This window comes from Phasianus colchicus, chromosome Z (genome assembly GCF_987193195.1).
Source record: "Phasianus colchicus chromosome Z, bPhaCol1.hap1.1, whole genome shotgun sequence".
NCBI lineage: Eukaryota > Metazoa > Chordata > Aves > Galliformes > Phasianidae > Phasianus > Phasianus colchicus.
The window spans coordinates 11533252-11603856 of NC_143476.1; the positions used below are offsets into that span (position 1 = coordinate 11533252).

The 70605-nt window shown below is 49.6% G+C and overlaps 2 protein-coding genes across 2 annotated transcripts; both read left to right on the top strand.

The window, feature by feature from the left end:
* The first annotated feature begins 24283 nt into the window (after nt 1–24283).
* LOC149912514 (rho GTPase-activating protein 32-like) lies at nt 24284–27004 on the top strand. Its single transcript, XM_090131825.1, has 8 exons — nt 24284–24351; nt 24670–24751; nt 25231–25374; nt 25651–25753; nt 25849–25981; nt 26147–26229; nt 26367–26474; nt 26833–27004. The coding sequence occupies exons 1-8, from the start codon at nt 24301–24303 to the stop codon at nt 27002–27004; spliced, it is 876 nt and encodes a 291-aa protein (XP_089987951.1). The 5' UTR covers nt 24284–24300.
* A 25606-nt stretch (nt 27005–52610) lies between these two features.
* On the top strand, nt 52611–60171 carry LOC149912515 (rho GTPase-activating protein 32-like). The gene is made up of 9 exons (XM_090131827.1): nt 52611–52681; nt 53000–53081; nt 53561–53704; nt 53981–54083; nt 54179–54311; nt 54477–54559; nt 54697–54804; nt 55163–55308; nt 60158–60171. The coding sequence occupies exons 1-9, from the start codon at nt 52631–52633 to the stop codon at nt 60169–60171; spliced, it is 864 nt and encodes a 287-aa protein (XP_089987953.1). The 5' UTR covers nt 52611–52630.
* The last annotated feature ends 10434 nt before the right edge of the window (nt 60172–70605 follow it).

Consider the following 70605-nt stretch of genomic DNA (forward strand, 5'->3'; position numbering starts at 1 on the left):
CAGCCAAGCCTGGCTGGGCTTAGTGGATAGGATGTGAAGCACAGCCTGCAGCACGATTGAATCAGGAGCTCCACTGACGGCTGGCACGTGTTCTTCAGTCCCCCAGGTCCTCCAGAGCTGCGCTGAGTTCATTGAGCAGCACGGCGTGGTGCAGGGGATATACCGCCTGTCCGGCGTCGCGTCCAACATCCAGAGACTGCGGTAAGAGTGCTGCGACTGACACAGCCTGAGTGCATCTGGTGTGGCTTTGGGCTTGCCTTCCTCTCGCTCAACCGGGTTTGCGTCCCTCTCTCCAGGCAGGAATTTGAGTCGGAGCAGATTCCTGAGCTCACCGTCCGTGACATTCACAGCGTGAGCTCCCTCTGCAAGATGTACTTCAGGGAGCTCCCGAACCCTCTGCTCACCCACCAGCTGTACGGCAAGTTCTCGGTAAGCACAAGGCCACGTCTTTCATTTCCCTCTTCCTGGGCCTCTTGGCAGATGGCTGCAGCAGTGCCCCAGCTCGGAGGCCCTTTTGCTGTCAGCCCCACGAGGTTTACTCGCAGTGGTGTACTAGCCTGATTGGTGTCTCGCTCCCTTTCTGCACTACTCCAGGATGCTGTTGGTGCCACTACAGAGGAGGAGCGGCTGCTCAGAATGCAGGACGTCATCCAGCAGCTGCCCGCTCCTCACTACAGGTCAGTGCTGCCCTCAGCCTGCTGAGCTCAGCCCTGCTGCATCGCAGAGGGCAACGATGCAGTTCCAGGCTCTGTCTCACGCCGGCAACACGATGCCTGTGTTTGCTGAAGGGTTGAAGGCTCCATGGGGTTACTTTATGGGGTCAGTTCCTGGGCACGGGGGCACGCTTGGTGCAGCTGATGGCTGCGGCTGTGCTGTGCTGGGGCTTGGTGCTGCAGCGTGGCACTCAGTCAAGTTGGATCTACTTTACCTTCGGTGACAGTAGCTATCACAAGAAGTAGCATGAATGGAGGTTTGCTTTCTGAATTGCAGCACGGCATGCTCGTTGGTGCTGAATGTTTGCTTCTCTTGTTTTCCAGGACACTGGAGTACCTGATGAGACACTTGGCGTGTCTGGCTGGGAGCTCCACGGTAACAAACATGCATGCCAAGAACCTAGCCATTGTGTGGGCTCCAAACCTCTTAAGGTAAACTTCTGGTTCTGTTTCAACACTTCCTCTGTTCTCCAGTTAAGAAAAGCAGTCTTCCCTTTTTCTCCATCAAATGTGCTCTTCTGTAAAATCTGTGGCTGACAGAAGTGCAGGAGCCTGGGCTGTTCTCCATCCCCATGGGCACAATGTCTAGGTGACAATTTCTGCAGTCTTGTTGAGATGGGACTGACGTGTCCTTGATCATCCAGGGGAATTTCTGCAGTGGCATCACTGATTGCCCACTGCGGAAGTCTCCAGAGCCTCAGCTGACAGCTTTTGGCTGCAACAATTCAGACTCGGGGAAACGGTCTTGGAGAAATGACTTCTAAAATCTGCCTTTTCTACAGATCACAGCAGAACGAGTCTGCCTGCGCCAGCGGAAGAGCTGCCTGCATGGAGCTGCAGATGCAGTCGGATGTGGTGGAATTCATCATCAACCACACAGACGTCCTCTTCTGCTCCAAATCCGGAGCAGACATTGCAGATGCAGCAGGTGAGTGTCTTCCTCCATTAGCTTGATCTTGACCTGACACCTTGATCAAATGCAGGCCTTCTCCAGGACCTCTGAGATACTCTTTTACCATCAAGGGGACTACAGACCTCTGGGCTTCCATTAGGGTATGGCATCCTGTTGCTGGATGCTGAGAATGTCCAAGCCCAAACTTCACAAGGAGGAAACTGTCATTATTATGTTTGCACGCAGGAGAAGCTTGATGCAAGCGTTGCAGCGAAGCTTTCTCAGTTCCCTGCCCCTTTTATCTAGGGGTGAGCTCTCTTAATGATGACCATGTCCTTTGCCATAAACAGACCTCTGCCCACATGGTTAGTTTGAGCTCCTCTTCTTCCAGTGGCTCGGATAAGCAAGCCTGAGAAAAATACAGCACCTCCCCCAGAACTGTGGTGGCTGTGCTGCTGCTTTCTGATCCTCACTCTTACCTGTGCTTTTCCCTGACAGGGCACAATTCTCTCCCAGGGCCCAAGTCTGTGGGGGTCTCTTCTGCTGCCACAAAGCTGCTCAGCCTGGAGGAGGCACAGGCACAGAGGCGAGGCCACAGCACCTCTTCTGTGGTAACAGAGAGCAGCAGGGACATTGAAGTGGAAGAAAGCCCTGCAGCTGGGCAGGGCAAATTCCACACTGTCATCGACTTTCCATCTGACAGGTAAAGAGGACTTTCTTTTCCAGCACCTAGCATCATTGTTTGGGTGGGTTTTTGTGTTTTCCTGCAGAAACCAGGCAGTGCTAGGAACAAGCAACTGCTGCCAAGAGCTCAGTGCAGCTCTTCCCTCACCCTTCACCACGCACGACTCACAGCGTTGGCTGTTTTCTCTCTCCAGACAAAATCCACACAGCAAGAAGGAGGAATCACCAGCTAGCAGTTGGTGTTGCTGCTTCAGCCTCAGGAAGCCATCCTCTGGCAGCAAACGCCAACTGCAGCGCAATGCCAGGCAGCCCTCAGAAACAGCAGTGGTAGTCCTGGCAGGTAAGGGTGCAAATGCAGCTTCCAAATCCCTGCTTTTCAGGAGCATAGAATTCAAGCTTGCTCTGCACTTGTATCTCTTTCTGGCGTTCCAGCCCCTGCCCAACATCTTCAGTTCACCCCTGATCAAGAACCACTGTCGTAATTCAGCTTGTGAAAGTTTGACACTAACCCCTGTGTATCCTTTCTAGGTGAATCGAGCCCTTGCCAACCCACAAGATCCAGGGCAAGTAGCGAGGATGCTCTGTGTGCTTCCATCAGTGGAGAGCTCTTAGGAAGCACAAATTGCTGCAGTTCCAACAGCAGCCTTCCGTCTGACAACATTAATGGAGAGAAGGAGCTCATTCAAGTTCATGCCCTCATTACACCTGGCTCTGCTGAAAATGCTGACCTGGGCCTGCCAGAAACCACAGTCACCAGCCTGGATTGTAACCAGGAGTCTCTGCAGTGCAGGCCATCCCAAGAGCAGTGTGAGTGCCCCAACAGCAGCACCTCCATGCAGGAGCAGGTCAGTGTCAGTGAGGAGGAGCAGAGCCTCTTGCAGGAGGACTTTCAATCAGGCCTCCAGTCCCAGGCATCAGAGAGCAGCACTGAGAGCTCTGAGCCACTCTCTCCATGACAAGACAGGATGAGTCCCATCTTCACCGTGGACCTCTCACACCCTCCTGTCCTTTATATAATAATAAAAGCACACTCGTGCTCAATCAACGCCTTGACTGCCTCCAGAGTCTTCATTCACACGGACTGGGATGAATGCAGCACACAGCAAGGCACCCCAGCTTGCAATGCTGTGGCTGTGGGGTGCGTGCAGCACAGCTCTGGGTTTGTTCCTGTTTTGTCTGGCTTTGGGATGTCTGCAGGGGGAGCTCTGCAACCATTTGGCATGGTAGCAAATAATCTCTCGCATCCTGGATGCTGCTCATGATACTCCCAAGCTTCCTGGCTGTGGCTTTGTGATGCTTTTCAGGGCTTTCTGATGCATTTTGATGCCTTGGATGTTGCTTAACACCTCCCTCCTCCCATCATGTCCTTTCCTGGCTCCCAGCTACGAACTGGCCCTGCAGATCATCTCCAGACCTGTCATCAGCACACTGCGGAAGGAGAAGCTCCCCCTGGCCAACGTCAGGCAGTACTGCTTGGTCTGCAGCTCAGTGGCCATTTCCCTTTTAGGCGGCTCCTGCAGAAGAATCAAGCAGCAGAACCTTTTGCTCACCCTGCAGCACACAAATGCTACGAAAGCAGAAACAACCTGGGAATCTCTGGGTCTGCAAGACTTCACAGACACTCACCGACTGTGTCTGATGGTTCCCTCCCATCCTTGATTTCCGTCTCCCCTTCTCCACATCGGATCCCACTGCTGAGCCATGATCAAGCTGCCCAGTGTGGCAGAGCATCGTGCAGAACCGTGCTGGCACCTCCTCCCCTTCCTCTCCTGCAACCTCACCCGCTTCTCTGACAGACCTGCTGATCCCACGCGTCCCATCGGGATGCTCTGGCACAGGATGTGCCCCTAACCGAAAGCTCCTTCCCACCCTCCCAAGAAAAAGTAAACAGGTTTTCTGCCTCCTCTGCTTGATTTCATGTGGCAGGGATGGAGAGCTCTTCAGCTCTGAGCAAGTTTTTTTCTGAGAAAGTGACCAGCTCTTTTCCATCCCTTTGCCCCTACAAAGAGTTGTCCAGAGCATCTCGTCCAAGAATTCCTGGAACAGCCTGCAGCTGGCTCTCCTGAAGTTCAGGCTCCTGCCTTTGCTTCCTGCCAGGCCCGCATTCCTTGAGATCACCAACTCAAGGAGGGCATGGTCACTGCAGCCCTGACCGCCTCCTGTCGTAACCCCTGGTGTGCACCATGTCCAGCAATGCTTCCCTTCTGCTTGCTGTGCCCAATGCCTGCACCACAGAGTGATTCTCACTGCACTCCAGGAGTCTGTCAGATTGCTTGCAGCCAGCCATGCTGATTTCCCAGACTGACTGGAATCCCCCATCAGCATGAGAGTCAGTGAGTGCGATGCTTCTGCTGGCTGCAGTAAGCAGCTCCCACCAACAGGCTCTCTTTCCAGGCGGCTGTAGCAGACCCTCACCTCCAGAAGCCCTGCACTGCTGCACTTCCTAATTTTACCCACAAGTTCACAACCTGCTCATGGCTCTTCTTAGTTCTTTGCACTCAACTTCTCATCATAGAAGGCAAATCCCTTGCCTTCCAGAATTCCATAGTATCAATTGTGTCTGCTTTATGTCAGGATTCTTTTTCTTTCTTTTCTTTTTCCATTTTCTAGGTAGGAAAATGAATTTCTGAGCCAGGAGAAGCAGAAGTGAAACAGTCTTCCTGGCACTGCTCAGGTTGCATGAGTTGCCAAGTGCTCCTCAGGTAATGTGTGCTGAAGAGCTGACCTTGGTGGCAGGGGCTGTGGCTGCATTTTGTGCCTGTCATGCGGGAATCCAAGAAAGCCTATTCAGAGCAGGAGCTGCAGAGCGAGATAAACATCACGAGAAGGTAAGGCTGAGAAGCAAGGACACCTCCAGAAAGAAGAGAAAAACTGAGTCAAGTGAGCTGCGTGACGGCCGTGTGATGCTGACCATGATTGGAGGAAGAGCGCATGGCTGGGAATGACTGATGGCTCTGGTTGGATGGGTGCCTGTGTGCACAGAGGTAAGGAGTGTTTGTGGGATGTTTTGCTGGCATCTAACGGCTGTAAGGGGAAGTCAAGAGAGAAAACTTGTGAATGCATATAAGGGATGTTAAAATCTGGAACAGACTGTTTGGATCATTCACAGCTGAGTCCGTGCCAGATTGCCACACTGTCAGAACCTGGGGCCTAGGATTTTCCTTTAAGAGTGCCAACTGCTCATTTTAAATGATAAAAAGTAACATTGAAAAAAGCTTCCCTCCTTGCATTAGAATAACGCATTGATATTTGATGTTTCTGTCTTTCCATTCCTTTAGCAGCCTGGGTGTTGATGCAGCTGCATGCATCTGCTGTCCTCCCCTTCTGTTTTGTGTAAAAGAACAGTAAAATATGCAATCAGTGTGAGATCTTTCTGAAGTATTTTACTTTATTTGCCCCTAGGCTGCAATGGCTGGGCAATGGCAGTGTCACCCAGGAGCCCACACGGCGACCTGATGTCTCATTGTTGGGGTCTATTGGAAACCACCACGATGACAAAAGAATGCCTGGGATTCCTCCGGCCCAAATGCCAAACCTTGCACTTGGCTGTGCTGAACCTCATGAGGTTCACCCAGGCCCACCTCTCAAGTCTGCTGAGCTCAAACAGATGTCATTTTTCTCGTGTCCTTCCATTCCGAGTCCATCTGTTCCCCAAAGCAAAAGAATTTGGAGGGAACCACCGACAGTTATGTGAGCGATTTCAGCGTCTATTTCTGATCATGGCAACAACTTCAGAGGTCACACTTAATTTACGGTGCCCGTTGTAATTCTGACCAAGGCTGCAGTTGGAGCTGACTTCCCAAGGCTGCAAGACGTGGTGGTGACACAGCCTTGTGCTTCTGCATTGGTGCTCATCCCACGTTTCCTTTCTCTGTCTCGCAGGTCAGCTCCTGCTGGAAGCAGATGGTATCCCAGTGTGAATGAAGGTCAGTGCAGGAGCAGCTGCTGATGGGAGGAAGGAAGTCCATGCTGAAGAGCTCTGAAGCATCTGCAGGTATGGTTCTGGAGGAGGCAGCAGTGATGTCGGAGGGCTCCCCAGCAGGAAGCTGTCTCATCCAAATGCTTGCTGAGTGGTTGGAAGGGAGCTTTCTGCATGACAGCAGCACCAGCTGCTTGCTTCACATGCTGCAAAGACAAGGATTAGCACGAGTTCCAGTATCTACAGTATCATCACGAATCACGATAGGATTACAATGTGTCCTCATACAAACGCAGCCACTTCTCTCTGAGTCCAGAGGCTGTCCGGAAAGCATCTTTGAGGTCTCTCACACCAAACCACTGCTGCCCGTGTGGGATCTGACTCATTAGGGTATAGGGGTTAGGAACCACAGGCTGTCTTTTGAGAACGGGTTCAGTCATTTCCTTACATCTTGCACCAGCCGATACGTGCCGTCTGCCTTCCATGCCGACAGGACTGGGGTGTTATAAGGCAACAGACAAGGTTCCAGAAGACATCCTTAACCAGTGTCTGTGTTACAGCTTTTAGACCCACTCTCCCTTCTAAGGCTATGGGATATTGTTGCTGTTTCACAGCTCCACTCCCTCCTTGGGCAGTTCTTTGTAAAAGAAAATTGTGAGTCCACCCCGATTTCCTTCCCCTGCCCACACCTTTGGATTCATTTCTTCTCATCACCAGCTGTTAACACATTCATTGACCCCTGATATGTGTTTAACAGACTTGCAGCTGTAATCCTCATTTAACTGTTAAATCTCTCCCCCATAAATCGGTCCCTGCTTCAGGCACAGAGAACAATTGCCCTGCAACTATTTTATCTTTCCATTTTAGTTCTGTGGTCTCCAAGAGTGGAGCTGTCATTTCTGATCCCTCAGCCCCAGTTACGCACAACAGCCACATCCAGATACACGTCTGGTACCTCTGAACTAGCTAATGCTGTAGGATGGAATGTTGTTTCTGCACTGGCTATCAAATGTGGGATTGCTCTGAAGCAGTACAGCACAATGTGTTTTGTAATTTGCCCTTAGAAACAGTTTGAAAAAGTAGAAAGACTTTATTAGTATTAGTAAAAAGAAGCTATTTCATAACATGTTTTAGAAATACAGTTGTTCAATCATGTGATCAATTCTCACTTACAGAACTGTAATAGTTACAAATTGCATGGGTATAGTATTAAGGACCAGAAAGCATGTTGTAAGGCCATTCTGTTTGGATAGGAGAAGCTCAGCAAAAGAAAAACAGACTCCAAAGAAGCCAGGGCCTCCACACAAGGCCGAACTGACTCACTCTGTGGGCAGGTTGGGATGCAACAGGCAGGCATCAAGAGACTCCCCTCTGTCCTCCTTCCAAACTTCTCTCTCTTCAGGGATGAGCAGCTGTCCAGAAATAGTGGCCAAGTGTTGATAAGCAGCTGTCAGACGTTCAATAATTAGCAGTATACCTGCTGAGCTAGCAACAATTGGTGTTTAGCCAGTCACACACACACACACAGAATGGCCCGGGTTGGAAGGGACCTCAAGGATCAGGAATCTCCAACTCCCTGCCACAGGCAGGGCCACAAACCTCTGTACCACTGCACATATGCACATTGCTGGACAGAAACAGCAGTGTGGGAAAAATCTGTATGCTGTGGATGAAAAGGGTGAATCAGAATGGCTTAACAGTTGTCCCACAAGGAAAAGCAATCCCTTACCTGCTGTGCCATGCTCATGGCAGCAGAAATGCAGATGCCAGCAGCTGATGCCCACAAGGACAGCCAGCCTGGACTTATTTTCATTACATATCTTTGACCTGATGTCCTTCTAGAAGCTGGGACATTTCTCCCTCTCAGCAGAAGAGGGCAGGGGAGTTACAAGGTGAGGGCACACTCTCCCCTGTTTATCTGGCACTCAAAGTGAAAGAGAAAATGAAAACCAGATGTGTTTCCCTGCCCATGGCAAACACCAGCCTTTTCATCCTTACAGTCCTTCCTGACATCAGCACTAATTGAAACAACATCCCACTCACCTTTGCAATGTCTGGCAGAGGTTGCAGCTCTATCTATTGCATCCCTCTAGCTTTCAACTCAAAAGCTCCTGTGTCACACAAGGATAAGCAATCTGTTACCTGCTGTGCCATGCTCATGTCAGCAGCAATGCAGATGCCAGCAGCTGATGCCCACAAGGACTGCCAGCCTGGACTTATTTTTATAACATATCTGTCCTGATGTCCTTCCAGGAGCTGGGACATTTCTCCCTCTCAGCAGCAGAGGGCAGGAGAGTTGCAAGGTGAGGGCACACTCTCCCCTGTTTATCTGGCACTCAAAGAGAAAGAGAAAATGAAAACCAGATGTGTTTCCCTGCCCATGGCAAACACCAGCCTTTCCATCCTTACAGTCCTTCCTGACATCAGCACTAATTGAAACAACATCCCACTCACCTTTGCCATGTCTGGCAGAGGTTGCAGCTCTGTCTATTGCATCCCTCTAGCTGTCAAGTCAAGAGCTCCTGTGTCACACTAGGAAAAGCAATCTGTTACCTGCTGTGCCTTGCTCATGGCAGCAGCAATGCAGATGCCAGCAGCTGATGCCCACAAGGACAGCCAGCCTGGACTTATTTTCATTACATACCTTTGTCCTGATGTGCTTCTAGAAGCTGGGACATTTCACCATCTCAGCAGAAGAAGGCAGGGGAGTTACAAGGTCAGGGCACACTCTCCCCTGTTTATCTGGCACTCAAAGAGAAAGAGAAAATGAAAACCAGATGTGTTTCCCTGCCCATGGCAAACACCAGCCTTTCCATCCTTACAGTCCTTCCTGACATCAGCAGCAATGGAAACAACATCCCACTCACATTTGACATGTCTGGCAGAGGTTGCAGCTCTGTCTATTGCATCCCTCTAGCTTTCAAGTCAAGAGCTCCTGTGTCACACCAGGAAAAGCAATCTTTTACCTGCTGTGCCATGCTCATGGCAGCAGCAATGCAGATGCCAGCAGCTGATGCCCACAAGGACTGCCAGCCTGGACTTATTTTTATAACATATCTGTCCTGATGTCCTTCCAGGAGCTGGGACATTTCTCCCTCTCAGCAGCAGAGGGCAGGAGAGTTGCAAGGTGAGGGCACACTCTCCCCTGTTTATCTGGCACTCAAAGAGAAAGAGAAAATGAAAACCAGATGTGTTTCCCTGCCCATGGCAAACACCAGCCTTTCCATCCTTACAGTCCTTCCTGACATCAGCACTAATTGAAACAACATCCCACTCACCTTTGCCATGTCTGGCAGAGGTTGCAGCTCTTTCTATTGCATCCCTCTAGCTTTCAAGTCAAGAGCTCCTGTGTCACACAAGGAAAAGCAACCTTTTACCTGCTTTGCCATGCTCATGTCAGCAGCAATGCAGATGCCAGCAGCTGATGCCCACAACGACTGCCAGCCTGGACTTATTTTCATTACATATCTTTGTCCTGATGTCCTTCTAGAAGCTGGGACATTTCACCATCTCAGCAGAAAAAGGCAGGGGAGTTGCAAGGTGAGGGCACACTCTCCCCTGTTTATCTGGCACTCAAAGAGAAAGAGAAAATGAAAACCAGATGTGTTTTTCTGCCCATGGCAAACACCAGCCTTTCCATCCTTACAGTCCTTCCTGACATCAGCACTAATTGAAACAACATCCCACTCACCTTTGCCATGTCTGGCAGAGGTTGCAGCTCTATCTATTGCATCCCTCTAGCTGTCAAGTCAAGAGCTCCTGTGTCACACAAGGAAAAGCAATCTTTTACCTCCTTTGCCATGCTCATGGCAACACCAATGCAGATGCCAGCAGCTGATGCCCACAAGGACAGCCAGCCTGGACTTATTTTCATTACATATCTTTGTCCTGATGTCCTTCCAGAAGCTGGGACATTTCACCATCTCAGCAGAAGAAGGCAGGGGAGTTGCAAGGTGAGGGCACACTCTCCCCTGTTTATCTGGCACTCAAAGAGAAAGAGAAAATGAAAACCAGATGTGTTTCCCTGCCCATGGCAAACACCAGCCTTTCCATCCTTACAGTCCTTCCTGACATCAGCACTAATTGAAACAACATCCCACTCACCTTTGCCATAACTGGCAGAGGTTGCAGCTCTGTCTATTGCATCCCTCTAGCTTTCAAGTCAAGAGCTCCTGTGTCACACAAGGAAAAGCAATCTGTTACCTGCTGTGCCATGCTCATGGCAGCAGCAATGCAGATGCCAGCAGCTGATGCCCACAAGGACTGCCAGCCTGGACTTATTTTCATTACATACCTTTGTCCTGATGTCCTTCCAGAAGCTGGGACATTTCTCCCTCTCAGCAGCAGAGGGCAGGAGAGTTGCAAGGTGAGGGCACACTCTCCCCTGTTTATCTGGCACTCAAAGAGAAAGAGAAAATGAAAACCAGATGTGTTTTTCTGCCCATGGCAAACACCAGCCTTTCCATCCTTACAGTCCTTCCTGACATCAGCACTAATTGAAACAACATCCCACTCACCTTTGCCATGTCTGGCAGAGGTTGCAGCTCTATCTATTGCATCCCTCTAGCTGTCAAGTCAAGAGCTCCTGTGTCACACAAGGAAAAGCAATCTTTTACCTCCTTTGCCATGCTCATGGCAACACCAATGCAGATGCCAGCAGCTGATGCCCACAAGGACAGCCATCCTGGACTTATTTTCATTACATATCTTTGTCCTGATGTCCTTCTAGAAGCTGGGACATTTCACCATCTCAGCAGAAGAAGGCAGGGGAGTTACAAGGTGAGGGCACACTCTCCCCTGTTTATCTGGCACTCAAAGAGAAAGAGAAAATGAAAACCAGATGTGTTTCCCTGCCCATGGCAAACACCAGCCTTTCCATCCTTACAGTCTTCCTGACTTCAGCACTATTGAAACAACATCCCACTCACCTTTGCCTTGTCTGGCAGAGGTTGCAGCTCTTTCTATTGCATCCCTCTAGCTTTCAAGTCAAGAGCTCCTGTGTCACACAAGGAAAAGCAATCTTTTACCTGCTTTGCCAAGCTCATGGCAGCAGCAATGCAGATGCCAGCAGCTGATGCCCACAAGGACAGCCAGCCTGGACTTATTTTCATTACATATCTTTGTCCTGATGTCCTTCTACAAGCTGGAACATTTCTCCCTCTGATCAGCAGAGGGCAGGAGAGTTAGAAGTTGCAGGCACACTCTTCTCTTTTTCTGCCACACAAAGAGAAAATGAAAACAAGATGTGTTTCCCAGCCCATGGCAAACACCAGCCTTTCCATCCTTACAGTCTTCCTGACTTCAGCACTAATTGAAACAACATCCCACTCACCTTTGCCATGTCTGGCAGAGGTTGCAGCTCTTTCTATTGCATCCCTCTAGCTTTCAAGTCAAGAGCTCCTGTGTCACACAAGGAAAAGCAATCTTTTACCTGCTTTGCCATGCTCATGGCATAAGCAATGCAGTTTCCAGCAGCTGATGCCCACAAGGACAGCCAGCCTGGACTTATTTTCATTACATATCTTTGTCCTGATGTCCTTCTAGAAGCTGGGACATTTCTCCCTCTGATCAGCAGAGGGCAGGAGAGTTAGAAGTTGCAGGCACACTCTCCTCTTTTTCTGTCACACAAAGAGAAAATGAAAACCAGATGTGTTTCCCAGCCCATGGCAAACACCAGCCTTTCCATCCTTACAGTCCTTCCTGAAATCAGCACTAATTGAAACAACATCCCACTCACCTTTGCCATGTCTGGCAGAGGTTGCAGCTCTTTCTATTGCATCCCTCTAGCTTTCAAGTCAAGAGCTCCTGTGTCACACAAGGAAAAGCAATGTTTTACCTGCTTTGCCATGCTCATGGCAGCAGCAATGCAGATGGCAGCAGCTGATGCCCACAAGGACAGCCAGCCTGGACTTATTTACATTACATATCTTTGTCCTGATGTCCTTCTACAAGCTGGAACATTTCTCCCTCTGATCAGCAGAGGGCAGGAGAGTTAGAAGTTGCAGGCACACTCTCCTCTTTTTCTGGCACACAAAGAGAAAATGAAAACCAGATGTGTTTCCCTGCCCATGGCAAACACCAGCCTTTCCATCCTTACAGTCCTCCTGAAATCAGCACTAATTGAAACAACATCCCACTCACCTTTGCCATGTCTGGCAGAGGTTGCAGCTCTTTCTATTGCATCCCTCTAGCTTTCAAGTCAAGAGCTCCTGTGTCACACAAGGAAAAGCAATCTTTTACCTGCTTTGCCATGCCTATGGCAGCAGCAATGCAGATGCCAGCAGCGGATGGCCACAAGGACAGCCAGCCTGGACTTATTTTCATTACATATCTTTGTCCTGAAGTCCTTCTAGAAGCTGGAACATTTCTCCCTCTGAGCAGCAAAGGGCAGGAGGGGTCCAAGGTGAGGGCACGCTCTCCGCTGTTTATCTGGCAGAAAAGGAGAAAGAGAAAATGAAAACCAGATGTGTTTCCCAGCCCATGGCAAACACCAGCCTTTCCATCCTTACAGTCCTCCTGACATCAGCACTAATTGAAACAACATCCCACTCACCTTTGCCATGTCTGGCAGAGGTTGCAGCTCTTTCTATTGCATCCCTCTAGCTTTCAAGTCAAGAGCTCCTGTGTCACACAAGGAAAAGCAATCTTTTACCTGCTTTGCCATGCTCATGGCAGCAGCAATGCAGATGCCAGCAGCGGATGGCCACAAGGACAGCCAGCCTGGACTTATTTTCATTACATATCTTTGTCCTAATGTCCTTCTAGTAGCTGGGACATTTCTCCATCTCAGCAGAAGAGGGCAGGATGGGTCCAAGGTGAGGGCACACTCTGCTCTTTTTCTGGCACACAAAGAGAAAATGAAAACCAGATGTGTTTCCCAGCCCATGGCAAACACCAGACTTTCCATCCTTACAGTCCTTCTTGAAATCAGCAGCAATGGAAACAACATCCCACTCACCTTTGCCATGTCTGGCTGAGGTTGCAGCTCTTTCTATTGCATCCCTCTAGCTTTCAAGTCAAGAGCTCCTGTATCACACAAGGAAAAGCAATCTTTTACCTGCTTTGCCATGCTCATGGCATAAGCAATGCAGTTTCCAGCAGCTGATGCCCACAAGGACAGCCAGTCTGGACTTATTTTCATTACATATCTTTGTCCTGATGTCCTTCTAGAAGCTGGAACATTTCTCCCTCTGATCAGCAGAGGGCAGGAGAGTTAGAACAAGCAGGAACACTCTGCCCTTTTTCTGGCACACAAAGATAAAATGAAAACCAGATGTGTTTCCCTGCCCATGACAAACGCCAGCTTTTCCATCCTTACAGTCCTTCCTGACATCAGCAGCAACTGAAACAACATCCAACTCACCTTTGCCATGTCTGGCAGAGGTTGCAGCTCTTTCTATTGCATCCCTCTAGCTTTCAAGTCAAGAGCTCCTGTGTCACACAAGGAAAAGCAATCTTTTACCTGCTGTGCCATGCTCATGGCAGCAGCAATGCAGATGCCAGCAGCTGATGCCCACAAGGACAGCCAGTCTGGACTTATTTTCATTACATATCTTTGCCCTGATTTCCTTCTAGAAGATGGAACATTTCTCCCTCTGAGCAGCAGAGGGCAGGAGAGTTAGAAGTTGCAGGCACACTCTCCTCTTTTTCTGCCACCCAAAGGGAAGATGAAAACCAGATGTGTTTCCCAGCCCATGGCAAACACCAGCCTTTCCATCCTTACAGTCTTCCTGACTTCAGCACTATTGAAACAACATCCCACTCACCTTTGCCATGTCTGGCTGAGGTTGCAGCTCTTTCTATTGCATCCCTCTAGCTTTCAAGTCAAGAGCTCCTGTGTCACACAAGGAAAAGCAATCTTTTACCTGCTGTGCCAAGCTCATGGCAGCAGCAATGCAGATGCCAGCAGCTGATGCCCACAAGGACTGCCAGCCTGGACTTATTTTCATTACATATCTTTGTCCTGATGTCCTTCTAGAAGGTTGAACACTTCTCCATCTCTGCTGCAATGGTCAAAAAGGGTCCAAGTTTAGGGCACACTCTCTTCATTGCCTCTTGTACTCATAGACAAAGGGAACATGAAAACCAGAAGTGTTTCTTTGCCCATGGCAGACACTAGCCTTTCCATCCTGACAGTCCTTCCTACAATCAGACGGAATTGAAACAACATCCCCCATGTCTCTTTTTTGAACTTATTCATGCATGAATAATAATAAGGAGAATTTTACTGTAAATCTTATTTCTGCATGGAAACGATCAGATAACCGGAGCTTTTTTCTCTAAAACAACCCAGGAAATTTGCATTGCTTATCTATGTACGCAAAATGTTTTTGCCATTCATCTCAAATATCAATACATCTGGCCAAAGAATATAGAAAAAGTATTTACAGACATTTTTGGACATAGATTACTTCTTGTCAAGTGGGAAAGAATCCCTAAGCTGCAATCATGGAATTCTTTTATCAGTTTCTCTGATTTAGCCAGTGTTACTAAAAGGGAAATAAGACACAGGCTTTTGATAGCAGCTGCCAATTTAAGAACGATAATAAGTTTTATTATTCTTGGCTAAGATCAAAGTCCTGCATTTCAGGTTTATCTCCAGCTCATCAATTATAATTAACAGTTTTGGATAGCCACATTATTATATGGCAATATTGTCTTCCTGCAAGGAATTTCATTGTTTTACACGTGCCACAGGTTGTTAATAGATTGCCTGATTACCATTTATTTTTTTTATTGGCTTATGATGACCACAGAAAACTATACAGCAGCACCATAAAAACTTTAAATCCTATCCCATGTATCTGCATTCATACGAAAATTATATTGGAAAGCATCGGTGAAACTAAGATTACAAAATAAAGCAGGGGACAATTTCAGTGAAAGCCTGCAGGTTTCACAGCTCTGCCCATTTCAAACCCCTGAAGACATCCACGGGTTTCCTGCTGTGGGACACAGGCACTCACCTGCAGCTCAGCACTGCCTGCTCATGCCTGCGCACACCTTCAGGCTGGAACCAAGGAAATCCTCAGCAAAGACATCAGTACACTTTTGTTATGATGACTTTCACAAAGAAGCATCAAATATTTCTTCTCGAGAAATACTGCAAGTCCCTTTGACACTAGCCCTTATTTTAAATGTTTAGATTTATGCTTCATTCAGGCGTGCTGTCACTCCCAAAAAGATTTTTATTCCTTTTCATTCTGAGGAACACAGTGATTTCTGCCTTGTTTACTAACTGTAGGCACAGCAATACTCCTGCACCTTCAGGGAAACAGCAAATCCATCTCTTTCACACCCTACTTCTATCAAGCTCATTCACCTTACAAGGTATTTATTGCAAGCAGCTCTTCCAAAAATGGAGATTAACAGAACCTGCAACCCAGGACACCTCAGTAAGCCAGTACTTTTCATCTCCTGAAGGTGTAGGTAGACACAGAGCTGGAACATCTTTTCCAGAGCTGTGTGATGCTATCTCATCTGTGTTCCCTTACTGTTGACTCAGTGTCACTTCTTATCTAACCTGGTTGCATCCCAGGATTTCTGGTGCCAAAAATAAACTGACAGCTTTCATCACTAGTTAAAAGGAAACTGCAATAGGAAAAGCAATTTTTCTGATTTCTCTGTTGATCAGAGATGCTTCATGCAAGCCTGATGCGGTAGAAACAATATCAGCTTTAGAATGACAGTCATTAGAGCAGAATCCTTTCACTGATGAAATCCCACAGTCCTGATTCATACAACACTGACACTGGAGGACACAGTAGTTTAGATGAGAGCGCATTAAAAATGACTAAGTTAAGGTCTCAGCAAAGAGTGACAAGTATGAAAAAAAGAAGTTGCAGAAACTGCTTCAGTTTGGCACTCTGGCATAAAGTATGACAACACACAACCTGCCTGTGCAGTTCCAGAAGCAGAGGAAAGCCGTCAACCAAGACTTGTTCTCATCTGCTCTGAAAGTCCACTGGGACAAGGCCACTTTTCTCTGACGTGCTTCCAGAAGTATCACTTCTGAGCACTGTGCCAGGGAGTTACAAGATACTGTTTGTGTGTACAGAGGAGAAAAAGACGTCTGTCTGGAAACAGACTTGGTGAAGGAGAAGCAGCATTTCCAGAGTACTTCAGAAAGAACTGAGCACTGCCCCAAGAGCTTCAGAGCGGCAGGCTGTCACAGTGTGCCAACCAGCTCAGCTGTGAGTTGGCACTGAAGCTGCACCACAGGGAGAACAAAGCCCCCTGTGCACCCTTGGAGAGCCAAGGGTTGGAGATTCATGAACCTTGAGCTCCTTTCCAACCCGGGCCATGCTGTGATTCTGGGATTCTCACCTTTGCCTCATCTGGCAGAGGGAGGCAGCTCTTTCTCTTGTCTCCCTATGGCTGTCAGGTCACCAGGGCCAGTGTCACACAGGGAACTGCAAACACTGTGTGTGCTGTGCCCTGCCCATGGCAGCACAGAGGCAGCTGCCAGCAGCTGATGCCCACAAGGACAGCCAGCCTGGACTTCCTTTGATTCCTTCCCTTTGGATCAGCGTCCTTCAGGAAGGCGGAACATCTCTCCAGCTGAGCAGCAGAGGACAGCAGGGCTTCGTTGTCTGGGCATGTTCTCTTCTGGCCCTCTGGCCCTCACAGACACAGGAGGAGGACACAGAGGCTGCTGTAACACAGCCAGCCCTGCCTCTCAGGTCAGCTCTCAGGCCATCCTCTCTCCCCTCAGCAGCAGCTCACTGTTCTGCACTCCTCTGGCCTGGGCTGGCAGAGGTGTGCAGCAGTTCTGCTGATCTCCCAGTGCTGGCCATGTCTGCAGTGCCTGTGTGAAAGACACAGGAAGCTGCCAGCATTGCACTGCTCTGCTGTGCCCCTGCCATCACCGAGTTTGCTGTCAGCAGCTGCTGCTACACGTCCATTCAGGCACAGGCCTTTCCTTCCTGGCCCTCTTTCCCCCCCTCTCTCCTCTGCTCTCTCTCGTGCTCCCCTTTGGCCTGGGCTGGCTGAGCAGTGCAGGCCTTGTTGTTGCTCCCTGGGCCAACTACGTCACGGTTCCCCGTGACTCTGCCAGCTGCTCTGACACAGCGACTGCGTCCTCAGTGTGGATTCCAGAATGCGACAGACGTCCAGAGAAGACTTCCAGGGCTGATTGGAACATGCTGCCATCAAGAACTGCCATGGCTCAGGCCCCCTGGGAATCTGCTCACAGCGAAAGCTGCTGTCACTCTGTGTGGGCACAGCCTTGTCTGTGTAGGCCTGCTCACACTGCAGCCCCTGTCTGCACCAGAACCGTGCCGATCCACCTTCTCTTGGCCTCCTTGCCTGCATGGAAAAGGGCAGCTTGGGCTGAAGTCCCTCAACTTTCAGATGGCCGAGTGAAGTCTCTGAGCCCTGGTGACCCACGCAGCTCTTCAGCCTGCTGACCTGCTCTGCTGGGGCTGTCTTAAAAGGCAGAGGGCACGTGATCCTAATGTCCCCACATCCATCCCTCTTAGCATACTGTAGGCCAGTTCCTAAAAGGACACCTGCACAATCTCTCTGAATGTTAATCAGCACGTAGTTGGTCTGTGCACTGCAGAAATTGCACCTAGGTTTTCAGTGGTGATTAGCTATGTGTTTAGTCAGAGGTGCAATGGTTCTAATGGTGAGAGAAAGACATTCCCAGTTGTCATCAGGTGGAACACACTTCAGACTGGAATCCTCAAGCAGACTGCAGTCAAGCTTTCTTAATTACTCGTTGTTGTTATCAATTCAGACGCATCTCTTAATTCCTGCTTGAATGAACATTCTGTAATAATCTGCTGAGACAGCGCAAGGCTTGACAATGAGACTATAGTTTATGAAAGCAGCACTTTTTACTTCCTTTACAAGTTCTTATCTGAATGCTAAATGCAACATCAATTCACTTCTCACTGGGTTGAACGTTTTAAATATTTGGTAAACATAATGGTTCTAATTCTGACATTTAATATGAAAATATTAAAATTCTTTGTAAGTACTTTTTTGTTAGAATGCCAGATGCTAAAGGGATGAAGTGGCACAAGAAAGCAAAATGTCTGTGCTGATGGCAGGAAGGACGGTAAGGATGGAAAGGCTGGTGTTTGCCATGGGCAGGGAAACACATCTGGTTTTCTTGTTCCCTTTGTCTTTGAGTGCCAGAAAAATAGAGGAGAGCGTGCCCTCACCTTGGACCCCTCCTGCCCTCTGCTGCTGAGATGGAGAAATGTCCCAGCTCCTACAAGGACATCAGGACAAAGATAAGTATTGGAAATAAGTCCAGGCTGGCTGTACTTGTGGGCATCTGTTGCTGGAAAATTTAATGGCAGTAAACTGCCTAGATAATGACAGAATGAGGGTGACAATAGAATGGTACGTAATCACAGTGCAATGAAAAAAGTATGCAGGGTGCAGGAAGGGAGGTGTGGACATTCTGAGTTGCAACTCTTTATTTGCTCCAGAAAGCTCTATCAGAATGGAAGACTGAAGGAAATACTTTGAGTGTTTTCTAATGTGACTGGATGAAAGATCCATGTGGCAAATTGAATAACTGAGTGGTAAAGGGACATAGATACCTCACTGTTTCATGGAACCTTTCAATTAAGCATCTGAGCACTGCGTACAGGACTTGGGAATATAAGTATTAGAGGATCATGGAATATCTGTATTTGGAAGGGACCTCGAGGATCATGTATTCCACCTCCTGGTTCCACACCGGACCTCCTATGGGTCAAGCCCTGTGTCTGAGAGCATTGTGCAAATGCTCTTTGGCCTTTGTCAGCTCAGTGCCAAACCACTGCCCTGGGGAGCCAGTGCCAAATTCCATGTATCTAGTTCATCCTACAGAATGATGCCAAGAACAGTTATAGAGATCGACTTACAAACAAAATTCTTGTCTTGAATTAATGGTACACTCACCATTTAAAAAAAAAAAAAAAAAAAAAAAATCAAAGCCACATTCTTACGCTGGCATTTTACAGTATTGTCAGATTTTTGTAATTCTGTTTTGTCATATGGGATTCTCTCATCGTGAAATAATGACCAAGTTCTCTTTTCAGATCTAAACATACAAATGCTGAAGGCAGCAGTGCTGTTCAAGAGTACATTACCAGCTCAAACACTGCTTTGGCTATAAAACTGAAGGCAGTCAAGAATTTTATCAAGGAGTTAGCATGTAAGTGTAGATTTAAAAGCAACCTGTATTGTTACTTAGAGTTTGATATAGTGTAATCCAATGCACAGTACTTGTAACGTGTGTTTTACAAAATGCTGTGCAATGTAGGCATCTATTAAGATAAATGCTCCAAGTTCCAATATGTCCATGACCTTTTCAAACAGTTCCTTACTCCTACACATCACTACGAGTAGTTCTTCTGTCAGGAAGGATCACATGAGTAATTAACCTGTGACCTTAAGTTTGGAATTAAATGCATACAGTGGAAGTAAGAGCTGTGGGTTATTTTGCTCTTTCAGTGTTGAACAGCCAAGGTGTTTTGTTTTGGAGGGTGGACAGTGATGGGACAAGTGGGGAATGGCTTTAAACTGAGACGGGGGGTGTTGAGGTTTAGGTTGGATGTGAGGAGGAAGTTTTTCAGCCAGAGGGTGGTGAGGCACTGGAACAGGTTGCCCAAGGAGGCTGTGGATGCCCCATCCCTGCAGGCATCCACGGCCAGGCTGGATGTGGCTCTGGGCAGCCTGGGCTGCTGGTTGGCAGGTTAGAAACCCAACATGACTTTATTGCAGCCCTGGGTGCAGGGGGATCACTTGTCCTAGCATACACACAGAAGAGCTGGAGCACACAGGTGATGTACCTTCCACTTGTGAACATTCCTGCAATTGCAGAGAGCGTGCGCCTGTTCCAATCACTGCTGCACAGATTAAAAACTGATTGCAGATGAGCTGTTTTGGTATGGGGTTCTTGCCAACGGTCTGCAGTGGCTGTGTGATTCCTCGGGGAGTTGCTCTCCAGCCCAAAGGTCATGTCCTAAGTCGACCAGATCCCGTTTGTGTCCAGAAATGGCTGACAACAGATCAGCTGCTGGTCAAGTTTCTAACATCACACTGGCCTTGCTCCAGTGTCTGTGTCATCAGCCCCAGCACATACGGTGCACCTCTTCAAGGCTTTGCAACACTGAGACTCTGCACTTGGGCTCCAGACATCCTGCTGCACCAAGAGGTTATTCTAGCTTTGGTATCTTGCAACTTTGTATATAACTACATCACTGTAATCATAAATGTCTAGGAGCATGGAGATGGAGAAATTAATCTTCCTGTAATTCTCTGTACTGCAGCCCCGTGTTTTTCAACACCTAATGCAATATTGAAATTTCAGTTGAGAAATTGAAAGCTGCCCTTAACAAAAAAGCATCTGGATTTGTTACTGAAATCACACTGAGGATCAATAAATCCAAATGCTTCTAGCATAACCACGATTATAGGCAGTGTTTAGACAAGCTCTTACAGGAAAACCATGAACACAAGGCTGGAGAGAGACTAAGTGATGCACTCTGCAGGAATACTCATGGAAGTCTTCACAGTGCAGGAGTCTGATCTGATTACAGATGCTGTGCTTTAAGTACCCCTTATCATATCTTTTTTTTCACTGTTGTGCAGGGGTTGGACTCAGTGATCTCTGGAGGCTGGAGATGCTGTTTGCTAATGGAAGATGGAGATAGGAAAAGCAAGTAAAAGGCATGCTGTGCATAGCCACCACATGGCATCTGCACCATTTCCCCCTGCACCAAGGAGGAGCAGCTCACAAGCTTGGCCTGGGCCAGGGAAGGGAGCAGACCAACATCTGGACCGACCCCAAACGAGCTGGTTCTGCAGGTTGGGTGTCTTCTGCTGCTTGTCTCACATCCTGCTGCTCAGCGGTAGATTTGTTCCTGCTCAGTGCTAACAGGAAACTCACACAGCATTTCTGTTTCAGCCAACACTTTGATCCCTTGCTGCTTGGGTGGGGCGTTTGAAGAAGGATGCCTGTGCTGATGTCCAGCCAGGCTTTGGGGATGAGTCTCCACACCAGGGTCCGTCTGACAGGACTGAGGGTTGGGGATCGGGCCAGGTCGAGTCCAGTGTGCTTTGCTCTTGCTCTTAGTGCTTGTTTTTGCTCAGGAGGGCAGGAGGTGAACCTCGTGAACCAATGCCTGCAGACGGGGTTTGCAGAGAAAGAGGTCCTGCAGGCCTTGTGTGACAGCCACGGAGCTGCAGCGAGGCTGCATCCGTGTAAAACACCAGAGATCCACGGAGGTGTGAAGGGGAGCTGTGGGCTGCAGTCACGCAGGAAGGGATGTGCATGCTCGGGGTTTGGTTGTTGTGTGTGTGTTAAGTGACTGTGATACCACTGCTGGGTCAGTGTGAGTGTACGGAACAAGTGTGACAGCCTTTTTGATGGAGCCCTGTGAAAGGAGTCCTATGGACTTGAGATCCAACTATCAGCCCGTGGGCATCATCCAGGAGTTGGGGTAGGGGATGAGGCAAGGGAAGTTGGGCTAAGAAAGGGATAAAGCAGTCTGGCAGTAGTTCTGTGTTTCTCCCATCTCCTGCTTTATTTCCTTCCAGGTGAAATAGATGGGTGCTGCAACATGCCCTTGAATGTAACAAAAGCCACTCTAGTGTGGATTTGACATGGGCCCAGCACTGCAAGGTACGCTGCTGGGAGGAAGCGTCCATCTGGCTGAGGGCAGGAAGGCCCTCCAGAGGGATGCACTGAGGCCAGTTGTGCGAGGCTCAACAAGAGCAAGCGCCAGGTCCTGCGCTTTGGTCATGACGACCCCGTGCCAGCTTCTCCAGGATTTGGCTGGGGTAGAATTCCAAGCAGCCCCTGATTCCAGAACGTTGGGCTGGGCTGTTGGAATCTTCTGCCCTTGTGACTGGTCTTGCCTCCCCACCCTGTCCGTGGTGGTGGAGCAGCCTGGTGGCCCTCAGTGATGTCATAAGGGCTAGAATGAGGGGAGGAGCAGTGCGTGCTGCGTCCCTTCATTGGAGCGCTGGAGCTCTGACTGAGCAGCTCGCTTGTTGCACTTGTGCACCGACTGCGTCTCTTTGTCTTCACACCGTCCTGTGCAGCACCTTGTAGGTAAGCTGAGACAGTGTGGGAGAGACGGGGGGACAGTGAGTGCTGAGAACTGCTGGCTGGCGGAGCTCATAGGCTCACATTATCTCCATCAGCAGAGGGGTGGCCATGAGGGACAGGGAGGTGATCGTCCCCCCCTGCTCTGCTCTTGTGAGGCCCCAGCTGCAGTACAGTGTCCAGAAAGACAGGGAGCTGTTGGAGAGGGTCCAGAGGCGAGCCACAGAGATGATCAGGGGACTGGAGCACCTCCCCTGCAAAGACAGGCTGAGGGAGCTGGGCTTGTTCAGCCTGGAGAAAAGAAGGCAGTGGGGTGACCTCATGGCAGCCTTCAGTACCTAAAGGGAGCCTAAAAAGAGGAGGGGAATCAACTCTTTGAAAGGGTAGATAACTGCAGGACAAGGGGAAATGGTTTTAAGTTGAAAACTTAAGTTTTTAAGTTGAGGGAGGGCAGATTTTGGTTTTTCCCTCGTAGTCTTTGCTAAACCGTGGAAGCAAACTGACCTGCTCTTTCTCTCTGCTCTCTCCACCCTCTGCCTGCTTCCCTGCTGCAGCTTTTGCTCGTGGAAGATCAGAGCAAAGTGACAAGGAACGGCTGCGGATTTGAGAGATTTCTCTCCCTCGTTCTGATCTCTTGCCAGGTACCTGCCATGCTTTGTCCCCCCACATGCTTTAGCAGCCCGTGACGCCCCGTGTTTAGTAACACAGCCTCATCCAGCTTTGATGGGACGCTGGTCACGTGTGGGTTTTCGCCACGTGCTCTGCAGCTCAGCCCTCAGAAGGATGCTGTCTGTGGTGCTGTGACCAGCTGGTTTTATGGAAAGCAATCCCTTAGGCAAAGAGTCCCAGCCCCAGCTTGTGCAGAGCTGCACAGCATCACCAGGGACACCAGCAGGCGTGCTTGGGCTGTGTGAGTGTGCCCGACAGCTGTAGGGAGCACAGCAGAGATGTGAACAGAGAAAATAAAAGTGTGTTTCTTTTCAGTTCCAGCTTGTCACACCTACGCTGATGGCTGTGGCGTGCAGCGAGATCAGCTGTGGGCCTGACCTGGCATGGACAGAGGTAGTGTATGAAGCTCTGATTGGTCTTTGTTCCCTGACTGCAGCCAGCAGAGTGAGCCGCAGATGTGCTCTCCTGCTTTCCAAGAGAGCTCCTCTGTGGCAAGACAGTAGTGCAAGCGTGGCAAGTTTATAAAAGTACCCGACCAATCTCGGCTGTTGTGTTTGTCCTTGACTGACTTTTCCCTTGAAATGGCTGCAGAAACAACAATCATTCTCTGCTCTGTTTGGCCTCGCTGTTGGTTGGACTGCTCAAGAGAGCTGCTTGGTGCTTGCAGTGGCACTGTTTGCACCTTGTAACTGCAGCCGTAGCTTTGGTTTCCCTCTTCACGGTCTCCTAGCATCTGAAACAGTCAGCCTTCCTGCACAAAGAGCGCAGGAAAGGATGGGGCAAAATGGACAAGGCCACCTGTCTTCGTCAGTGCCATTGCTGATTAGTCTGGGTGGGGAGAGATGCATCTTTGCTGGCGTGTGCCTGCTGCACACCAGGGAGAGAAACAGCCGTTATTAGACTTGCAGTTCCTTCTGAAGTGCCCATGATAAGGACCGAGTGCATTTCCTGCAGCTTTCTCTGCAGATGTGCTCCTCACCTTGAAATCCTCCTTGTTGGTTCCCAGCTCCTCACCGTGGCCTGTGCTCTCTGTTTCAGACTGAGAACAAGGGGAAGCCCCTGCTGGACCATGGGGAGTCAGCTGTGAACATTCCAGCTATTGCTGCTGCCCATGCTATTAAGAGATACGTTGCCCAGGCAGCGGATGAACTCTCCTTTGAGGTAAGCAGTTCAAGGCGTTCCTTGTTGCTCAATTTTACAATGGCAAATGCCTTCAGAGCTGCACTGGTGCAAGTGCTCTCATGCTCGGCGATGTTTGGCAGTGCAGAAGAATGCAGACATTTGAACTGTGCTTTCCTCCCAGCGGTGCTGAAGCTGGGATTGACGTTGCAATCTCTTGCAGGTGGGAGACATCGTGTGTGTCATCGACATGCCACCAAAGGAGCTGACCCCCTGGTGGAGAGGCAAGCTCGGCTTCCAGGTAGGCACAAGCTTCAGACTGGAGAGTGCAACTTCAGTAAAGGCAGGAATCTCAGCTTAGAGCTGCTCTGCCTGCACAGGATGCCTAGTGGACATAAACAGTTTCCCTGTGTCAGTGTCAGAGGACCTTGCCTTTGGCTGCAAATGTTGAAAAATTATTACCTTTATGCTGTGAACTATGGCCATTTTCTGCTGGATAGTCTTATGGAACGTCAGGCAAGCACGTTCCGAGGGAAATGTTACGTGGCTTTTGGTTTAACAGTTCAGATCTGAGAAGTGCTGCATGCAATAGTTGGCCTCTCTTTTCTTCTTGTTACAGGTTGGATTTTTCCCAGGGGAGTGTGTGGAACTCATTAATAAGAACATTCCTGAGGCACTCATCAATTCTGTGCCAAAGCCAGGTATGGATGTTACATTTGATGGTGTCGGGAAGCAAAATGAAGTCTTTTTTGGTGTGGTTCCGTGCTTAATACCTCCTTTATCCATCCCACATTGTCATCTGGATTGATGATCCTTCATGCATACCGTGGGGCAGAGATTTGGCCCAATCTTCCTGTGTTTATGATTGGACTTGGGGAAACTATAGAATACTCATGGAATGGCTTGGGATGGAAAGGAACCTCAGGGATCATCATGCTCCAACCCTCCTGCCTCAGGATGGTCTCCCAGCCCCCACATTTAATGTGAGACTAGATCAGGCTGCCCAGGGCCCCATCCCACCTGGCCTTGGGCTCCTCCAGAGATGGGGAAAATCCCTTTTTGTATGTACTGGTTGGTAATGTTCTTCCCGTTCTGACGTGCCCTGTAGAATGTGCTGTGCTCGGCCTCGTCCAACGGAGCCAGACCTGAAATGACCTGGTTTCTTCCTTTTGTTGTGCAGTGCCCAAGAAACGCAGCAAGATCCTCACCTTCCTTCGTTCCTTGGTGAAGGCCCGCCCAAAGAAACCGACCGAGCGGGAGGTGGAGAAGGAAAGGGTGTTTGGCGGTGACCTGGGAGAGCATCTTCTCCACTCCGGTCGTGATGGTAAGGAGCTGCCCATTCCTGAGATCTTCCTCTGCTGGGCATCTAAAGAGGATGAAAGGGAGCTCATATCTAGCAGGGGGCAGGCTGATAGCAGTGGAGACACGTGTAATGGGAGTTGATGGCTGAAGGATAAAGTGAGGCGGATGCTCCTAAGAGACAAGCACATCTGTATTTGCTTCAGCCAAGCCTGGCTGGGCTTAGTGGATGGGATGTGAAGCACAGCCTGCAGCACGACTGAATCAGGAGCTCCACTGACAGCTGGCACGTGTTCTTCAGTCCCCCAGGTCCTCCAGAGCTGCGCTGAGTTCCTTGAGCAGCACGGCGTGGTGCAGGGGATATACCGCCTGTCCGGCGTCGCGTCCAACATCCAGAGACTGCGGTAAGAGTGCTGCGACTGACACAGCCTGAGTGCATCTGGTGTGGCTTTGGGCTTGCCTTCCTCTCGCTCAACCGGGTTTGCGTCCCTCTCTCCAGGCAGGAATTTGAGTCGGAGCAGATTCCTGAGCTCACCGTCCGGGACATTCACAGCGTGAGCTCCCTCTGCAAGATGTACTTCAGGGAGCTCCCGAACCCTCTGCTCACCCACCAGCTGTACGGCAAGTTCTCGGTAAGCACAAGGCCACGTCTTTCATTTCCCTCTTCCTGGGCCTCTTGGCAGATGGCTGCAGCAGTGCCCCAGCTCGGAGGCCCTTTTGCTGTCAGCCCCACGAGGTTTACTCGCAGTGGTGTACTAGCCTGATTGGTGTCTCGCTCCCTTTCTGCACTACTCCAGGATGCTGTTGGTGCCGCTACAGAGGAGGAGCGGCTGCTCAGAATGCAGGACGTCATCCAGCAGCTGCCCGCTCCTCACTACAGGTCAGTGCTGCCCTCAGCCTGCTGAGCTCAGCCCTGCTGCATTGCAGAGGGCAACGATGCGGTTCCAGCCTTTGTCTTTCTGAATTGCAGCACGGCATGCTCGTTGGTGCTGAACATTTGCCTCTCTTGTTTTCCAGGACTCTGGAGTTCCTGATGAGACACTTGGCGTGTCTGGCTGGGAGCTCCAGTATAACAAACATGCATGCCAAGAACCTAGCCATTGTGTGGGCTCCAAACCTCTTAAGGTAAACTTCTGGTTCTGTTTCAACACAACGCTTACATCTGTTCTCCATTAAAAAAAAAAACAGTGCTCCCTTTTTCTCCATCAAATGTGCTCTTCTGTAAAATCTGTGGCTGACAGAAGCGCAGGAGCCTGAGCTGTTCTCCATCCCCACGGGCACAATGTCTAGGTGACAATTTCTGCAGTCTTGTTGAGATGGGACTGACGTGTCCTTGATCATCCAGGGGAATTTCTGCAGTGGCATCACTGATTGCCCACTGCGGAAGTCTCCAGAGCCTCAGCTGACAGCTTTTGGCTGCAACAATTCAGACTCGGGGAAACGGTCTTGGAGAAATGACTTCTAAAATCTGCCTTTTCTACAGATCACAGCAGAACGAGTCTGCCTGCGCCAGCGGAAGAGCTGCCTGCATGGAGCTGCAGACGCAGTCGGATGTGGTGGAATTCATCATCAACCACACAGACGTCCTCTTCGGCTCCAAATCCAGAGCAGACATTGCAGATGCAGCAGGTGAGTGTCTTCCTCCATTAGCTTGATCTTGACCCGACACCTTGACCAAATGCAGGCCTTCTCCAGGATGTTTGAGATACTCTTTTACCATCAAGGGGACAGCAGACCTCTGGACTTCCGTTAGGGTATGGCATCCTGTTGCTGGATGCTGAGAATGTCCAAGCCCAAACTTCACAAGGAGGAAACCGTCATTATTATGGTTTGCACGCAGGAAAAGCTTGATGCAAGTGTGGCAGCGAAGCTTTCTCAGTTCCCTGCCCCTTTTATCTAGGGGTGAGCTCTCTTAATGATGACCGTGTCCTTTGCCATAAACAGACCTCTGCCCACATGGTTATTTTGAGCTCCTCTTCTTCCAGTGGCTCAGATAAGCAAGCCTGAGAAAAATACAGCACCTCCCCCAGAACTGTGGTGGCTGTGCTGCTGCTTTCTGATCCTCGCTCTTACCTGTGGTTTTCCCTGACAGGGCACAATTCTCTCCCAGGGCCCAAGTCTGTGGGGGTCTCTTCTGCTGCCACAAAGCTGCTCAGCCTGGAGGAGGCACAGGCACAGAGGCGAGGCCACAGCACCTCTTCTGTGGTAACAGAGAGCAGCAGGGACATTGAAGTGGAAGAAAGCCCTGCAGCTGGGCAGGGCAAATTCCACACCGTCGTTGACTTTCCATCTGACAGGTAAAGAGGACTTTCTTTTCCAGCACCTAGCATCATTGTTTGGGTGGGTTTTTGTGTTTTCCTGCAGAAACCAGGCAGTGCTAGGAACAAGCAACTGCTGCCAAGAGCTCAGTGCTGCTCTTCCCTCACCCTGCACCACGCACGACTCACAGCATTGGCTGTTTTCTCTCTCCAGACAAAATCCACCCAGCAAGACTGAGGAATCACCAGCTAGCAGTTGGTGTTGCTGCTTCAGCCTCAGGAAGCCATCCTCTGGCAGCAAACGCCAACTGCAGCGCAATGCCAGGCAGCCCTCAGAAACAGCAGTGGTAGTCCTGGCAGGTAAGGGTGCAAATGCAGCTTCCAAATCCCTGCTTTTCAGGAACATACAATTCAAGCTTGCTCTGCACATGTATCTCTTTCTAGCGTTCAATCCCGTGCCTAAATCTTCACCCCTGATCAAGTACCACTGTCGTAATTCAGCTTGTGAAAGTTTGACACTAACCCCCGTGTATCCTTTCTAGGTGAATCGAGCCCTTGCCAAGCCATAAGATCCAGGGCAAGTAGCGAGGATGCTCTGTGTGCTTCCATCAGTGGAGAGCTCATAGGAAGCACAAATTGCTGCAGTTCTAATAGCAGCCTTCCATCTAACAACATTAATGGAGAGAAGGAGCTCATCGAAGTCCATGCTCTCATTACACCTGGCTCTGCTGAAGTTGCTGACCTGAGCCTCCCAGACACCACAGTCACAAGTGTGGATTTTAACCCAGAGTCTCTGCAGTGCAGCCCATCTGAAGCACAGTGTGAGTGCCCCGACAGCAGCACCTCCATGCAGGAGCAGGTCAGCATCAGTGAAGAGGAGCAGAGCCTCTTGCAGGGGGACTTTCAATCAGGCCTCCAGTCCCAGGCACCGGACAGCAGCACTGAGAGCTCTGAGCCACTCTCTCCATGACAAGACAGGATGAGTCCCATCTTCACCGTGGACCTCTCACACCCTCCTGTCCTTTATATAATAATAAAAGCACACTCGTGCTCAATCAACGCCTTGACTGCCTCCAGAGTCTTCATTCACACGGACTGGGATGAATGCAGCACACAGCAAGGCACCCCAGCTTGCAATGCTGTGGCTGTGGGGTGCGTGCAGCACAGCTCCGGGTTTGTTCCTGTTTTGTCTGGCTTTGGGATGTCTGCAGGGGGAGCTCTGCTACCATTTGGCATGGTAGCAAATAATCTCTCGCATCCTGGATGCTGCTCATGATACTCCCAAGCTTCCTGGCTGTGGCTTTGTGACGCTTTTCAGGGCCTTCTGATGCATTTTGATGCCTTGGATGTTGCTTAACACCTCCCTCCTCCCATCATGTCCTTTCCTGGCTCCCATCTACGAACTGGCCCTGCAGATCATCTCCAGACCTGTCATCAGCACACTGCGGCAGGAGAAGCTCCCCCTGGCCAACGTCAGGCAGTACTGCTTGGTCTGCAGCTCAGTGGCCATTTCCCTTTTAGGCGGCTCCTGCAGAAGAATCAAGCAGCAGAACCTTTTGCTCACCCTGCAGCACACAAATGCTACGAAAGCAGAAAAAAACTGGGAATCTCTGGGTCTGCAAGACTTCACAGACACTTATTGACTGTGTCTGATGGTTCCCTCCCATCCTTGATTTCCTTCTCCCCTTCTCCTCGTCTGATCCCACTGCTGAGCCATGATCAAGCTGCCCAGTGTGGCAGAGCATCGTGCAGAGCCGTGCTGGCACCTCCTCCCCTTCCTCTCCTGCAGCTCAGCGTGCAACCTGAGCAAGTTTTTTTCTGAGAAAGTGACCAGCTCTTTTCCATCCCTTTGCCCCTACAAACAGTTGTCCAGAGGATCTCGTCCAAGAATTCCTGGAACAGCCTGCAGCTGGCTCTCCTGAAGTTCAGGCTCCTGCCTTTGCTTCCTGCCAGGCCCGCATTCCTTGAGATCACCAACTCAAGGAGGGCATGGTCACTGCAGCCCTGACCGCCTCCTGTCGTAACCCCTGGTGTGCACCATGTCCAGCAATGCTTCCCTTCTGCTTGCTGTGCCCAATGCCTGCACCACAGAGTGATTCTCACTGCACTCCAGGAGTCTGTCAGATTGCTTGCAGCCAGCCATGCTGATTTCCCAGACTGACTGGAATCCCCCATCAGGATGAGAGTCAGTGAGTGCGATGCTTCTGCTGGCTGCAGTAAGCAGCTCCCACCAACAGGCTCTCTTTCCAGGCGGCTGTAGCAGACCCTCACCGCCAGAAGCCCTGCACTGCTGCACTTCCTAATTTTACCCACAAGTTCACAACCTGCTCATGGCTCTTCTTAGTTCTTTGCAGTCAACTTCTCATCATAGGGGGCAAATCCCTTGCCTTCCAGAATTCCATAGTATCAATTGTGTCTGCTTTATGTCAGGATTTTTTTTCTTTCCTTTCTTTTTCCATTTTCTAGATAGGAAAATGAATTTCTGAGCCAGGAGAAGCAGAAGTGAAACAGTCTTCCTGGCACTGCTCAGGTTGCAGGAGTTGCCAAGTGCTCCTCAGGTAATGTGTGCTGAAGAGCTGACCTTGGTGGCAGGGGCTGTGGCTGCATTTTGTGCCTGTCATGCGGGAATCCAAGAAAGCCTATTCAGAGCAGGAGCTGCAGAGCGAGATAAACATCACGAGAAGGTAAGGCTGAGAAGCAAGGACACCTCCAGAAAGAAGAGAAAAACGGAGTCAAGTGAGCTGCGTGACGGCCGTGTGATGCTGACCATGATTGGAGGAAGAGCGCATGGCTGGGAATGACTGATGGCTCTGGTTGGATGGGTGCCTGTGTGCACAGAGTTAAGGAGTGTTTGTGGGATGTTTTGCTGGCATCTAACGGCTGTAAGGGGAAGTCAAGAGAGAAAACTTGTGAATGCATAGAAGGGATATTAAAATCTGGAACAGACTGTTTGGATCATTCACAGCTGAGTCCAGATTGCCACACTGTCAGAACCTGGGGCCTAGGATTTTCCTTTAAGAGTGCCAACTGCTCATTTTAAATGATAAAAAGTAACATTGATAGAAGCTTCCCTCCTTGCATTAGAATAAGGCATTGATATTTGATGTTTCTGTCTTTCCATTCCTTTAGCAGCCTGGGTGTTGATGCAGCTGTATGCATCTGCTGCCCTCTCCTTCTGTTTTGTGTAAAAGAACAGTAAAATATGCAATCAGTGTGAGATCTTTCTGAAGGATTTTACTTTATTTGCCCCTAGGCTGCAATGGCTGGGAAATGGCAGTGTCACCCAGGAGCCCACACGGCGACCTGATGTCTCATTGTTGGGGTCTATTGGAAACCACCACGATGACAAAAGAATGCCTGGGATTCCTCCGGCCCAAATGCCAAACCTTGCACTTGGCTGTGCTGAACCTCATGAGGTTCACCCAGGCCCACCTCTCAAGTCTGCTGAGCTCAAACAGATGTCATTTTTCTCGTGTCCTTCCATTCCGAGTCCATCTGTTCCCCAAAGCAAAAGAATTTGGAGGGAACCACCGACAGTTATGTGAGCGATTTCAGCGTCTATTTCTGATCATGGCAACAACTTCAGAGGTCACACTTAATTTACGGTGCCCGTTGTAATTCTGACCAAGGCTGCAGTTGCAGCTGACTTCCCAAGGCTGCAAGACGTGGTGGTGACACAGCCATGTGCTTCTGCATTGGTGCTCATCCCACGTTTCCTTTCTCTGTCTCGCAGGTCAGCTCCTGCTGGAAGCAGATGGTATCCCAGTGTGAATGAAGGTCAGTGCAGGAGCAGCTGCTGATGGGAGGAAGGAAGTCCATGCTGAAGAGCTCTGAAGCATCTGCAGGTATGGTTCTGGAGGAGGCAGCAGTGATGTCGGAGGGCTCCCAGCAGGAAGCTGTCTCATCCAAATGCTTGCTGAGTGGTTGGAAGGGAGCTTTCTGCATGACAGCAGCACCAGTTGCTTGCTTCAAATGCTGCAAAGACAAGGATTAGCACGAGTTCCAGTATCTACAGTATCATCACGAATCACGATAGGATTACAATGTGTCCTCATACAAACGCAGCCATTTCTCTCTGAGTCCAAAGGCTGTCCGGAAAGGATCTTTGAGGTCTCTCACACCAAACCACTGCTGTCCGTGTGGGATCTGACTCATTAGGGTATAGGGGTTAGGAACCACAGGCTGTCTTTTGAGAACGGGTTCAGTCATTTCCTTACATCTTGCACCAGCCGATACGTGCCGTCTGCCTTCCGTGCCGACAGGATTGGGGTGTTATAAGGCCACAGACAAGGTTCCAGAAGACCATCCTTAAGCACTGTCTGTGTTACAGCTTTTAGACCCACTCTCCCTTCTAAGGCTATGGGATATTGTTGCTGTTTCACAGCTCCACTCCCTCCTTGGGCAGTTCTTTGTAAGGGAAAATTGTGAGTCCACCCCGATTTCCTTCCCCTGCCCACACCTTTGGATTCATTTCTTCTCATCACAGCTGATAACACATTCATTGACCCCTGATATCTGTTTCACAGACTTGCAGCTGTAATCCTCATTTAACTGTTAAATCTCTCCCCCATAAATCGGTCCCTGCTTCAGGCACACAGAACAATTGCCCTGCAACTATTTTATCTTTCCATTTTAGTTCTGTGGTCTCCAAGAGTGGAGCTGTCACTTCTGATCCCTCAGCCCCAGTTATGCACAACAGCCACATCCAGATACACGTCTGGTACCTCTGAACTAGCTAATGCTGTAGGATGGAATGTTGTTTCTGCACTGGCTATCAAATGTGGGATTGCTCTGAAGCAGTACAGCACAATGTCTTTAGTAATTTGCCCTTAGAAACAGCTTGAAAAAGTAGAAAGACTTTATTAGTATTAGTAAAAATAAGTTATTTCATAACATATTTTAGAAATACAGTTGTTCAATCATGTGATCAATTCTCACTTACAGAACTGTAATAGTTACAAATTGCATGGGTTTAGTATTAAGGACCAGAAAGCATGTTGTAAGGCCATTCTGTTTGGATAGGAGAAGCTGAGCAAAAGAAAAACAGACTCCAAAGAAGCCAGGGCCTCCACACAAGGCCGAACTGACTCACTCTGTGGGCAGGTTGGGATGCAACAGGCAGGCATCAAGAGACTCCCCTCTGTCCTCCTTCCAAACTTCTCTCTCTTCAGGGATGAGCAGGTGTCCAGAAATAGTGGCCAAGTGTTGATAAGCAGCTGTCAGGCGTTCAATAATTAGCAGTATACCTGCTGAGCTAGCAAGAGTTGGTGTTTAGCCAGTCACACACACACACACAGAATAGCCTGGGTTGGAAGGGACCTCAAGGATCAGGAATCTCCAAGCCCCTGCCACAGGAAGGACCACATACATCTGTACGACTGCACATATGCACACTGCTGGATAGAAACAGCAGTGTGGGAAAAAACTGTATGCTGTGGATGCAAAGGGTGAATCAGAATGGCTTAACAGCTGTCCCACAAGGAAAAGCAATCCCTTACCTGCTGTGACATGCTCATGGCAACAGCAATGCAGAAGCCAGCAGCTGATGCCCACAAGGACAGCCAGCCTGGACTTATTTTCACTACATATCTTTGTCCTGATGTCCTTGTAGAACCTGGGACATTTCACCATCTCAGCAGAAGAGGGCAGGGGAGTTCCAAGGTGAGGGCACACTCTCCCCTGTTTATCTGGCACTCAAAGAGAAAGAGAAGATGAAAACCAGATGTGTTTCCCTGCCCATGGCAAACACCAGCCTTTCCATCCTTACAGTACTTCCTGACATCAGCACTAATTGAAACAACATCCCACTCACCTTTGCCATGTCTGGCAGAGGTTGCAGCTCTTTCTATTGCATCCCTCTAGCTTTCAAGTCAAGAGCTCCTGTGTCACACAAGGAAAAGCAATATTTTACCTGCTGTGCCATGCTCATGGCAGCAGCAATGCAGATGCCAGCAGCTGATGCCCACAAAGACAGCCAGCCTGGACTTATTTTCATTACATATCTTTGTCCTGATGTCTTTCTAGAAGCTGGAACATTTCTCCATCTCAGCAGAAGAGGGCAGGATGGGTCCAAGGTGAGGGCACACTCTGCTCTTTATCTGGCACACAAAGAGAAAGAGAAAATGAAAACAAGATGTGTTTCCCAGCCCATGACAAACACCAGCCTTTCCATCCTTACAGTCCTTCCTGCAATCATCAGCAATGGAAACAACATCCCACTCACCTTTGCCATGTCTGGCAGAGGTTGCAGCTCTTTCTATTGCATCCCTCTAGCTTTCAAGTCAAGAGCTCCTGTGTCACACAAGGAAAAGCAATCTTTTACCTGCTGTGACATGCTCATGGCAGCAGCAATGCAGATGCCAGCAGCTGATGCCCACAAGGACAGCCAGCCTGGACTTATTTTCATTACATATCTTTGTCCTGATGTCCTTCTAGAAGCTGGCACATTTCTCCCTCTGAGCAGCAGAGGGCAGGATGGGTCCAAGTTGAGGGCACACTCTTCTCTTTATCTGGCACTCAAAGAGAAAGAGAAAATGAAAACCAGATGTGTTTCCCAGCCCATGGCAAACACCAGCCTTTCCATCCTTACAGTCCTTCCTGACATCAGCACTAATTGAAACAACATCCCACTCACCTTTGCCATGTCTGGCAGAGGTTGCAGCTCTTTCTATTGCATCCCTCTAGCTTTCAACTCAAGAGCTCCTGTGTCACACAAGGAAAAGCAATATTTTACCTGCTGTGCCATGCTCATGGCAGCAGCAATGCAGATGCCAGCAGCTGATGCCCACAAAGACAGCCAGCCTGGACTTATTTTCATTACATATCTTTGTCCTGATGTCTATCTAGAAGCTGGAACATTTTTCCATCTCAGCAGAGGAGGGCAGGATGGGTCCAAGGTGAGGGCACACTCTGCTCTTTTTCTGGAACACAAAGAGAAAGTGAAAACCTGATGTGTTTCCCAGCCCATGGCAAACACCAGACTTTCCATCCTTACAGTCCTCCTGACATCAGCACTAATTGAAACAACATCACACTCACTTTTGCCATGTCTGGCAGAGGTTGCAGCTCTTTCTATTGCATCCCTCTAGCTTTTAAGTCAAGAGCTCCTGTGTCACACAAGGAAACGCAATCTTTTACCTGCTTTGCCATGCTCATGGCAGCAGCAATGCAGATGCCAGCAGCTGAAGCCCACAAGGACAGCCAGCCTGGACTTATTTTCATTACATATCTTTGTCCTGATGTCCTTCTACAAGCTGGAACATTTCTCCATCTCAGCAGAAGAGGACAGGTTGGGTCCAAGGTGAGGGCACACTCTGCTCTTTATCTGGCACTCAAAGAGAAAGAGAAAATGAAAACCAGATGTGTTTCCCTGCCCATGGCAAACACCAGACTTTCCATCCTTACAGTCCTTCCTGCAATCATCAGCAATGGAAACATTATCCCACTCACCTTTGCCATGTCTGGCAGAGGTTGCAGCTCTTTCTATTGCATCCCTCTAGCTTTCCAGTCAAGAGCTCCTGAGTCACACAAGTAAAAGCAATCTTTTACCTGCTGTGCCATGCTCATGGCAGCAGCAATGCAGATGCCAGCAGCTGATGCCCACAAGTACAGCCAGCCTGGACTTATTTTCATTACATATCTTTGTCCTGATGTCCTTCTACAAGCTGGAACATTTCTCCATCTCAGCAGAAGAGGGCAGGAGGGGTCCAAGGTGAGGGCACACTCTGCTCTTTATCTGGCACTCAAAGAGAAAGAGAAAATGAAAACGAGATGTGTTTCCCAGCCCATGACAAACACCAGCCTTTCCATCCTTAAAGTCCTTCCTGACATCTGCACTAATTGAAACAACATCCCACTCACCTTTGCCATGTCTGGCAGAGGTTGCAGCTCTTTCTATTGCATCCCTCTAGCTTTCAAGTCAAGAGCTCCTGTGTCACACAAGGAAAAGCAATCTGTTACCTGCTGTGCCATGCTCATGGCAGCAGCAATGCAGATGCCAGCAGCTGATGCCCACAAGGACAGCCAGCCTGGACTTATTTTCATTACATATCTTTGTCCTGATGTCCTTCTAGAAGCTGGAACATTTCTCCATCTCAGCAGAAGAGGGCAGGAGGGGTCCAAGGTGAGGGCACACTCTGCTCTTTTTCTGGCACACAAAGACAAAGAGAAGATGAAAACCAGATGTGTTTCTCTGTCCATGGGAAACACCAGCCTTTCCATCCTTACAGTCCTTCCTGAAATCAGCACTAATTGAAACAACATCCCACGCACCTTTCCCATGTCTGGCAGAGGTTGCAGCTCTTTCTATTGCATCCCTCTAGCTTTCAAGTCAAGAGCTCCTGTGTCACACAAGGAAAAGCAATCTTTTACCTTCTTTGCCATGCTCATGGCAGCAGCAATGCAGATGCCAGCATCTGATGCCCACAAGGACAGCCAGCCTGGCCTTATTTTCATTACATATCTGTGTCCTGATGTCTTTCTAGAAGCTGGAACATTTTTCCATCTCAGCAGAAGAGGGCAGGATGGGTCCAAGCTGAGGGCACACTCTCCTCTTTTTCTGGAACACAAAGAGTAAATGAAAACAAGATTTGTTTCCCTGCCCATGGCAAACACCAGACTTTCCATCCTTAAAGTCCTTCCTGACATCAGCAGCAACTGAAACAACATCCCACTCACCTTTGCCATGTCTGGCAGAGGTTGCAGCTCTTTCTATTGCATCCCTCTAGCTTTCAAGTCAAGAGCTCCTGTGTCACACAAGGAAAAGCAACCTTTTACCTGCTTTTCCATGCTCATGGCAACACCAATGCAGATGCCAGCCGCTGATGCCCACAAGGACAGCCAGCCTGGACTTATTTTCATTACATATCTTTGTCCTGATGTCCTTCTAGAAGCTGGGACATTTCACCATCTAAGTAGAAGTGGCCAGGAGGGGTCCAAGCTGTGGGCACACTCTCCTCTTTTTCTGGCACACAAAGAGAAGATGAAAACTAGATGTGTTTGACTGCCCATGGCAAACACCAGCCTTTCCATCCTTACAGTCTTCCTGACTTCAGCAATAATTGATACAACATCCCACTCACCTTTGCCATGTCTGGCAGAGGTTGCAGGTCTTTCTATTGCATCCCTCTAGTTTTCAAGTCAAGAGCTCCTGTGTCACACAAGGAAAAGCAATCTTTTACCTGCTTTGCCATGCTCATGGCAGCAGCAATGCAGATGCCAGCAGCTGATGCCCACAAGGACAGCCAGCCTGGACTTATTCTCATTACATATCTTTGTCCTGATGTCCTTCTAGAAGCTGGAGCATTTCTCCATCTCAGCAGAAGAGGGCAGGAGGGGTCCAAGGTGAGGGCACACTCTCCTGTTTTTCTGGAATACAAAGAGAAAATGAAAACCAGATGTGTTTCCCTGCCCATGGCAAACACCAGCCTTTCCATTCTTACAGTCCTTCCTGACATCAGCACTAATTGAAACAACATCCCACTCACCTTTGCCATGTCTGGCAGAGGTTGCAGCTCTTTCTATTGCATCCCTCTAGCTTTCAAGTCAAGAGCTCCTGTGTCACACAAGGAAAAGCAATCTTTTACCTGCTTTGCCGTGCTCATGGCAGCAGCAATGCAGATGCCAGCAGCTGATGCCCACAAGGACAGCCAGCCTGGACTTATTTTCATTACATATCTTTGTCCTGATGTCCTTCTAGAAGCTGGAACATTTCTCCATCTCAGCAGAAGAGGGCAGGAGGGGTCCAAGGTTAGGGCACTCTCTCCCCTGTTTATCTGGCACTGAAAGAGAAAGAGAAAATGAAAACCAGATGTGTTTCCCTGCCCATGGCAAACACCAGCCTTTCCATCCTTACAGTCCTTCCTGATATCAGCAGCAACTGAAACAACATCCCACTCACCTTTGCCATGTCTGGCACAGCTTGCAGCTCTTTCTATTGCGTCCCTCTTGCTTTCAAGTCAACAGAACCTGTGTCAAACAAGGAAAAGCAATCTTTTACCTGCTTTGCCATGCTCATGGCAGCAGCAATGCAGATGCCAGCAGCTGATGCCCACAAGGACAGCCAGCCTGGACTTATTTTCATTACATATCTTTGTCCTGATGTCCTTCTAGAAGCTGGAACATTTCACCATCTCAGCAGAAGAGGGCAGGATGGGTCCAAGGTGAGGGCACACTCTGCTCTTTATCTGGCACTCAAAGTGAAAGAGAAAATGAAAACCCGATGTGTTTCCCTGCCCATGGCAAACACTAGCCTTTCCATCCTTATAGTCCTTCCTACAATCAGCTTGAATTGAAACAACATCCCCCACATCTCTTTTTTGAACTTATTCATGCATGAATAATAGTAATGAGAATTCTTCTGTAAATCTCAGGAGTCTGATCAGATAACCGGAGCTTTTTTCTCTAAAACAATCCAGGAAATTTGCATTGCTTATCTATGTACGCATAATGTTTTTGCCATTCATCTCAAATATCAATACATCTGGCCAAATAATATCGAAAAAGTATTTACAGACATTTTTGGACATTGATTACTTCTGGTCAAGTGGGAAAGAATCCCTAAGCTGCAATCATGAAATTCTTTTATCAGTTTCTCTGATTTAGCCAGTGTTACTAAAAGGGAAGTAAGACACAGGCTTTTGATAGCAGCTGCCAATTTAAGAATGATAATAACTTTTATTATTCTTGGCTAAGATCAAAGTCCTGCATTTCAGGATTATCTCCAGCTCATCAAGTATAATTAACAGTTTTGGATTGCCACATTATTGTATAGCAATACTGTCTTCCTGCAAGGAATTTCATTGTTTTGACACGTGCCACAGGTTGTTAATAGATTGCCTGATTACCATTTATTTTTTTTATTGGCTTATGATGACTACAGAAAATTATACAGCAGCACCATAAAAACTTTAAATCCTATCCCATGTATCTGCATTCATACGAAAATCATATTGGAAAGCATTGGTGAAACTAAGATTACAAAATAAAGCAGAGGACAATTTCAGTGAAAGCCTGCAGGTTTTACAGCTCTGCCCATTTCAAACCCCTGAAGACATCCACGGGTTTCCTGCTGTGGGACACAGGCACTCACCTGCAGCTCAGCACTGCCTGCTCATGCCTGCGCACACCTTCAGGCTGGAACCAAGGAAATCCTCAGCAAAGACATCAGTACACTTTTGTTAGGATGACTTTCCTAAAGAAGCATCAAATATTTCTTCACGAGAAATACTGCAAGTCCCTTTGACACTAGCCCTTATTTTAAATGTTTAGATTTGTGCTTCATTCAGGCGTGCTGTCACTCACAAAAAGATTTTTATTCTTTTGCTTTTCATTCTGAGGAACACAGTGATTTCACCGAGTCACAGAATTGCCAGGGTTGGAAGGGACCTCAAGGATCATGAATCTCCAACCCCCCTGCCACATGCAGGGCCACCACCATTCCACCTAATGCTAGACCAGACTGCCCAGGGCCCCATCCAATCTGGCTTTGAACACCTCCAGGGACGGGGCATCCACAACCTCCCTGGGCAGCCTGTTCCAGTACCTCACCACTCTCTCCGTAAAGAATTTCCCCCTGACATCCAAGCTATATCTCCCTTCCCTCAGCTTAAAACCATTTCCCCTTGTCCTGCTGTCACTTACCCTTTCAAAGAGTTGATTCCCCTCCTCTTTGTAGGCTCCCTTTAGGTACTGACAGGCTGCAATGAGGTCACCCCGCAGCCTTCTTTTCTCCAGGCTGAACAAGCCCAGCTCCCTCAGCCTGTCCTCATAGGGGAGGTGCTCCAGTCCCCTGATCATCTTTGTGGCCCTCCTCTGGACCCTCTCCAACAGCTCCCTGTCTTTCTTGTACTGGGGGCTCCAGACCTGGACGCAGTATTCCAGATGGGGCCTCACAAGAGCAGAGTAGAGGGGAACAATCACCTCTCTGTCCCTGCTGGCCACCCCTCTTCTGATGGAGCCCAGGATCCCATTTGCCTTCCGAGCCGCAAGGGCACACTGCTGGCTCATGTTAAGTTTTTCGTCTACCAAGACCCCCAGGTCCTTCTCCACAGGGCTGCTCTCAAGGACCTCTCCTTCCAGTCTGTAGGGATGCTTGGGATTCCTCCGGCCCAAGTGCAAAACTCTGCACTTTGCAGTGTTGAACCTCATCAGGTTCACCCTGGCCCACCTTTCTAGCCTCTCGAGGTCCCTCTGAATGGCATCCCGTCCTTCAACTGTGTCAACCACACCACTCAGCTTGGTGTCGTCAGCAAACTTGCTGAGGGTGCACTCAATTCCGTCATCAATGTCATTGATAAAGATGTTAAAGAGCACCGGTCCCAAGACAGACCCCTGGGGGACGCCGCTCGTTACCAGCCTCCACCTGGACATGGAGCCATTGATGACCACCCTCTGTCTGCGGCCTTTCAACCAGTTTCTTATCCATCGAGTGGTCCACCCATCAAATCCACATCCCTCCAGTTTGGAGAGAAGGATGTGGTGGGGGACCATGTCAAAGGCCTTGCTCAAGTCCAGGTAAATGACATCGGTCGCCTTTCCCTTGTCCACCGATGCCGTCACTCCATCATAAAAGGCCACCAGATTGGTCAAGCATGACCTTCCTCTGGTGAAGCCGTGCTGGCTGTCACGGATCACACGCCCTTTCCTCATGTGATCAAGCATGTCATCCAGGATGATCTGTTCCATGATCTTCCCAGGCACAGAGGTGAGACTCACCGGCCTGTAGTTCCCAGGGTCCTCCTTGCTCCCTTTCTTGTAAATGGGAGTGACGTGACCCTTCCTCCAGTCATCCGGGACCACACCAGACAGCCACGACTTCTCAAATATGATGGAGAGCGGCTCGGCAACCACCTCAGCCAGCTCCTTCAGAACCCTGGGATGCATGCCATCCGGCCCCATAGACTTGTACACATTCAGTCTCATGAGGCGGTCTCGGACCTGCTCTGTCCTCACAGCAGGGGGGGATTTACCACCCCAGTCCCCACCCAGAGGTGTAGGGATGCAGGGCACAGGGACGGAAGGAGTACTGGAGTCCTGGCCACCAGTGAAGACCGAGGCAAAGAACTCATTCAGTACCTCGGCCTTCTCTTCGTCCGTTGAAACCAGTTCTCCTTTTACGTTTACCAAAGGAGGTACACTCGCTTTGGCCTGTCTCTTCTGGCTAATGTACCTATAGAAAGTCTTCCTGTTGTTTTTCACGTCCCTCGCCAAGTTCAGTTCCACCTGCGCCTTGGCTTTCCTGATCCCACATCTGCAAGTCCGGACAACATCCCTGTATTCTTCCCAGGTGGCATGCCCTTGTTTCCAGAGTTTGTACACACCTTTCTTCGCCCTCAGCTCTCTCAGCAGGTCCTTACTGAGCCACGCTGGCATCCTCCCTCCTCTGCCCGCTTTCTTGTTCAGTGGGACAGAGAGTTCTTGCGCTCTTAGGAAGGCATCCTTGAAGAGTAACCAGCTCTCTTCAGCATTTTTGTTTTTAAAGAGAGCATCCCAGGGGATCTCGGCCAACAGTCCATTGAACAGCTTAAAGTTTGCTCTCCCAAAGTTCAGGGTCCTGATGCCACTCTTCACCAGGCCCACAGTTCTCGAGATCACAAACTCAATCAGAGCGTGGTCACTGCAACCCAGGCTGCCTCCGACCTTAACACCATTAATTATTTCCTTCACATTGGTGAGCAGCAGGTCCAGCAGCGCTTCACCTCTGGTCGGTCTGTCCAACACCTGGACCAGAAAGTTATCATCAACACATTCCAAGAGCCTCCTGGACCTCTTGCAACTCGCCGTGTGATCTATCCAGGAGATATCCGGATGGTTGAAGTCCCCCATCAGGACAAGAGCCCGTGAGCACGAAGCCTCCCGCATCTGAAGCAAGAAAGCCTCGTCAACAGTCTCCCCTTGATCAGGTGGCCTATAGTATACTCCTATCACCAGCTGGCCTTTGTTAGACCCATTCCTAATTCTAACCCACAGGCTCTCAACCTGATCATGACTGTTTCTCAGAGGAAGCTCCTCACAGTCTATCCACTCTTTGACATAGAGGGCTACTCCCCCACCCTTCCTACCTAGCCTATCTCTTCTAAAGAGCCGATAGCCCTCAATGGTGGTATTCCAGTTATGGGAATCATCCCACCACGTTTCCGTGATAGCAACAAGGTCGTAATTTTCTAAGCACATCACGGTTTCCAACTCATCCTGCTTGTTTCCCAGGCTGCGTGCATTAGTATAAAGGCACTTCAGCTCGGCTTTCCGTCGCACCGCCTTTATAGATGGTCTAGGTTCCCCTAGAACAGCAGCATCCCCAACACCCCCCTGCCCCAGTCCATCCCTTCGTACTTGACTGTCGTCGCCCAGCAGGTTTGGTACGAGCCCTGGAATGATTCGCTCAAGCTCAACATCCCTGATTTTGCTCCCTTCCCCCTTCATACCTAGTTTAAAGACCTGTCAATGAGTCCTGCTAGTTCCTCAGCTAAGATCCTCCTCCCCCTCAGAGACAGACTACTTTCATTTGCTGCCATCATGCCAGGTGCTGAGTAAGTTTCCCCATGGTCAAAAAACCCAAAATCCCTGGATTTGCACCAACTTTTGAGCCATTTATTTATGAGGTGTGTTTTTTGGTATCTCTCGGTATCCCGCCCTGCCACTGAAGGTATGGAAGAAAACACCACCTGCACACCCGCTCCCTCGACTACCCGCCCCAGTCCCCTGAAGTCTTTCTTGATAGCTCTGAGACTCCTCTCTGCAACTTCGTCACTGCCAGCCTGGATTATCAATAACGGGTAATAATCGGAAGGGCGAATCAGACCAGGAAGTCTCCTAGAAATGTCTCTGACCCGTGCCCCAGGGAGGCAGCACACCTCCCTGCGGGTAGGGTCAGGCCGACATATGGGACCTTCTGTTCCTCTCAGCAGGGAGTCTCCTACAACAACCACTCTTCTGTCCTTCCGGGCAGAGGCAGTCTTGAGGCGTGGGGCCAAGTGCTTTTCCCGAGGCAACCTCACAGGTTGACCTCCCCCTACATCCTCACTCACCTCTCCCTCGAGTTCCAGGGCCTCAAACCTATTACTCAGAGGCACCTGGGGAGCCGAGGATGGTCGGGATGGGGGACGCCTACTTTGTCGAGCCGGTATATGTTTCCACTCATCCCCCTTTCTTGAATTGTTCTTAGGAGGAGGAGAGGACAGGAGGCTCACTGCAGCACCGTCAGCCCGCCGGCTCCCTGCACCCACGTGCCGCTTCCCCTCTCCCACCTGTTTATGAGGCAGGGGGGGGTGACAAGCTCCACATGATGCCTCAGTTATGCGCCCAGATCTCGGGGCCGATAGGGACTGGCACCACCAGTCAATCTCCTTCTCACACTCTTTTATGGTCCTCAGCCTCTCTACCTCCTCTTTCAGGTCAACCACAAGGCTGAGTAAGTCATGCAGTTGGTCACATCTTATACATCTACCACTGTCATCACCCAGCACTGCAAAGGCCAGGCTCTGGCACTCATAACAGCCAGCGACCTGTGTACTAGCATCTCGCGTTGGGGCCTCAGTCTGAGTCTCCACACTCTTTATGGCCGCAGCCTTTTTTCTGCGGGAGCATGGGACTTCCACCTGGGACTCCACAATTCTTGTGCTATTAGCCTTCCTCCGGGGTGCAGGCATTGCCAACCAGCAGGCACACCAACACTATTAGATAGCCTTAACGGGGTGTGCCTGATCAGGCCCGCCCTGCTGCCGGTAGTGCTGGCGCTGCCCCCGCACCGTTGCCGGGTCGTTAACAGGAGCCCCCCCACTTATCACTCACCCTGGCAATGTCAACCGTCCTAGGCTGGGGAGTTCCGTGCAGGAGTGGCTTACTGATTCTCCTCGACAGATAAGCCCAGGTGTTTCCCACACACCTTCTCTGGTGGGCAGCAACGTGTCGCTGCCCTCCCCGAGGCTTTTTAAAGCAAGAAGGGGTGGGTGCGGAACCGTTGCCCTGGCAACGCCCCCGCCGCGACGTCCGCTCTCGCGAGAACTTCCCGGCCGAGAGCTGCCCGGCTACTCTGCTCTCTCGGGGATCCCTGAGTGAGGGAACCGACCGAAACCCCCTTGTACCTCGCGATCAGTCGCTGCGCTTCTGGCTGGACCAGCTCCGAAGCGGCGATCCTCGGCAATCAAGGATTTCTGCCTTGTTTACTGACTGTAGGCACAGCAATACTCCTGCACCTTCAGGGAAACAGCAAATCCATCTCTTTCACACCCTACTTCTATCAAGCTCATTCACCTTACAAGGTATTTATTGCAAGCAGCTCTTCCAAAAATGGAGATTAACAGAACCTGCAACCCACGACTCCTCAGTAAGACAGTACTTTTCATCTCCTGAAGGTGTAGGTAGACACAGAGCTGGAACATCTTTTCCAGAGCTGTGTGATGCTATCTCATCTGTGTTCCCTTACTGTTGACTCAGTTTCACTTCTTATCTAACCTGGTTGCATCCCAGGATTTCTGGTGCCAAAAATAAACTGACAGCTTTCATCACTAGTTAAAAGGAAACTGCAATAGGAAAAGCAATTTTTCTGATTTCTCTGTTGATCAGAGATGCTTCCTGCAAGCCTGATGCGGTAGAAACAATATCAGCTTTAGAATGACAGTCATTAGAGCAGAATCCTTTCACTGATGAAATCCCACAGTCCTGATTCATACAACACTGACACTGGAGGACTCAGTAGTTTAGATGAGAGCGCATTAAAAATGACTAAGTTAAGGTCTCAGCAAAGAGTGACAAGTATGAAAAAAAGAGGTTGCAGAAACTGCTTCAGTTTGGCACTTTGGCATAAAGTATGACAACACACAACCTGCCTGTGCAGTTCCAGAAGCAGAAGAAAGCCGTCAACCAAGACTTGTTCTCATCTGCTCTGAAAGTCCACTGGGACAAGGCCACTTTTCTCTGACGTGCTTCCAGAAGTATCACTTCTGAGCACTGTGCCAGGGAGTTACAAGATACTGTTTGTGTGTACAGAGGAGAAAAAGACGTCTGTCTGGAAACAGACTTGGTGAAGGAGAAGCAGCATTTCCAGAGTACTTCAGAAAGAACTGAGCACTGCCCCAAGAGCTTCAGAGCGGCAGGCTGTCACAGTGTGCCAACCAGCTCAGCTGTGAGTTGGCACTGAAGCTGCACCACAGGGAGAACAAAGCCCCCTGTGCACCCTTGGAGAGCCAAGGGTTGGAGATTCATGAACCTTGAGCTCCTTTCCAACCCGGGCCATGCTGTGATTCTGGGATTCTCACCTTTGCCTCATCTGGCAGAGGGAGGCAGCTCTTTCTCTTGTCTCCCTATGGCTGTCAGGTCACCAGGGCCAGTGTCACACAGGGAACTGCAAACACTGTGTGTGCTGTGCCCTGCCCATGGCAGCACAGAGGCAGCTGCCAGCAGCTGATGCCCACAAGGACAGCCAGCCTGGACTTCCTTTGATTCCTTCCCTTTGGATCAGCGTCCTTCAGGAAGGCGGAACATCTCTCCAGCTGAGCAGCAGAGGACAGCAGGGCTTCGTTGTCTGGGCATGTTCTCTTCTGGCCCTCTGGCCCTCACAGACACAGGAGGAGGACACAGAGGCTGCTGTCACACAGCCAGCCCTGCCTCTCAGGTCAGCTCTCAGGCCATCCTCTCTCCCCTCAGCAGCAGCTCACTGTTCTGCACTCCTCTGGCCTGGGCTGGCAGAGGTGTGCAGCAGTTCTGCTGATCTCCCAGTGCTGGCCATGTCTGCAGTGCCTGTGTGAAAGACACAGGAAGCTGCCAGCATTGCACTGCTCTGCTGTGCCCCTGCCATCACCGAGTTTGCTGTCAGCAGCTGCTGCTACACGTCCATTCAGGCACAGGCCTTTCCTTCCTGGCCCTCTTTCCCCCCCTCTCTCCTCTGCTCTCTCTCGTGCTCCCCTTTGGCCTGGGCTGGCTGAGCAGTGCAGGCCTTGTTGTTGCTCCCTGGGCCAACTACGTCACGGTTCCCCGTGACTCTGCCAGCTGCTCTGACACAGCGACTGCGTCCTCAGTGTGGATTCCAGAATGCGACAGACGTCCAGAGAAGACTTCCAGGGCTGATTGGAACATGCTGCCATCAAGAACTGCCATGGCTCAGGCCCCCTGGGAATCTGCTCACAGCGAAAGCTGCTGTCACTCTGTGTGGGCACAGCCTTGTCTGTGTAGGCCTGCTCACACTGCAGCCCCTGTCTGCACCAGAACCGTGCCGATCCACCTTCTCTTGGCCTCCTTGCCTGCATGGAAAAGGGCAGCTTGGGCTGAAGTCCCTCAACTTGCAGATGGCCGAGTGAAGTCTCTGAGCCCTGGTGACCCACTCAGCTCTTCAGCCTGCTGACCTGCTCTGCTGGGGCTGTCTTAAAAGGCAGAGGGCACGTTATCCTAATGTCCCCACATCCATCCCTCTTAGCATACTGTAGCCCAGTTCCTAAAAGGACACCTGCACAATCTCTCTGAATGTTAATCAGCACGTAGTTGGTCTGTGCACTGCAGAAATTGCACCTAGGTTTTCAGTGGTGATTAGCTATGTGTTTAGTCAGAGGTGCAATGGTTCTAATGGTGAGAGAAAGACATTCCCAGTTGTCACCAGGTGGAACACACTTCAGACTGGAATCCTCAAGCAGACTGCAGTCAAGCTTTCTTAATTACTCGTTGTTGTTATCAATTCAGACGCATCTCTGAATTCCTGCTTGAATGAACATTCTGTAATAATCTGCTGAGACAGTGCAAGGCTTGACAATGAGACTATAGTTTATGAAAGCAGCACTTTTTACTTCCTTTACAAGTTCTTATCTGAATGCTAAATGCAACATCAATTCACTTCTCACTGGGTTGAACGTTTTAAATATTTGGTAAATATAAGGTTCTAATTCTGACATTTAATATGAAAATATTAAAATTCCTTGTAAGTACTTTTTTGTTAGAATGCCAGATGCTAAAGGGATGAAGTGGCACAAGAAAGCAAAATATCTCTGCTGATGTCAGGAAGGACTGTAAGGATGGAAAGGCTGGTGTTTGCCACGGGCAGGGAAACACATCTGGTTTTCTTGTTCCCTTTGTCTTTGAGTGCCAGAAAAACAGCGGAGAGCGTGCCCTCACCTTGGACCCCTCCTGCCCTCTGCTGCTGAGATGGAGAAATGTCCCACCTCCTACAAGGACATCAGGACAAAGGTAAGTATTGGAAATAAGTCCAGGCTGGCTGTACTTGTGGGCATCTGTTGCTGGAAAATGTAATGGCAGTAAACTGCCTAGATAAGGACAGAATGAGGGTGACAATAGAATGGTACGTAATCACAGTACAATGAAAAAAGAATGCAGGGTGCAGGAAGGGAGGTGTGGACATTCTGAGTTGCAACTCTTTATTTGCTCCAGAAAGCTCTATCAGAATGGAAGACTGAAGGAAATACTTTGAGTGTTTTTTTAATGTGACTGGATGAAAGATCCATGTGGCAAATTGAATAACTGAGTGGTAAAGGGACATAGATACCTCACTGTTTCATGGAACCTCTCAATTAAGCATCTGAGCACTGCGTACAGGACTTGGGAATATAAGTATTAGAGGATCATGGAATATCTTTATTTGGAAGGGACCTCGTGGGTCATGTATTCCACCTCCTGGTTCCACACCGGTACTCCTATGGGTCAAGCCCTGTGTCTGAGAGCATTGTGCAAATGCTCTTTGGCCTTTGTCAGCTCAGTGCCAAACCACTGCCCTGGGGAGCCAGTGCCAAATTCCATGTATCTAGTTCATCCTACAGAATGATGCCAAGAACAGTTATAGAGATCGACTTACAAACAAAATTCTTGTCTTGAATTAATGGTACACTCACCATTTCAAAAAAAAAAAAAAAAGAAAAAAGAAAAAAAAAATCAAAGCCACATTCTTACGCTGGCATTTTACAGTATTGTCAGATTTTTGTAATTCTGTTTTGTCATATAAGATTCTCTCATCATGAAATAATGACCAAATTCTCTTTTCAGATCTAAACATACAAATGTTAAAGGCAGCAGTGCTGTTCAAGAGTACATTACCAGCTCAAACACTGCTTTGGCTATAAAACTGAAGGTAGTAAGGAATTTTATCAAGGAGTTAGAAGAAAACATGTAAGTGTAGATTGAAAAGCAACCTGTATTGTTACTTAGAGTTTGATATAGTGTAATCCAATGCACAGTACTTGTAACGTGTGTTTTACAAAATGCTTTGCAATGTAGGCATCTATTAAGATAAATGCTGCAAGTTCTAATATGTCCATGACCTTTTCAAACTGTTCCTTACTCCTACACATCACTACGAGTAGTTCTTCTGTCAGGAAGGATCACATGAGTAATTAACCTGTGACCTTAAGTTTGGAATTAAATGCATACAGTGGAAGTAAGAGCTGTGGGTTATTTTGCTCTTTCAGTGTTGAACAGCCGAGGTGTTTTGTTTTGGAGGGTGGATAGTGATGGGACAAGTGGGGAATGGCTTTAAACTGAGACGGGGGGTGTTTAGGTTGAGGTTGGATGTGAGGAGGAAGTTTTTCAGCCAGAGTGGTGAGGCACTGGAACAGGTTGCCCAGGGAGGCTGTGGATGCCCCATCCCTGCAGGCATCCAAGGCCAGGCTGGATGTGGCTCTGGGCAGCCTGGGCTGCTGGCTGGCAGGTTAGAAAGCCCGCAGGACCTTATTGCAGCCCTGGGTGCAGGGGGATCACTGCTCCTAGCATGCACACAGAAGAGCTGGAGCACACAGGTGATGTCCATTCCACTTGTGAACATTCCTGCAATTGCAGAGAGCGTGCGCCTGTTCCAATCACTGCTGCACAGATTAAAAACTGATTGCAGATGAGCTGTTTTGGTATGGGGTTCTTGCCAACGGTCTGCAGTGGCTGTGTGATTCCTCGGGGAGTTGCTCTCCAGCCCAAAGGTCATGTCCTAAGTCGACCAGATCCCGTTTGTGTCCAGAAATGGCTGACACCAGATCAGCTGCTGGTCAAGTTTCTAACATCACACTGGCCTTGCTCCAGTGTCTGTGTCATCAGCCCCAGCACATACGGTGCACCTCTTCAAGGCTTTGGAACACTGAGACTCTGCACTTGGGCTCCAGACATCCTGCTGCACCAAGAGGTTATTCTAGCTTTGGTATCTTGCAACTTTGTATATAACTACATCACTGTAATCATAAATGTCTAGGAGCATGGAGATGGAGAAATCAATCTTCCTGTAATTCTCTGTACTGTACCCCCGTGGTTGTCAATACCTAATGCAATTGATAAATTGAAAGCTGTCCCTAACAGAAAAACATCTGCATTTGTTATTGAAATCACAGTAAGGATCAATAAATCCAAATGCTTCCAGCATAACCACGATTATAGGCAGTGTTTAGACAAGCTCTTACAGGAAAACCATGAACACAAGGCTGGAGAGAGACTAAGTGATGCACTCTGCAGGAATACTCATGGAAGTCTTCACAGTGCAGGAGTCTGATCTGATTACAGATGCTGTGCTTTAAGTACCCCTTATCATATCTTTTTTTTCACTGTTGTGCAGGGGTTGGACTCAGTGATCTCTGGAGGCTGGAGATGCTGTTTGCTAATGGAAGATGGAGATAGGAAAAGCAAGTAAAAGGCATGCTGTGCATAGCCACCACATGGCATCTGCACCATTTCCCCCTGCACCAAGGAGGAGCAGCTCACAAGCTTGGCCTGGGCCAGGGAAGGGAGCAGACCAACATCTGGACCGACCCCAAACGAGCTGGTTCTGCAGGTTGGGTGTCTTCTGCTGCTTGTCTCACATCCTGCTGCTCAGCGGTAGATTTGTTCCTGCTCAGTGCTAACAGGAAACTCACACAGCATTTCTGTTTCAGCCAACACTTTGATCCCTTGCTGCTTGGGTGGGGCGTTTGAAGAAGGATGCCTGTGCTGATGTCCAGCCAGGCTTTGGGGATGAGTCTCCACACCAGGGTCCGTCTGACAGGACTGAGGGTTGGGGATCGGGCCAGGTCGAGTCCAGTGTGCTTTGCTCTTGCTCTTAGTGCTTGTTTTTGCTCAGGAGGGCAGGAGGTGAACCTCGTGAACCAATGCCTGCAGACGGGGTTTGCAGAGAAAGAGGTCCTGCAGGCCTTGTGTGACAGCCACGGAGCTGCAGCGAGGCTGCATCCGTGTAAAACACCAGAGATCCACGGAGGTGTGAAGGGGAGCTGTGGGCTGCAGTCACGCAGGAAGGGATGTGCATGCTCGGGGTTTGGTTGTTGTGTGTGTGTTAAGTGACTGTGATACCACTGCTGGGTCAGTGTGAGTGTACGGAACAAGTGTGACAGCCTTTTTGATGGAGCCCTGTGAAAGGAGTCCTATGGACTTGAGATCCAACTATCAGCCCGTGGGCATCATCCAGGAGTTGGGGTAGGGGATGAGGCAAGGGAAGTTGGGCTAAGAAAGGGATAAAGCAGTCTGGCAGTAGTTCTGTGTTTCTCCCATCTCCTGCTTTATTTCCTTCCAGGTGAAATAGATGGGTGCTGCAACATGCCCTTGAATGTAACAAAAGCCACTCTAGTGTGGATTTGACATGGGCCCAGCACTGCAAGGTACGCTGCTGGGAGGAAGCGTCCATCTGGCTGAGGGCAGGAAGGCCCTCCAGAGGGATGCACTGAGGCCAGTTGTGCGAGGCTCAACAAGAGCAAGCGCCAGGTCCTGCGCTTTGGTCATGACGACCCCGTGCCAGCTTCTCCAGGATTTGGCTGGGGTAGAATTCCAAGCAGCCCCTGATTCCAGAACGTTGGGCTGGGCTGTTGGAATCTTCTGCCCTTGTGACTGGTCTTGCCTCCCCACCCTGTCCGTGGTGGTGGAGCAGCCTGGTGGCCCTCAGTGATGTCATAAGGGCTAGAATGAGGGGAGGAGCAGTGCGTGCTGCGTCCCTTCATTGGAGCGCTGGAGCTCTGACTGAGCAGCTCGCTTGTTGCACTTGTGCACCGACTGCGTCCCTTTGTCTTCACACCGTCCTGTGCAGCACCTTGTAGGTAAGCTGAGACAGTGTGGGAGAGACGGGGGGACAGTGAGTGCTGAGAACTGCTGGCTGGCGGAGCTCATAGGATCACATTATCTCCATCAGCAGAGGGGTGGCCATGAGGGACAGGGAGGTGATCGTCCCCCCCTGCTCTGCTCTTGTGAGGCCCCAGCTGCAGTACAGTGTCCAGAAAGACAGGGAGCTGTTGGAGAGGGTCCAGAGGCGAGCCACAGAGATGATCAGGGGACTGGAGCACCTCCCCTGCAAAGACAGGCTGAGGGAGCTGGGCTTGTTCAGCCTGGAGAAAAGAAGGCAGTGGGGTGACCTCATGGCAGCCTTCAGTACCTAAAGGGAGCCTAAAAAGAGGAGGGGAATCAACTCTTTGAAAGGGTAGATAACAGCAGGACAAGGGGAAATGGTTTTAAGTTGAAAACTTAAGTTTTTAAGTTGAGGGAGGGCAGATTTTGGTTTTTCCCTTGTAGTCTTTGCTAAACCGTGGAAGCAAACTGACCTGCTCTTTCTCTCTCCTCTCTCCACCCTCTGCCTGCTTCCCTGCTGCAGCTTTTGCTCGTGGAAGATCAGAGCAAAGTGACAAGGAACGGCTGCGGATTTGAGAGATTTCTCTCCCTCGTTCTGATCTCTTGCCAGGTACCTGCCATGCTTTGTCCCCCCACATGCTTTAGCAGCCCGTGACGCCCCGTGTTTAGTAACACAGCCTCATCCAGCTTTGATGGGACGCTGGTCACGTGTGGGTTTTCTCCACGTGCTCTGCAGCTCAGCCCTCAGAAGGATGCTGTCTGTGGTGCTGTGACCAGCTGGTTTTATGGAAAGCAATCCCTTAGGCAAAGAGTCCCAGCCCCAGCTTGTGCAGAGCTGCACAGCATCACCAGGGACACCAGCAGGCGTGCTTGGGCTGTGTGAGTGTGCCCGACAGCTGTAGGGAGCACAGCAGAGATGTGAACAGAGAAGATAAAAGTGTGTTTCTTTTCAGTTCCAGCTTGTCACACCTACGCTGATGGCTGTGGCGTGCAGCGAGATCAGCTGTGGGCCTGACCTGGCATGGACAGAGGTAGAGTATGAAGCTCTGATTGGTCTTTGTTCCCTGACTGCAGCCAGCAGAGTGAGCCGCAGATGTGCTCTCCTGCTTTCCAAGAGAGCTCCTCTGTGGCAAGACAGTAGTGCAAGCGTGGCAAGTTTATAAAAGTACCCGACCAATCTCGGCTGTTGTGTTTGTCCTTGACTGACTTTTCCCTTGAAATGGCTGCAGAAACAACAATCATTCTCTGCTCTGTTTGGCCTCGCTGTTGGTTGGACTGCTCAAGAGAGCTGCTTGGTGCTTGCAGTGGCACTGTTTGCACCTTGTAACTGCAGCCGTAGCTTTGGTTTCCCTCTTCACGGTCTCCTAGCATCTGAAACAGTCAGCCTTCCTGCACAAAGAGCGCAGGAAAGGATGGGGCAAAATGGACAAGGCCACCTGTCTTCGTCAGTGCCATTGCTGATTAGTCTGGGTGGGGAGAGATGCATCTTTGCTGGCGTGTGCCTGCTGCACACCAGGGAGAGAAACAGCCGTTATTAGACTTGCAGTTCCTTCTGAAGTGCCCATGATAAGGACCGAGTGCATTTCCTGCAGCTTTCTCTGCAGATGTGCTCCTCACCTTGAAATCCTCCTTGTTGGTTCCCAGCTCCTCACCGTGGCCTGTGCTCTCTGTTTCAGACTGAGAACAAGGGGAAGCCCCTGCTGGACCATGGGGAGTCAGCTGTGAACATTCCAGCTATTGCTGCTGCCCATGCTATTAAGAGATACGTTGCCCAGGCAGCGGATGAACTCTCCTTTGAGGTAAGCAGTTCAAGGCGTTCCTTGTTGCTCAATTTTACAATGGCAAATGCCTTCAGAGCTGCACTGGTGCAAGTGCTCTCATGCTCGGCGATGTTTGGCAGTGCAGAAGAATGCAGACATTTGAACTGTGCTTTCCTCCCAGCGGTGCTGAAGCTGGGATTGACGTTGCAATCTCTTGCAGGTGGGAGACATCGTGTGTGTCATCGACATGCCACCAAAGGAGCTGACCCCCTGGTGGAGAGGCAAGCTCGGCTTCCAGGTAGGCACAAGCTTCAGACTGGAGAGTGCAACTTCAGTAAAGGCAGGAATCTCAGCTTAGAGCTGCTCTGCCTGCACAGGATGCCTAGTGGACATAAACAGTTTCCCTGTGTCAGTGTAAGAGGACCTTGCCTTTGGCTGCAAATGTTGAAAAATTATTACCTTTATGCTGTGAACTATGGCCATTTTCTGCTGGATAGTCTTATGGAACGTCAGGCAAGCACGTTCCGAGGGAAATGTTACGTGGCTTTTGGTTTAACAGTTCAGATCTGAGAAGTGCTGCATGCAATAGTTGGCCTCTCTTTTCTTCTTGTTACAGGTTGGATTTTTCCCAGGGGAGTGTGTGGAACTCATTAATAAGAACATTCCTGAGGCACTCATCAATTCTGTGCCAAAGCCAGGTATGGATGTTACATTTGATGGTGTCGGGAAGCAAAATGAAGTCTTTTTTGGTGTGGTTCCGTGCTTAATACCTCCTTTATCCATCCCACATTGTCATCTGGATTGATGATCCTTCATGCATACCGTGGGGCAGAGATTTGGCCCAATCTTCCTGTGTTTATGATTGGACTTGGGGAAACTATAGAATACTCATGGAATGGCTTGGGATGGAAAGGAACCTCAGGGATCATCATGCTCCAACCCTCCTGCCTCAGGATGGTCTCCCAGCCCCCACATTTAATGTGAGACTAGATCAGGCTGCCCAGGGCCCCATCCCACCTGGCCTTGGGCTCCTCCAGAGATGGGGAAAATCCCTTTTTGTATGTACTGGTTGGTAATGTTCTTCCCGTTCTGACGTGCCCTGTAGAATGTGCTGTGCTCGGCCTCGTCCAACGGAGCCAGACCTGAAATGACCTGGTTTCTTCCTTTTGTTGTGCAGTGCCCAAGAAACGCAGCAAGATCCTCACCTTCCTTCGTTCCTTGGTGAAGGCCCGCCCAAAGAAACCGACCGAGCGGGAGGTGGAGAAGGAAAGGGTGTTTGGCGGTGACCTGGGAGAGCATCTTCTCCACTCCGGTCGTGATGGTAAGGAGCTGCCCATTCCTGAGATCTTCCTCTGCTGGGCATCTAAAGAGGATGAAAGGGAGCTCATATCTAGCAGGGGGCAGGCTGATAGCAGTGGAGACACGTGTAATGGGAGTTGATGGCTGAAGGATAAAGTGAGGCGGATGCTCCTAAGAGACAAGCACATCTGTATTTGCTTCAGCCAAGCCTGGCTGGGCTTAGTGGATGGGATGTGAAGCACAGCCTGCAGCACGACTGAATCAGGAGCTCCACTGACAGCTGGCACGTGTTCTTCAGTCCCCCAGGTCCTCCAGAGCTGCGCTGAGTTCCTTGAGCAGCACGGCGTGGTGCAGGGGATATACCGCCTGTCCGGCGTCGCGTCCAACATCCAGAGACTGCGGTAAGAGTGCTGCGACTGACACAGCCTGAGTGCATCTGGTGTGGCTTTGGGCTTGCCTTCCTCTCGCTCAACCGGGTTTGCGTCCCTCTCTCCAGGCAGGAATTTGAGTCGGAGCAGATTCCTGAGCTCACCGTCCGGGACATTCACAGCGTGAGCTCCCTCTGCAAGATGTACTTCAGGGAGCTCCCGAACCCTCTGCTCACCCACCAGCTGTACGGCAAGTTCTCGGTAAGCACAAGGCCACGTCTTTCATTTCCCTCTTCCTGGGCCTCTTGGCAGATGGCTGCAGCAGTGCCCCAGCTCGGAGGCCCTTTTGCTGTCAGCCCCACGAGGTTTACTCGCAGTGGTGTACTAGCCTGATTGGTGTCTCGCTCCCTTTCTGCACTACTCCAGGATGCTGTTGGTGCCGCTACAGAGGAGGAGCGGCTGCTCAGAATGCAGGACGTCATCCAGCAGCTGCCCGCTCCTCACTACAGGTCAGTGCTGCCCTCAGCCTGCTGAGCTCAGCCCTGCTGCATTGCAGAGGGCAACGATGCGGTTCCAGCCTTTGTCTTTCTGAATTGCAGCACGGCATGCTCGTTGGTGCTGAACGTTTGCCTCTCTTGTTTTCCAGGACTCTGGAGTTCCTGATGAGACACTTGGCGTGTCTGGCTGGGAGCTCCAGTATAACAAACATGCATGCCAAGAACCTAGCCATTGTGTGGGCTCCAAACCTCTTAAGGTAAACTTCTGGTTCTGTTTCAACACAACGCTTACATCTGTTCTCCATTAAAAAAAAAAACAGTGCTCCCTTTTTCTCCATCAAATGTGCTCTTCTGTAAAATCTGTGGCTGACAGAAGCGCAGGAGCCTGAGCTGTTCTCCATCCCCACGGGCACAATGTCTAGGTGACAATTTCTGCAGTCTTGTTGAGATGGGACTGACGTGTCCTTGATCATCCAGGGGAATTTCTGCAGTGGCATCACTGATTGCCCACTGCGGAAGTCTCCAGAGCCTCAGCTGACAGCTTTTGGCTGCAACAATTCAGACTCGGGGAAACGGTCTTGGAGAAATGACTTCTAAAATCTGCCTTTTCTACAGATCACAGCAGAACGAGTCTGCCTGCGCCAGCGGAAGAGCTGCCTGCATGGAGCTGCAGACGCAGTCGGATGTGGTGGAATTCATCATCAACCACACAGACGTCCTCTTCGGCTCCAAATCCAGAGCAGACATTGCAGATGCAGCAGGTGAGTGTCTTCCTCCATTAGCTTGATCTTGACCCGACACCTTGACCAAATGCAGGCCTTCTCCAGGATGTTTGAGATACTCTTTTACCATCAAGGGGACAGCAGACCTCTGGACTTCCGTTAGGGTATGGCATCCTGTTGCTGGATGCTGAGAATGTCCAAGCCCAAACTTCACAAGGAGGAAACCGTCATTATTATGGTTTGCACGCAGGAAAAGCTTGATGCAAGTGTGGCAGCGAAGCTTTCTCAGTTCCCTGCCCCTTTTATCTAGGGGTGAGCTCTCTTAATGATGACCGTGTCCTTTGCCATAAACAGACCTCTGCCCACATGGTTATTTTGAGCTCCTCTTCTTCCAGTGGCTGGGAGAAGCAAGACTGAGAAAAATACAGCACCTCCCCCAGAACTGTGGTGGCTGTGCTGCTGCTTTCTGATCCTCGCTCTTACCTGTGGTTTTCCCTGACAGGGCACAATTCTCTCCCAGGGCCCAAGTCTGTGGGGGTCTCTTCTGCTGCCACAAAGCTGCTCAGCCTGGAGGAGGCACAGGCACAGAGGCGAGGCCACAGCACCTCTTCTGTGGTAACAGAGAGCAGCAGGGACATTGAAGTGGAAGAAAGCCCTGCAGCTGGGCAGGGCAAATTCCACACCGTCGTTGACTTTCCATCTGACAGGTAAAGAGGACTTTCTTTTCCAGCACCTAGCATCATTGTTTGGGTGGGTTTTTGTGTTTTCCTGCAGAAACCAGGCAGTGCTAGGAACAAGCAACTGCTGCCAAGAGCTCAGTGCTGCTCTTCCCTCACCCTGCACCACGCACGACTCACAGCATTGGCTGTTTTCTCTCTCCAGACAAAATCCACCCAGCAAGACTGAGGAATCACCAGCTAGCAGTTGGTGTTGCTGCTTCAGCCTCAGGAAGCCATCCTCTGGCAGCAAACGCCAACTGCAGCGCAATGCCAGGCAGCCCTCAGAAACAGCAGTGGTAGTCCTGGCAGGTAAGGGTGCAAATGCAGCTTCCAAATCCCTGCTTTTCAGGAACATACAATTCAAGCTTGCTCTGCACATGTATCTCTTTCTAGCGTTCAATCCCGTGCCTAAATCTTCACCCCTGATCAAGTACCACTGTCGTAATTCAGCTTGTGAAAGTTTGACACTAACCCCCGTGTATCCTTTCTAGGTGAATCGAGCCCTTGCCAAGCCATAAGATCCAGGGCAAGTAGCGAGGATGCTCTGTGTGCTTCCATCAGTGGAGAGCTCATAGGAAGCACAAATTGCTGCAGTTCTAATAGCAGCCTTCCATCTAACAACATTAATGGAGAGAAGGAGCTCATCGAAGTCCATGCTCTCATTACACCTGGCTCTGCTGAAGTTGCTGACCTGAGCCTCCCAGACACCACAGTCACAAGTGTGGATTTTAACCCAGAGTCTCTGCAGTGCAGCCCATCTGAAGCACAGTGTGAGTGCCCCGACAGCAGCACCTCCATGCAGGAGCAGGTCAGCATCAGTGAAGAGGAGCAGAGCCTCTTGCAGGGGGACTTTCAATCAGGCCTCCAGTCCCAGGCACCGGACAGCAGCACTGAGAGCTCTGAGCCACTCTCTCCATGACAAGACAGGATGAGTCCCATCTTCACCGTGGACCTCTCACACCCTCCTGTCCTTTATATAATAATAAAAGCACACTCGTGCTCAATCAACGCCTTGACTGCCTCCAGAGTCTTCATTCACACGGACTGGGATGAATGCAGCACACAGCAAGGCACCCCAGCTTGCAATGCTGTGGCTGTGGGGTGCGTGCAGCACAGCTCCGGGTTTGTTCCTGTTTTGTCTGGCTTTGGGATGTCTGCAGGGGGAGCTCTGCTACCATTTGGCATGGTAGCAAATAATCTCTCGCATCCTGGATGCTGCTCATGATACTCCCAAGCTTCCTGGCTGTGGCTTTGTGACGCTTTTCAGGGCCTTCTGATGCATTTTGATGCCTTGGATGTTGCTTAACACCTCCCTCCTCCCATCATGTCCTTTCCTGGCTCCCATCTACGAACTGGCCCTGCAGATCATCTCCAGACCTGTCATCAGCACACTGCGGCAGGAGAAGCTCCCCCTGGCCAACGTCAGGCAGTACTGCTTGGTCTGCAGCTCAGTGGCCATTTCCCTTTTAGGCGGCTCCTGCAGAAGAATCAAGAAGCAGAACCTTTTGCTCACCCTGCAGCACACAAATGCTACGAAAGCAGAAAAAAACTGGGAATCTCTGGGTCTGCAAGACTTCACAGACACTTATTGACTGTGTCTGATGGTTCCCTCCCATCCTTGATTTCCTTCTCCCCTTCTCCTCGTCTGATCCCACTGCTGAGCCATGATCAAGCTGCCCAGTGTGGCAGAGCATCGTGCAGAGCCGTGCTGGCACCTCCTCCCCTTCCTCTCCTGCAGCTCAGCCTGCAACCTGAGCAAGTTTTTTTCTGAGAAAGTGACCAGCTCTTTTCCATCCCTTTGCCCCTACAAACAGTTGTCCAGAGGATCTCGTCCAAGAATTCCTGGAACAGCCTGCAGCTGGCTCTCCTGAAGTTCAGGCTCCTGCCTTTGCTTCCTGCCAGGCCCGCATTCCTTGAGATCACCAACTCAAGGAGGGCATGGTCACTGCAGCCCTGACCGCCTCCTGTCGTAACCCCTGGTGTGCACCATGTCCAGCAATGCTTCCCTTCTGCTTGCTGTGCCCAATGCCTGCACCACAGAGTGATTCTCACTGCACTCCAGGAGTCTGTCAGATTGCTTGCAGCCAGCCATGCTGATTTCCCAGACTGACTGGAATCCCCCATCAGGATGAGAGTCAGTGAGTGCGATGCTTCTGCTGGCTGCAGTAAGCAGCTCCCACCAACAGGCTCTCTTTCCAGGCGGCTGTAGCAGACCCTCACCTCCAGAAGCCCTGCACTGCTGCACTTCCTAATTTTACCCACAAGTTCACAACCTGCTCATGGCTCTTCTTAGTTCTTTGCAGTCAACTTCTCATCATAGGGGGCAAATCCCTTGCCTTCCAGAATTCCATAGTATCTATTGTGTCTGCTTTATGTCAGGATTTTTTTTCTTTCCTTTCTTTTTCCATTTTCTAGATAGGAAAATGAATTTCTGAGGCAGGAGAAGCAGAAGTGAAACAGTCTTCCTGGCACTGCTCAGGTTGCAGGAGTTGCCAAGTGCTCCTCAGGTAATGTGTGCTGAAGAGCTGACCTTGGTGGCAGGGGCTGTGGCTGCATTTTGTGCCTGTCATGCGGGAATCCAAGAAAGCCTATTCAGAGCAGGAGCTGCAGAGCGAGATAAACATCACGAGAAGGTAAGGCTGAGAAGCAAGGACACCTCCAGAAAGAAGAGAAAAACGGAGTCAAGTGAGCTGCGTGACGGCCGTGTGATGCTGACCATGATTGGAGGAAGAGCGCATGGCTGGGAATGACTGATGGCTCTGGTTGGATGGGTGCCTGTGTGCACAGAGTTAAGGAGTGTTTGTGGGATGTTTTGCTGGCATCTAACGGCTGTAAGGGGAAGTCAAGAGAGAAAACTTGTGAATGCATAGAAGGGATGTTAAAATCTGGAACAGACTGTTTGGATCAGTCACAGCTGAGTCCAGATTGCCACACTGTCAGAACCTGGGGCCTAGGATTTTCCTTTAAGAGTGCCAACTGCTCATTTTAAATGATAAAAAGTAACATTGATAGAAGCTTCCCTCCTTGCATTAGAATAAGGCATTGATATTTGATGTTTCTGTCTTTCCATTCCTTTAGCAGCCTGGGTGTTGATGCAGCTGTATGCATCTGCTGCCCTCCCCTTCTGTTTTGTGTAAAAGAACAGTAAAATATGCAATCAGTGTGAGATCTTTCTGAAGGATTTTACTTTATTTGCCCCTAGGCTGCAATGGCTGGGAAATGGCAGTGTCACCCAGGAGCCCACACGGCGACCTGATGTCTCATTGTTGGGGTCTATTGGAAACCACCACGATGACAAAAGAACGCCTGGGATTCCTCCGGCCCAATTGCCAAACCTTGCACTTGGCTGTGCTGAACCTCATGAGGTTCAAGCAGGTCAGCTCCTGCTGGAAGCAGATGGTATCCCAGTGTGAATGAAGGTCAGTGCAGGAGCAGCTGCTGATGGGAGGAAGGAAGTCCATGCTGAAGAGCTCTGAAGCATCTGCAGGTATGGTTCTGGAGGAGGCAGTAGTGATGTCGGAGGGCTCCCCAGCAGGAAGCTGTCTCATCCAAATGCTTGCTGAGTGGTTGGAAGGGAGCTTTCTGCATGACAGCAGCACCAGCTGCTTGCTTCAAATGCTGCAAAGACAAGGATTAGCACGAGTTCCAGTATCTACAGTATCATCACGAATCACGATAGGATTACAATGTGTCCTCATACAAACGCAGCCATTTCTCTCTGAGTCCAAAGGCTGTCCGGAAAGCATCTTTGAGGTCTCTCACACCAAACCACTGCTGTCCGTGTGGGATCTGACTCATTAGGGTATAGGGGTTAGGAACCACAGGCTGTCTTTTGAGAACGGGTTCAGTCATTTCCTTACATCTTGCACCAGCCGATACGTGCCGTCTGCCTTCCGTGCCGACAGGATTGGGGTGTTATAAGGCCACAGACAAGGTTCCAGAAGACCATCCTTAAGCACTGTCTGTGTTACAGATTTAGACCCACTCTCCCTTCTAAGGCTATGGGATGTTGTTGCTGTTTCACAGCTCCACTCCCTCCTTGGGCAGTTCTTTGTAAGGGAAAATTGTGAGTCCACCCCGATTTCCTTCCCCTGCCCACACCTTTGGATTCATTTCTTCTTCATCACAGCTGTTAACACATTCATTGACCCCTGATATCTGTTTCACAGACTTACAGCAGTAATACTCATTTAACTGTTAAATCTCTCCCCCATAAATCGGTCCCTGCTTCAGGCACAGAGAACAATTGCCCTGCAACTATTTTATCTTTCCATTTTAGTTCTGTGGTCTCCAAGAGTGGAGCTGTCACTTCTGATCCCTCAGCCCCAGTTATGCACAACAGCCACATCCAGATACACGTCTGGTACCTCTGAACTAGCTAATGCTGTAGGATGGAATGTTGTTTCTGCACTGGCTATCAAATGTGGGATTGCTCTGAAGCAGTACAGCACAATGTCTTTAGTAATTTGCCCTTAGAAACAGCTTGAAAAAGTAGAAAGACTTTATTAGTATTAGTAAAAAGAAGTTATTTCATAACATATTTTAGAAATACAGTTGTTCAATCATGTGATCAATTCTCACTTACAGAACTGTAATAGTTACAAATTGCATGGGTTTAGTATTAAGGACCAGAAAGCATGTTGTAAGGCCATTCTGTTTGGATAGGAGAAGCTGAGCAAAAGAAAAACAGACTCCAAAGAAGCCAGGGCCTCCACACAAGGCCGAACTGACTCACTCTGTGGGCAGGTTGGGATGCAACAGGCAGGCATCAAGAGACTCCCCTCTGTCCTCCTTCCAAACTTCTCTCTCTTCAGGGATGAGCAGGTGTCCAGAAATAGTGGCCAAGTGTTGATAAGCAGCTGTCAGGCGTTCAATAATTAGCAGTATACCTGCTGAGCTAGCAAGAGTTGGTGTTTAGCCAGTCACACACACACACACAGAATAGCCTGGGTTGGAAGGGACCTCAAGGATCAGGAATCTCCAAGCCCCTGCCACAGGAAGGACCGCATACATCTGTACGACTGCACATATGCACACTGCTGGATAGAAACAGCAGTGTGGGAAAAAACTGTATGCTGTGGATGCAAAGGGTGAATCAGAATGGCTTAACAGCTGTCCCACAAGGAAAAGCAATCCCTTACCTGCTGTGACATGCTCATGGCAACAGCAATGCAGAAGCCAGCAGCTGATGCCCACAAGGACAGCCAGCCTGGACTTATTTTCACTACATATCTTTGTCCTGATGTCCTTGTAGAACCTGGGACATTTCACCATCTCAGCAGAAGAGGGCAGGGGAGTTCCAAGGTGAGGGCACACTCTCCCCTGTTTATCTGGCACTCAAAGAGAAAGAGAAGATGAAAACCAGCTGTGTTTCCCTGCCCATGGCAAACACCAGCCTTTCCATCCTTACAGTACTTCCTGACATCAGCACTAATTGAAACAACATCCCACTCACCTTTGCCATGTCTGGCAGAGGTTGCAGCTCTTTCTATTGCATCCCTCTAGCTTTCAAGTCAAGAGCTCCTGTGTCACACAAGGAAAAGCAATATTTTACCTGCTGTGCCATGCTCATGGCAGCAGCAATGCAGATGCCAGCAGCTGATGCCCACAAAGACAGCCAGCCTGGACTTATTTTCATTACATATCTTTGTCCTGATGTCTTTCTAGAAGCTGGAACATTTCTCCATCTCAGCAGAAGAGGGCAGGATGGGTCCAAGGTGAGGGCACACTCTGCTCTTTATCTGGCACACAAAGAGAAAGAGAAAATGAAAACAAGATGTGTTTCCCAGCCCATGACAAACACCAGCCTTTCCATCCTTACAGTCCTTCCTGCAATCATCAGCAATGGAAACAACATCCCACTCACCTTTGCCATGTCTGGCAGAGGTTGCAGCTCTTTCTATTGCATCCCTCTAGCTTTCAAGTCAAGAGCTCCTGTGTCACACAAGGAAAAGCAATCTTTTACCTGCTGTGCCATGCTCATGGCAGCAGCAATGCAGATGCCAGCAGCTGATGCCCACAAGGACAGCCAGCCTGGACTTATTTTCATTACATATCTTTGTCCTGATGTCCTTCTAGAAGCTGGCACATTTCTCCCTCTGAGCAGCAGAGGGCAGGATGGGTCCAAGGTGAGGGCACACTCTTCTCTTTATCTGGCACTCAAAGAGAAAGAGAAAATGAAAACCAGATGTGTTTCCCAGCCCATGGCAAACACCAGCCTTTCCATCCTTACAGTCCTTCCTGACATCAGCACTAATTGAAACAACATCCCACTCACCTTTGCCATGTCTGGCAGAGGTTGCAGCTCTTTCTATTGCATCCCTCTAGCTTTCAAGTCAAGAGCTCCTGTGTCACACAAGGAAAAGCAATATTTTACCTGCTGTGCCATGCTCATGGCAGCAGCAATGCAGATGCCAGCAGCTGATGCCCACAAAGACAGCCAGCCTGGACTTATTTTCATTACATATCTTTGTCCTGATGTCTTTCTAGAAGCTGGAACATTTTTCCATCTCAGCAGAGGAGGGCAGGATGGGTCCAAGGTGAGGGCACACTCTGCTCTTTTTCTGGAACACAAAGAGAAAATGAAAACCTGATGTGTTTCCCAGCCCATGGCAAACACCAGACTTTCCATCCTTACAGTCCTCCTGACATCAGCACTAATTGAAACAACATCACACTCACTTTTGCCATGTCTGGCAGAGGTTGCAGCTCTTTCTATTGCATCCCTCTAGCTTTTAAGTCAAGAGCTCCTGTGTCACACAAGGAAACGCAATCTTTTACCTGCTTTGCCATGCTCATGGCAGCAGCAATGCAGATGCCAGCAGCTGAAGCCCACAAGGACAGCCAGCCTGGACTTATTTTCATTACATATCTTTGTCCTGATGTCCTTCTACAAGCTGGAACATTTCTCCATCTCAGCAGAAGAGGACAGGTTGGGTCCAAGGTGAGGGCACACTCTGCTCTTTATCTGGCACTCAAAGAGAAAGAGAAAATGAAAACCAGATGTGTTTCCCTGCCCATGGCAAACACCAGACTTTCCATCCTTACAGTCCTTCCTGCAATCATCAGCAATGGAAACATTATCCCACTCACCTTTGCCATGTCTGGCAGAGGTTGCAGCTCTTTCTATTGCATCCCTCTAGCTTTCCAGTCAAGAGCTCCTGAGTCACACAAGTAAAAGCAATCTTTTACCTGCTGTGCCATGCTCATGGCAGCAGCAATGCAGATGCCAGCAGCTGATGCCCACAAGTACAGCCAGCCTGGACTTATTTTCATTACATATCTTTGTCCTGATGTCCTTCTACAAGCTGGAACATTTCTCCATCTCAGCAGAAGAGGGCAGGAGGGGTCCAAGGTGAGGGCACACTCTGCTCTTTATCTGGCACTCAAAGAGAAAGAGAAAATGAAAACAAGATGTGTTTCCCAGCCCATGACAAACACCAGCCTTTCCATCCTTAAAGTCCTTCCTGACATCTGCACTAATTGAAACAACATCCCACTCACCTTTGCCATGTCTGGCAGAGGTTGCAGCTCTTTCTATTGCATCCCTCTAGCTTTCAAGTCAAGAGCTCCTGTGTCACACAAGGAAAAGCAATCTGTTACCTGCTGTGCCATGCTCATGGCAGCAGCAATGCAGATGCCAGCAGCTGATGCCCACAAGGACAGCCAGCCTGGACTTATTTTCATTACATATCTTTGTCCTGATGTCCTTCTAGAAGCTGGAACATTTCTCCATCTCAGCAGAAGAGGGCAGGAGGGGTCCAAGGTGAGGGCACACTCTGCTCTTTTTCTGGCACACAAAGACAAAGAGAAGATGAAAACCAGATGTGTTTCTCTGTCCATGGGAAACACCAGCCTTTCCATTCTTACAGTCCTTCCTGAAATCAGCACTAATTGAAACAACATCCCACGCACCTTTCCCATGTCTGGCAGAGGTTGCAGCTCTTTCTATTGCATCCCTCTAGCTTTCAAATCAAGAGCTCCTGTGTCACACAAGGAAAAGCAATCTTTTACCTTCTTTGCCATGCTCATGGCAGCAGCAATGCAGATGCCAGCAGCTGATGCCCACAAGGACAGCCAGCCTGGCCTTATTTTCATTACATATCTTTGTCCTGATGTCTTTCTAGAAGCTGGAACATTTTTCCATCTCAGCAGAAGAGGGCAGGATGGGTCCAAGCTGAGGGCACACTCTCCTCTTTTTCTGGAACACAAAGAGTAAATGAAAACAAGATTTGTTTCCCTGCCCATGGCAAACACCAGACTTTCCATCCTTAAAGTCCTTCCTGACATCAGCAGCAACTGAAACAACATCCCACTCACCTTTGCCATGTCTGGCAGAGGTTGCAGCTCTTTCTATTGCATCCCTCTAGCTTTCAAGTCAAGAGCTCCTGTGTCACACAAGGAAAAGCAACCTTTTACCTGCTTTTCCATGCTCATGGCAACACCAATGCAGATGCCAGCCGCTGATGCCCACAAGGACAGCCAGCCTGGACTTATTTTCATTACATATCTTTGTCCTGATGTCCTTCTAGAAGCTGGGACATTTCACCATCTAAGTAGAAGTGGGCAGGAGGGGTCCAAGCTGTGGGCACACTCTCCTCTTTTTCTGGCACACAAAGAGAAGATGAAAACTAGATGTGTTTGACTGCCCATGGCAAACACCAGCCTTTCCATCCTTACAGTCTTCCTGACTTCAGCAATAATTGATACAACATCCCACTCACCTTTGCCATGTCTGGCAGAGGTTGCAGGTCTTTCTATTGCATCCCTCTAGTTTTCAAGTCAAGAGCTCCTGTGTCACACAAGGAAAAGCAATCTTTTACCTGCTTTGCCATGCTCATGGCAGCAGCAATGCAGATGCCAGCAGCTGATGCCCACAAGGACAGCCAGCCTGGACTTATTCTCATTACATATCTTTGTCCTGATGTCCTTCTAGAAGCTGGAGCATTTCTCCATCTCAGCAGAAGAGGGCAGGAGGGGTCCAAGGTGAGGGCACACTCTCCTGTTTTTCTGGAATACAAAGAGAAAATGAAAACCAGATGTGTTTCCCTGCCCATGGCAAACACCAGCCTTTCCATTCTTACAGTCCTTCCTGACATCAGCACTAATTGAAACAACATCCCACTCACCTTTGCCATGTCTGGCAGAGGTTGCAGCTCTTTCTATTGCATCCCTCTAGCTTTCAAGTCAAGAGCTCCTGTGTCACACAAGGAAAAGCAATCTTTTACCTGCTTTGCCGTGCTCATGGCAGCAGCAATGCAGATGCCAGCAGCTGATGCCCACAAGGACAGCCAGCCTGGACTTATTTTCATTACATATCTTTGTCCTGATGTCCTTCTAGAAGCTGGAACATTTCTCCATCTCAGCAGAAGAGGGCAGGAGGGGTCCAAGGTTAGGGCACTCTCTCCCCTGTTTATCTGGCACTGAAAGAGAAAGAGAAAATGAAAACCAGATGTGTTTCCCTGCCCATGGCAAACACCAGCCTTTCCATTCTTACAGTCCTTCCTGATATCAGCAGCAACTGAAACAACATCCCACTCACCTTTGCCATGTCTGGCACAGCTTGCAGCTCTTTCTATTGCGTCCCTCTTGCTTTCAAGTCAACAGAACCTGTGTCAAACAAGGAAAAGCAATCTTTTACCTGCTTTGCCATGCTCATGGCAGCAGCAATGCAGATGCCAGCAGCTGATGCCCACAAGGACAGCCAGCCTGGACTTATTTTCATTACATATCTTTGTCCTGATGTCCTTCTAGAAGCTGGAACATTTCACCATCTCAGCAGAAGAGGGCAGGATGGGTCCAAGGTGAGGGCACACTCTGCTCTTTATCTGGCACTCAAAGTGAAAGAGAAAATGAAAACCCGATGTGTTTCCCTGCCCATGGCAAACACTAGCCTTTCCATCCTTATAGTCCTTCCTACAATCAGCTTGAATTGAAACAACATCCCCCACATCTCTTTTTTGAACTTATTCATGCATGAATAATAGTAATGAGAATTCTTCTGTAAATCTCAGGAGTCTGATCAGATAACCGGAGCTTTTTTCTCTAAAACAATCCAGGAAATTTGCATTGCTTATCTATGTACGCATAATGTTTTTGCCATTCATCTCAAATATCAATACATCTGGCCAAATAATATAGAAAAAGTATTTACAGACATTTTTGGACATTGATTACTTCTGGTCAAGTGGGAAAGAATCCCTAAGCTGCAATCATGAAATTCTTTTATCAGTTTCTCTGATTTAGCCAGTGTTACTAAAAGGGAAATAAGACACAGGCTTTTGATAGCAGCTGCCAATTTAAGAATGATAATAACTTTTATTATTCTTGGCTAAGATCAAAGTCCCGCATTTCAGGATTATCTCCAGCTCATCAAGTATAATTAACAGTTTTGGATTGCCACATTATTGTATAGCAATACTGTCTTCCTGCAAGGAATTTCATTGTTTTGACACGTGCCACAGGTTGTTAATAGATTGCCTGATTACCATTTATTTTTTTTATTGGCTTATGATGACTACAGAAAATTATACAGCAGCACCATAAAAACTTTAAATCCTATCCCATGTATCTGCATTCATACGAAAATCATATTGGAAAGCATTGGTGAAACTAAGTTTACAAAATAAAGCAGAGGACAATTTCAGTGAAAGCCTGCAGGTTTTACAGCTCTGCCCATTTCAAACCCCTGAAGACATCCACGGGTTTCCTGCTGTGGGACACAGGCACTCACCTGCAGCTCAGCACTGCCTGCTCATGCCTGCGCACACCTTCAGGCTGGAACCAAGGAAATCCTCAGCAAAGACATCAGTACACTTTTGTTAGGATGACTTTCCTAAAGAAGCATCAAATATTTCTTCACGAGAAATACTGCAAGTCCCTTTGACACTAGCCCTTATTTTAAATGTTTAGATTTGTGCTTCATTCAGGCGTGCTGTCACTCACAAAAAGATTTTTATTCTTTTGCTTTTCATTCTGAGGAACACAGTGATTTCACAGAATCACAGAATTGCCAGGGTTGGAAGGGACCTCAAGGATCATGAATCTCCAACCCCCCTGCCACATGCAGGGCCACCACCATTCCACCTAATGCTAGACCAGACTGCCCAGGGCCCCATCCAATCTGGCTTTGAACACCTCCAGGGACGGGGCATCCACAACCTCCCTGGGCAGCTGTTCCAGTACCTCACCACTCTCTCCGTAAAGAATTTCCCCCTGACATCCAACCTATATCTCCCTTCCCTCAGCTTAAAACCATTTCCCCTTGTCCTGCTGTCACTTACCCTTTCAAAGAGTTGATTCCCCTCCTCTTTGTAGGCTCCCTTTAGGTACTGACAGGCTGCAATGAGGTCACCCCGCAGCCTTCTTTTCTCCAGGCTGAACAAGCCCAGCTCCCTCAGCCTGTCCTCATAGGGGAGGTGCTCCAGTCCCCTGATCATCTTTGTGGCCCTCCTCTGGACCCTCTCCAACAGTTCCCTGTCTTTCTTGTACTGGGGGCTCCAGACCTGGACGCAGTATTCCAGATGGGGCCTCACAAGAGCAGAGTAGAGGGGAACAATCACCTCTCTGTCCCTGCTGGCCACCCCTCTTCTGATGGAGCCCAGGATCCCATTTGCCTTCCGAGCCGCAAGGGCACACTGCTGGCTCATGTTAAGTTTTTCGTCTACCAAGACCCCCAGGTCCTTCTCCACAGGGCTGCTCTCAAGGACCTCTCCTTCCAGTCTGTAGGGATGCTTGGGATTCCTCCGGCCCAAGTGCAAAACTCTGCACTTTGCAGTGTTGAACCTCATCAGGTTCACCCTGGCCCACCTTTCTAGCCTCTCGAGGTCCCTCTGAATGGCATCCCGTCCTTCAACTGTGTCAACCACACCACTCAGCTTGGTGTCGTCAGCAAACTTGCTGAGGGTGCACTCAATTCCGTCATCAATGTCATTGATAAAGATGTTAAAGAGCACCGGTCCCAAGACAGACCCCTGGGGGACGCCGCTCGTTACCAGCCTCCACCTGGACATGGAGCCATTGATGACCACCCTCTGTCTGCGGCCTTTCAACCAGTTTCTTATCCATCGAGTGGTCCACCCATCAAATCCACATCCCTCCAGTTTGGAGAGAAGGATGTGGTGGGGGACCATGTCAAAGGCCTTGCTCAAGTCCAGGTAAATGACATCGGTCGCCTTTCCCTTGTCCACCGATGCCGTCACTCCATCATAAAAGGCCACCAGATTGGTCAAGCATGACCTTCCTCTGGTGAAGCCATGCTGGCTGTCACGGATCACACGCCCTTTCCTCATGTGATCAAGCATGTCATCCAGGATGATCTGTTCCATGATCTTCCCAGGCACAGAGGTGAGACTCACCGGCCTGTAGTTCCCAGGGTCCTCCTTGCTCCCTTTCTTGTAAATGGGAGTGACGTGACCCTTCCTCCAGTCATCCGGGACCACACCAGACAGCCACGACTTCTCAAATATGATGGAGAGCGGCTCGGCAACCACCTCAGCCAGCTCCTTCAGAACCCTGGGATGCATGCCATCCGGCCCCATAGACTTGTACACATTCAGTCTCATGAGGCGGTCTCGGACCTGCTCTGTCCTCACAGCAGGGGGGGATTTACCACCCCAGTCCCCACCCAGAGGTGTAGGGATGCAGGGCACAGGGACGGAAGGAGTACTGGAGTCCTGGCCGCCAGTGAAGACCGAGGCAAAGAACTCATTCAGTACCTCGGCCTTCTCTTCGTCCGTTGAAACCAGTTCTCCTTTTACGTTTACCAAAGGAGGTACACTCGCTTTGGCCTGTCTCTTCTGGCTAATGTACCTATAGAAAGTCTTCCTGTTGTTTTTCACGTCCCTCGCCAAGTTCAGTTCCACCTGCGCCTTGGCTTTCCTGATCCCACATCTGCAAGTCCGGACAACATCCCTGTATTCTTCCCAGGTGGCATGCCCTTGTTTCCAGAGTTTGTACACACCTTTCTTCGCCCTCAGCTCTCTCAGCAGGTCCTTACTGAGCCACGCTGGCATCCTCCCTCCTCTGCCCGCTTTCTTGTTCAGTGGGACAGAGAGTTCTTGCGCTCTTAGGAAGGCATCCTTGAAGAGTAACCAGCTCTCTTCAGCATTTTTGTTTTTAAAGAGAGCATCCCAGGGGATCTCGGCCAACAGTCCATTGAACAGCTTAAAGTTTGCTCTCCCAAAGTTCAGGGTCCTGATGCCACTCTTCACCAGGCCCACAGTTCTCGAGATCACAAACTCAATCAGAGCGTGGTCACTGCAACCCAGGCTGCCTCCGACCTTAACACCATTAATTATTTCCTCCACATTGGTGAGCAGCAGGTCCAGCAGCGCTTCACCTCTGGTCGGTCTGTCCAACACCTGGACCAGAAAGTTATCATCAACACATTCCAAGAGCCTCCTGGACCTCTTGCAACTCGCCGTGTGATCTATCCAGGAGATATCCGGATGGTTGAAGTCCCCCATCAGGACAAGAGCCCGTGAGCACGAAGCCTCCCGCATCTGAAGCAAGAAAGCCTCGTCAACAGTCTCCCCTTGATCAGGTGGCCTATAGTATACTCCTATCACCAGCTGGCCTTTGTTAGACCCATTCCTAATTCTAACCCACAGGCTCTCAACCTGATCATGACTGTTTCTCAGAGGAAGCTCCTCACAGTCTATCCACTCTTTGACATAGAGGGCTACTCCCCCACCCTTCCTACCTAGCCTATCTCTTCTAAAGAGCCGATAGCCCTCAATGGTGGTATTCCAGTTATGGGAATCATCCCACCACGTTTCCGTGATAGCAACAAGGTCGTAATTTTCTAAGCACATCACGGTTTCCAACTCATCCTGCTTGTTTCCCAGGCTGCGTGCATTAGTATAAAGGCACTTCAGCTCGGCTTTCCGTCGCACTGCCTTTATAGATTGTCTAGGTTCCCCTAGAACAGCAGCATCCCCAACACCCCCCTGCCCCAGTCCATCCCTTCGTACTTGACTGTCGTCGCCCAGCAGGTTTGGTACGAGCCCTGGAATGATTCGCTCAAGCTCAACATCCCTGATTTTGCTCCCTTCCCCCTTCATACCTAGTTTAAAGACCTGTCAATGAGTCCTGCTAGTTCCTCAGCTAAGATCCTCCTCCCCCTCAGAGACAGACTACTTTCATTTGCTGCCATCATGCCAGGTGCTGAGTAAGTTTCCCCATGGTCAAAAAAAACAAAATCCCTGGATTTGCACCAACTTTTGAGCCATTTATTTATGAGGTGTGTTTTTTGGTATCTCTCGGTATCCCGCCCTGCCACTGAAGGTATGGAAGAAAACACCACCTGCACACCCGCTCCCTCGACTACCCGCCCCAGTCCCCTGAAGTCTTTCTTGATAGCTCTGAGACTCCTCTCTGCAACTTCATCACTGCCAGCCTGGATTATCAATAACGGGTAATAATCGGAAGGGCGAATCAGACCAGGAAGTCTCCTAGAAATGTCTCTGACCCGTGCCCCAGGGAGGCAGCACACCTCCCTGCGGGTAGGGTCAGGCCGACATATGGGACCTTCTGTTCCTCTCAGCAGGGAGTCTCCTACAACAACCACTCTTCTGTCCTTCCGGGCAGAGGCAGTCTTGAGGCGTGGGGCCAAGTG

Coding starts and splice junctions, on each gene's coding strand:
- LOC149912514 (XM_090131825.1), top strand. CDS start 24,301: ATGCCACCAAAGGAGCTGACCCCCTGGTGGAGAGGCAAGCTCGGCTTC. Junction 24,352..24,669: donor GAGGCAAGCTCGGCTTCCAG/GTAGGCACAAGC, acceptor TTCTTGTTACAG/GTTGGATTTTTCCCAGGGGA. Junction 24,752..25,230: donor CAATTCTGTGCCAAAGCCAG/GTATGGATGTTA, acceptor TTTGTTGTGCAG/TGCCCAAGAAACGCAGCAAG.
- LOC149912515 (XM_090131827.1), top strand. CDS start 52,631: ATGCCACCAAAGGAGCTGACCCCCTGGTGGAGAGGCAAGCTCGGCTTC. Junction 54,312..54,476: donor AGCTGTACGGCAAGTTCTCG/GTAAGCACAAGG, acceptor GCACTACTCCAG/GATGCTGTTGGTGCCGCTAC. Junction 54,805..55,162: donor TGGGCTCCAAACCTCTTAAG/GTAAACTTCTGG, acceptor CCTTTTCTACAG/ATCACAGCAGAACGAGTCTG.